The following is a 72,089-nucleotide window of genomic DNA, read 5'->3' on the forward strand; positions in this document are numbered from 1 at the left end:
AGCTACAGGCTTGCCGGGAGGTGCAGCGGTTGTCCAGCCAGGCCTTGCAGGAGGAACTCAGTGTTACACGTGCTACCTTGCAAGAGGAAGCACGTGTATCACGTGAGGTCCTGCATGCAGACCTATGTAACATCGCCACACAGAACCAGGCTCACCTGTCCGGCAGACTTGCTGCCGACGAGGGGCAAGCTGCGGCTAGGCGTGGCCAGGCTACTGTGCCACGTCCTCCTTATCAGGATGAGCCAGACTCGGACGACCATCTATCTCCCACATAGGTCGTGCTGTGCAGGCGTTGAGCCCATGGAGGTATTTTTTTTTGGCTCAGCATCATCGCATGTGGACGTTGAGCAGCACCCTGTACCTCCCCCCTCCTGGGTGCCTCCCCTCCCCCCCGGGTCGTATGTGGCCATTTTTGATTTTTCTTTTAGTTTAGTTAGTTAAGTTTCTGTTTGATAGTTAGTTTAAATAGGTAATGTAGGTTTTCCATAGTTAGTGTAATTAGTTAATAGTTGAGTTAGTTTAAAATTTGTAGTCTATTGTGCTTACATGTGACAGTGCGGTGCCTTGTGGTTTTTGAAGGCATCCACTGTCTGTTCCAGCTGGGCCCTTCATGGTTGTCTTGTGTATGTGTTTGCTGCTTGGGTTCCTTGACTCACATATGCCACTCCTGCCTCCCTTATCCATGGGCTCGCAAGGATGGTTCGGTGTAACAGAATTTTACACAAGGGCTTTGGACTGTCATATCTGTGGCATGTCTGGTGCTTTTTGACTTGTGTTGACACCCCTAGTGGGGATGATTTAGGTGTAATTGTCCACTGTTCAGCTTTTGCTAGATGGGGCGTGTCATGATTAATGTGGACATTGATTGCTATGCATTGTGCATTATGTTTCATATCTTTCCTGTACACGTGCTTGTTGCAAATCATGCTGTAGATAGTGTTCCACATTTTGGAGGTGAAAGACGGACTGATGGTGTGATTTGTGATGTGACTCTCTGACATGGTCAAGTAATGAGATGCATGATGAGACACACACAGATCACTTTGATGCATTAATCATGTGTTTCATGCACTTTCTGCAGGGGGATGAGGCACCAGAGCACCTTTGCCAGCAGACATGGCCCATTGGACAACGTAATTCCTGACCCGTTTGTTGGTGCCCACATGCACATGTATGCACATGCAGAGCCACAGTGATTGCAGACCCACATCCTAGAACTGCTGACATGTTCCAAGGAACTCCAGGCAAGGTGAGCATCACAGGGGGGCCACTAGACAGCAAAGCTTGCACCAGGCGAGTTGCACGTGCAGGCTTAGTCACAGCACTGAGGGTGAGCTTAGACAAATATTGGTGTTGAAGCACACAATGCAGCTCAGATGTGTTTGTGGACTGATGGCTGTTGATAGTAGGGTTGTCTGGGACACATGCGGGGGCAGTGGCACATACCCTGCGGTACACCAAGGTTCATTGAGGCACTTGTATCAACCATGTAGCCTTCCAAGACATGGAAAGGGGCAGCTCACAGGGACATACAGCAAGGGACATACTCGGGTGCAGTGCATGTCTATTCCACGTACTTCATGATAAATGCACTGGCAACTTTGTTTTGGTCATGGTGGTACGCAACTTGCTCTGTAGTCATGGCTTGCCATATGGGTCTGTCTGCTTACCCAGGGAACATTGCATGTTGTGTGAATTGTGACACATTGGTGTTCCATTTGCCACGCACCCACCAGCGGCTGACTTACTGCATTAACTGTGAATGACCCGTCACAGGGGTGATGTTATATATGGGTACGAAGCATGGAGCACAGATTGTCTGTTTGTAGAGTTGTATGTTGTTATGGGGCATGTTTTGTGTTGTGTTTTTGTGTAATTGGCACATACAGGTTGCTGACTGTGTCTCTCTTTGCAGCATTGCAGTGCTCCTGTAACCGGACCTGAGAGTGCGCAGGCAGGAGGCCAGCACTCAAAACCAGAGCTAAGTGTCTTGTTGTATTTTCTTACAAACTGCCCTGCATAGGCTTGCTGGGGAGTGTACTGATGCATGGATGTATGTGTGGTCCTATTTTGTATGTTTTTTACCCTAATCACCCGTGATCCTATGCAATTTCGAAACCTGTACCCTCTACCCGGTGTTCCTGCTTCCCATGCCTATCCAAGCAATGTTCCCTGACCCTCTTTCCCCACTGGGGTTGCGGATGCCTGTGTAAGCCCCGAACTTGCAGGCGCCAAAACCCTAGAGGGGGTGGTTGGGTCGTACCACTCCTGAGCCTGGACTACAGAAGGCCATGACAATGATGTCCAAGTTTGTTTGGATTGTGCATGTGTTCATGCAGGTCGTACATTTTCGTGCATTCCCTGGTTTCATGTGTCATTCCTACTCCCCTCACCTGCCACGCATTCCAGTCATCCAGTGTGTCTACACCTGTCCCGACTGCATATCCCTGAACCTCTTTCCCCACCAGGATCTCAGGGGCCTGTGTGAGTTTGACCTTGCAGGCACCCGGGACATGGTGTGGGTGGTTGTTTCATGAGACTCCAGCGCCTGTACAGGGGATCTGTGACAGTACACATCCATTCATGGTGCATCATCCTATGTCATGTACCACACATGTCTCACATCCTGTCGTGACATTGTTTTGCTGTGCTACCTTGGTTGTTGCATCATAGTGGTAGTACTTGGCCTTTGAGACGTACTGCTATGTCAAGTCATCTACTGGAGGGTGTTTGGGTTCCTTTTCATGCCTTGGATTATGTGATTTTGGAAATGAGTGTGGATTCTGAGGGTTCAGGCATCTCTTTACACACAAGGTGGGAGATGGACACGAAGGGTAAAGGTGATCCTGTGGCCAGGTGGGAATGAGGGTTGGAGGCTCCATGACCCAGGTGCAGTTGTTCAGTGGGTCATGGTCATTTGCGAGGGGGGGGGGGTTGTTGTTGATAGTTGCGTTGCCCTGCAGTGTGATGGGGACTCTGACATTGTAATGTTGTTGTCCTATGTACATGTTGTGTTCTGCTGATCAATGCCTGTTCATGTGTTGTGTTTTCCTTTCTGGTGCAAGGGGATAGTAGTGGTTTGACATGCTGGGGTGTACACATGGTGAATGTTCACATGTGATGTGTAGGGAACACTGATGGTCACTTGAGTGCACATGCATATGTGGAGTGCATGTCCTTGCAGAACCACACACTTGCACTCGGATGCACTCCATGTCCTCCCACCCTTGCATATCCACGTGTACACTGTTTGCCTTCTGGTGCCCACTGTGTCCCGCCAGCACATGTTCTGTGACCGATTATGGTTCGAGTACATGCCTAATTTGATTTTTGATGTAGTCTGTCACTTAGATGTGATGCTCAGGGTGTGCATCACACGCAATGGCTGTTCACTGTGCTGTGCGCTGAGCAGTGTGATGCAGGAGTAGGACATTGCACACATGAGCTGCAGTGTTCATTTTGCAATGCATCATGTGCATATAGCCAGGCATTCATTGTGATGTTACGTCTACGACTGTTGTAATGCATTAGGAATCGACTTATTTTTGGTGGGACATTTTGTTGGTCTGTCATTTCATCGGATTCCGGGTCAGGCATCATTGTCCGATGCCACTGTACATTTAGGACATGGAAATGTGTACCTTATCGTTACTGGGTCGGTGTATGGGTATTGCTTGCCATGTCATGTTGATGTTTGGGAGGGTTTGACTGACATGACAGTGATGGCCATGGCCTGTTTTGCAGGTGTGTGTGATGCACACCTTGCATGTCCAGGTCATCCGCTTCTCAGAGCAACTAGCTGGGGGTAGGTTTCTCTCCGCAGCAGGGCCCTCCCCCTCAAACAGACTTCCTGACTTGAACTTGAGGGGAACCATCTCCAGTTCTGGAAGCACCTCAAGACCTTCCTCTTTGCTTCTGCTTACTCTCTGCCTCTCCCTTGCAGAATTGTTCACTGGAACTGCACAGGAGCTGCAACTGGGCCACTCTCACCAACCTCGGTCCCTGGCCCAGCCACTGTCCACTTGCACTGCCACCCTGGCAACCCCTGCACTGCAGTACTGTCTCTCTATCCCTACAGCCCTCCCTTCCCAGCACTCGTCTGCACTTACCTTAGCAGTTGCCACCAGGCGACCTATGTATAATTTTTTGGCCTACTTCCCCTGTACTGGACTCCCCCCCACCCTTGCACTTTTCCCTTCCCCCTACCCCTGCACTTGCACAATCACAATGACACCTGGCCTAGTAGTACCGTTCTCTGTGTTCCCTTGTCCCCCCCCCCCTGCCTCATTGTGCCTTGTAATACTTGTGTATGGCTCATGTCATGTCACATGTCATGTGTGCATTTTGGTTGCACAGGATAGCTTGTGTTTAAGTAGCTAGGGATGCAGACGATGTGGCACTTCCATGGCAACTATCTCAGGGTGGTAGGGTTGTGACAGTTGACTGTCACTTTGTCATCATCGATTGTCACCTGGTATGTGCCAGGCCTGTGTGCACTCCGCAGGGGTGGGAGTTTAGGTGAAAAATGTGGCCACAAGCTGGGTCCGGGCTACCTCGCCACGTGCCCTGTCCCCTCCCATGGGCAGTGCCTGTGCCTGTGGTTGGGGATGTGGGGGCACCACCATGTCCACCGGGACGCCCTGCCGTGTTGCAACATTGTGCAGGACACATGCTGCCACAATGATCCTGCACACAACTGCTGGTGCATAGAGTAGTTGCCCACCAGAGCGGTCAAGGGAGCGGAAACGTGACTTGAGCACTCCGAATGTGCGCTCCACTATGCCCCTGGTTGCAATATGGGCAGCGTTGTATCTTACCTGGGGTGGTGTGGTGGGGTTCCGGATTGGCGTCATCATGTGGTTGCTCAGAGGGTAGGCACTGTCCCCTGGGGAGGTGATAATTGTTCAGATTATTAGGGTTGGTATATTTGTCTGTGTGTGACTTGCATGCATGTGCAAGGGCATTTGTACTCACCTAGGAGCCATGTGTCGCCATGCTGCCCAGCTTCCAGGGCCCGGCTCAGGGCGGACATTCTGTATATGAAACTGTCATGGGTGGAGCCAGGGTAGTTTGCATACAGAGAGGTGATGATTCCCTTTGCATCGCATACCACCTGTACATTGATGGAATGCCAGTGCTTGCGGTTTCGGTAGATGTGCTCAGTGGCCCTAGGTGGACGTAGGGCCACATGGGTGCAATCTATGGCACCGAGCACTTTGGGGAAGTGTGCCACCCTGAAAAAATCCAGGACAACGGCCTGCCTTTCTGCGGGTGTTCTGGGCATGTATATGTGCCTGCGGACTGAGGGGCGCGCTGTCATGATTGCCAGTACCTGGTGTAGGCAGCGTGACTGCGTGGCCTGTGAGACCCCCCCCACTATGGCAGTGGTCCGCTGAAACGACCCAGTGGCCAAGAAATGCAAGACATTGAGCAGCTTCTCCAAGGGGCTCAATGCTTGGGAGCAAAGGGTGGGGGATGTGAGGTCATCTTCCCACTCCCTGACCAGGTCTAGGATGATATGGGGTGGAAACCTATACCTGCCGTAGACCTGGTCGTCAGGCATCCCAAAAAGGCCTGTCCGTGGTGCAAAAATGCGTGCCCTGGCTATTCTCCTCCTCCTGCGGTGTCCCACAATCACTGCAGCAACAAATGGGGCATTCATCTCGCTGTATATACGCGTTTGTTGTTTGCGCGCACTTTTATGCTGTGCGCGGGCGCGGGACGCCTCCGTGTGGGCGGACTCGTTGGTTTCCCGTATTCGGGTGTCATCGCGTGTGATCGGAGGGGAGCGAGCGTACACGCGAGTGGCCTGGGTACGTGTGTTTCGGGGTGCGCGGGTAGTTCCACACGCTATTGGCCTGGGTACGTGTGTTTCGGGGTGCGCGGGAAGTTCCACACGCGATTGCCCTGGGTACGTGTGTTTCGGGGTGCGCGGGTAGTTCCACACGCGATTGGCCTGGGTACGTGTGTTTCGGGGTGCGCGGGTAGCTCCACACGCGATTGGCCTGGGTACGTGTGTTTCGGGGTGCGCGGGAAGTTCCACACGCGATTGCCCTGGGTACGTGTGTTTCGGGGTCCCGTGAACTTTCACACGCGATTGGTTGGGATCCACGTGTGTACTGTCATCACGTGCAATGAGGGATACTCCCTCGCACGTCACGTCACAGACGCGCTCACGCGCTGAGGGCCTTTGGTCCAATGAAAATGCGTATGCGTGCAGACGCGCTTACGCGCTAAGGGCCTTTCCTCGAATTACACGCTGACGTGCAGAATTTTCACGTGCCAAATCACTCCGTATCAAGCTGGCCACGCGTAAGCACACGGAAGACCACGCTCCTGCCCAGAAGGCCGAACTACTGCCCCCAGAGCCCCGAGCACGCTCCCACCTGCCATCTGCCATCTGCTGCTGCCTGACTGCCTGCTGCCCACGTGCCCTGCCATTTGCTGCCTGCACATCAGCCAGGGGTGCTGTTGGTGTGACCACCCCTGCTGGAACCAAAGACTCCCGACTGGGATTCCATCGCTCCACAGCCCAGCCCCAGGACCCAGTTGCCCACCCACTCCTGCCTCTGGGGTTGTCATGTCGGGGCAAACTCCATCTGTGACCACTGACAACCCCCGGCCAGAGAGGCAGAGGGGCACCAGCTTCAGTGACACCGAAGTTGGTGTCCTGGTGGAGCAAGTCCTGGGGCAGTATGATGCCCTCTTCGGAAGTTGCCGCGCCGACAAGGAAGGACGGACTCGGATCTGGACTGACATCGTGACTGCCATCAACGCGGAGGGGGTGGCAGTCCGCGACTTCCAACATGTCAAGAAGCGCTGGGAGGACTTCAGGTCCAGGACCCTGACCAAGGCCCGGCGCCTCTTGAAGGCAGCGGATGCCAAGGGGCGCCGGGGCCACTTGTCGGAAGAACAGATGAGGGTCCTGGAACACATATCCCCAGCGCTCCACGTCCAGGTCCTTGAGAGGCAGACCCGTCTGGAGTCGAGCGGTGAGTGTACATGCATCCTGATTGTGAGCAGTGCGTGTGGTGATTGTTCAGTAGTGTGCAGGTTGCACATCTGTTTGTATGGGGTCGAGTATGGGTGCGGGTGTACAGGGCCGTGGGGCTGACACATGCGAGGGCTGTAATGTGTGAGACATGGATGGTGCCTGTGTGTGTGGGCTTGCATGCCAAATGCAGTTGTGTGGGCACACAAGTTTGTATGAATGTGTATGTGAGTAGACATGTCCGTGATGTCACGCATGTATGTTGTTTTCAGCTGATTGTATCAGCGCTGTGTACATGTGCATGTGTGTGTATTTGACAAGGGTGCAACAGTGATGCAACATGGATGCATGTGACAGCGGTATGTGGAAGCCTGATGGGCAGATGTGACATGGATGCCCGTCTGAACACTGCGACACTTAGCAGAGGTGTACACATGCATGCAAGTGTGGTGGTGTGTGTACATGTGTGGTGCACTTCCTGTGTTGCATGTGATGTCTGGCTCACCTTTGGCTGCTGATGCTGTTGTATGTGTATGGATGGTGTTGGCAGTTGCAACATGGCTGTGGTATGGCTCGTGTGTGCAAGTTGTAATGACATGTGTGTTGGGGATTGTGATGACATGTCAGAGGTTTGCCAATGCCACTCATGTACAACTGTCATGTGTGTATGTGTACATTGTACAGTGCCCTGATGCCTGTGTTTTGTTTCTCCCTGTCTGCAGCGTCAACTGATGAAGAGGGCGGAGAAGGTGCTGTGGAGCACAGCGGCGGGGATCCCACCGCCAGCCGGAGACGCAAGGCCCGGCTCCCCTCCCAGGTTGTCATCTCGTCGGGGAGTGAGGAGTCCGGTGCCGCGTCCCAGGCCGCAGCTGCCGGGGGGAGGTCCAAGAGGCGGAGGTTGCAGTTGGACTCCTCGGCAGCAGAAGGGGCAGCTGGGACCCCACAGGGCCCAACGGGGGAAGATGGCACAGAGTCATCCAGGTTGGTGGGGGGTTTGGTGGAGGAGGAGGCCGTGCAAGCACCGGAGACGGGGTCTGGGGGTGGGGATCCCACTGGTGCTAGTGGTGCAGTGCAGGACCAGGGACAGGAGGCAGCACAGGCCGCCGCGGAGGTGCCTGTGTGCAATCCTGTCCCTGATCCTGTCCCTGCATCATCTTGCACCAGCAGGGATGCCCATGTCCAGACCAGTTTTCAGGCAGGGGATGAGCTGACGTCAACTGGCCTTCCTCTGCCTGCGGACGTGGCTATCCAGGCCCGGGTTGAGCCTGTCCTGGCTGGAGTGGCGTTGCGTCAACGGGCCATGCGAGGTGACCTGCAGTCTTTTCATGAAGAGACTGCAGGTCATCTCGAATGGCTCGTTGACCACGTCAGCCTGCTGGGACAGGTCACCCAGGCCGGATTCCTCCGTCTGATGGGGCTTGCCACGACCCCCTCCTCAGCTGGACCCCCTACGCGCCAGTCGTCCTCTGTGCCATCTTCCCACCCATCAGTCACCTGGGTGCCCTGTGGAGCTGCCTCTGACGGTGCGGCCAGGCTGGTGGAGGAGGCATCCCTGCCACAGTCGGGAGTCGGACGTCCAGCAGGGGTGGCCACGTCAACGACTGCACCCCAGCCGGCGGAGGATGTGCAGGCAGCAGGAGGCAGTGCAGGGGCAGAGGCACAGCAGCAGCAGCACCATGGTGGGAGCCATGAAGGCTCGGGGCCTTCGACATCGGAGGGGCAGGCATCGGCCGGAGGGCAGGAGGACCCAGGACAAAAAGTGTCTTCCGTGTGGCAGAGGTTGGGCCACGCCATAGATGCGGAGCGGCAGCGGGCGGAAGAGGCACGGCTCTCAATGGTCAGGGCGGAGAACTCCATGCAGAGGGCCCTGAGGCGGGTCGAGTGCCTCGAGGCAATCCGCAGGGCTTTGGAGGTGGACACGTCGACGGCCCTGCGGACCCTCGGGGCCATGGAGGAGGACCGCCTCCGGGACATTGAGGAGGAGTTCGATGATGCCCTGGCCCGGCACATCCAGAAGTGAGCCGTGGAACTAGCCCGCTGCCCTTGTACATAGTTATGTAGGTAGTGTTAAGTTTCATTTTTGTTTTTATTTCATTTGGACCTTTTGGACATTGGCCACATTTTTGTATATAGTTTTTTTTATTAGTTAGTGTAGTTAGTTAGGTTTCCTTTATTTTGTTGGGATGATGGACCCTGGCTTCTTGGATTGTACATAGTTGTGGACTTGTACATACTTTCTTTTTTAACATTATCCATGGATCAATGGCTTATAATTTTTTTTTCACATTGGATTTTGTTTGGTGGACTTTGACTTTGTACTACATTACTTTGGATTTCTATATTCTTTAATTGTTTTTTTATTTTGAACGGACATGCTTCTTTTCATTTTTTTCCATTCACATTTCTGTTTATTCATTTTTGTTTCTATTCATCTTTCCTTTAATACATTATTTATTTGTTGCACTTCAATGTGTGGTGTCTCATTGTTTTCATGCATTTCATGTTATGTGTTTTGAGAATCACTGACACCCATTGGGTGTATGTGAGGGACATGTGTTTGTTTTGGAACTTGCAATTGGTGTTCTGTGATGTAATTGCAGAATATGAGTGGGTGGATGCAATACTCGGGTGGGTGTTTTGCATTTGGGGGCTGACCATAGAGACCAGGGATCTGGACTGTGATGACATGTTGGGTGGGGAACATGAGTTGGACATGGGTGGGGGCCTGCTGGAGGGTGCCCCTGGATGCTGGGGGGTGAGGGTGCAGGGGGACATGTGTGGGGGCCTGGTGGAGGGTGCCCCTGCACTGCTGGGGGGTGGGGGTGGTGGGAGACATGTGTGGGGGCCTGGTGGAGGGTGCCCCTGGATGCTAGGGGGTGGGGGTGCAGGGGGACATGAGTGGTGGCCTGGTGGAGGGTGCCCCTGGATGCTGGGGGGTGGGGGTGGTGGGAGACATGAGTGGGGGCCTGGTGGAGGGTGCCCCTGGATGCTAGGGGGTGGGGGTGCAGGGGGACATGAGTGGGGGCCTGTTTGAGGCTGCCCCTGCACTGCTGGGGGGTGGGGGTGGGGGGAGACATGAGTGGGGGCCTGGTGGAGGGTGCCCCTGGATGCTAGGGGGTGGGGGTGCAGGGGGACATGAGTGGGGGCCTGGTGGAGGGTGCCCCTGGATGCTGGGGGGTGGGGGTGGTGGGAGACATGTGTGGGTGCCAGGTGGAGGGTGCCCCTGGATGCTAGGGGGTGGGGGTGCAGGGGGACATGAGTGGGGGCCTGGTGGAGGGTGCCCCTGGATGCTGGGGGGTGAGGGTGCAGGGGGACATGTGTGGGGGCCTGTTTGAGGCTGCCCCTGCACTGCTGGGGGGTGGGGGTGGTGGGAGACATGTGTGGGTGCCAGGTGGAGGGTGCCCCTGGATGCTAGGGGGTGGGGGTGCAGGGGGACATGAGTGGGGGCCTGGTGGAGGGTGCCCCTGGATGCTGGGGGTGAGGGTGCAGGGGGACATGTGTGGGGGCCTGTTTGAGGCTGCCCCTGCACTGCTGGGGGGTGGGGGTGGGGGGAGACATGAGTGGGGGCCTGGTGGAGGGTGCCCCTGGATGCTGGGGGGTGGGGGTGGTGGGAGACATGTGTGGGTGCCAGGTGGAGGGTGCCCCTGGATGCTAGGGGGTGGGGGTGCAGGGGGACATGAGTGGGGGCCTGGTGGAGGGTGCCCCTGGATGCTGGGGGGTGAGGGTGCAGGGGGACATGTGTGGGGGCCTGTTTGAGGCTGCCCCTGCACTGCTGGGGGGTGGGGGTGGGGGGAGACATGAGTGGGGGCCTGGTGGAGGGTGCCCCTGGATGCTAGGGGGTGGGGGTGCAGGGGGACATGAGTGGGGGCCTGTTTGAGGCTGCCCCTGCACTGCTGGGGGGTGGGGGTGGGGGGAGACATGAGTGGGGGCCTGGTGGAGGGTGCCCCTGGATGCTAGGGGGTGGGGGTGCAGGGGGACATGAGTGGGGGCCTGGTGGAGGGTGCCCCTGCACTGCTGGGGGGTGGGGGTGGTGGGAGACATGAGTGGGGGCCTGGTGGAGGGTGCCCCTGGATGCTAGGGGGTGGGGGTGCAGGGGGACATGAGTGGGGGCCTGTTTGAGGCTGCCCCTGCACTGCTGGGGGGTGGGGGTGGGGGGAGACATGAGTGGGGGCCTGGTGGAGGGTGCCCCTGGATGCTAGGGGGTGGGGGTGCAGGGGGACATGAGTGGGGGCCTGGTGGAGGGTGCCCCTGGATGCTGGGGGTGGTGGGAGACATGAGTGGGGGCCTGGTGGAGGGTGCCCCTGGATGCTAGGGGGTGGGGGTGCAGGGGGACATGAGTGGGGGCCTGGTGGAGGGTGCCCCTGGATGCTGGGGGGGTGGGGGTGGTGGGAGACATGAGTGGGGGCCTGGTGGAGGGTGCCCCTGCACTGCTGGGGGGTGGGGGTGGTGGGAGACATGGGTGGGGGCCTGGTGGAGGGTGCCCCTGGATGCTAGGGGGTGGGGGTGCAGGGGGACATGGGTGGGGGCCTGCTGGAGGCTGCCCCTGGTGGCTGGGGGTGCAGGGGGACATGCGTTGGTGGGCAGTAGTGCTAGTTGATATGTGGGTTGGCTGGTGGGCATGGCCATGGTGGATGGGGTGCCTGCAGGACATGTGCTGGGTAGGCCCCTGTGGTGTGAGCCAACTGCAGGGGCCGTGGAGGGTGTAGAGGGTACACCTGGGAGGACCCACACGTGCAATTCACGTGTGCTGCTCCCCGCGCACCCCCGGAATACACGTACCCCGCTCAATCGCGTGTGGAACTTCCCGCGCACCCCTGGAATCCACGTACCCGGCCAAATCGCGTGTGGAACTTCCCGCGCACCCCTGGAATCCACGTACACGGCCAAATCGCGTGTGGAACTTCCCGTGCACCCCTGGAATCCACGTACCCGGCCAAATCGCGTGTGGAACTTCCCGCGCACCCCTGGAATCCACGTGCCCGGCCAAATCGCGTGTGGAACTTCCCGCGCACCCCCGGAATACACGTACCCCGCTCTATCGCGTGTGTCACTTCCCGCGCACCCCTGAAATCCACGTACCCGGCCAAATCGCGTGTGGAACTTCCCGCGCACCCCCGAAATACACGTACCCCGCTCAATCGCGTGTGGAACTTCCCGCGCACCCCTGAAATCCACGTACCCGGCCAAATCGCGTGTGGAACTTCCCGCGCACCCCTGGAATCCACGTACCCGGCCAAATCACGTGTGGAACTTCCCGCGCACCCCCGTAATACACGTACCCCGCTAATTCGCGTGTGTCACTTCCCGCGCACCCCCGAAATACACGTATTCTGCTCAATCGCGTGTGGAACTTCCCGCGCACCCCTGGAATCCACGTACACGGCCAAATCGCGTGTGGAACTTCCCGCGCACCCCTGGAATCCACGTACCCGGCCAAATCGCGTGTGGAACTTCCCGCGCACCCCTGGAATCCACGTACCCGGCCAAATCGCGTGTGGAACTTCCCGCGCACCCTCGTAATACACGTACCCCGCTCATTCGCGTGTGTCACTTCCCGCGCACCCCCGAAATACACGTACCCCGCTCAATCGCGTGTGGAACTTCCCGCGCACCCCTGGAATCCACGTACACGGCCAAATCGCGTGTGGAACTTCCCGCGCACCCCTGGAATCCACGTACCCGGCCAAATCGCGTGTGGAACTTCCCGCGCACCCCCGTAATACACGTACCCCGCTCATTCGCGTGTGTCACTTCCCGCGCACCCCCGAAATACACGTACCCCGCTCAATCGCGTGTGGAACTTCCCGCGCACCCCTGGAATCCACGTACACGGCCAAATCGCGTGTTGAACTTCCCGCGCACCCCTGGAATCCACGTACCCGGCCAAATCGCGTGTGGAACTTCCCGCGCACCCCTGGAATCCACGTGCCCGGCCAAATCGCGTGTGGAACTTCCCGCGCACCCCCGAAATACACGTACCCCGCTCAATCGCGTGTGGAACTTCCCGCGCACCCCTGGAATCCACGTACACGGCCAAATCGCGTGTGGAACTTCCCGCGCACCCCTGGAATCCACGTACCCGGCCAAATCGCGTGTGGGACTTCCCCGCACCCCTGGAATCCATGTGCCCGGCCAAATCGCGTGTGGAACTTCCCGCGCACCCCCGAAATACACGTACCCCGCTCAATCGCGTGTGGAACTTCCCGCGCACCCCTGGAATCCACGTACACGGCCAAATCGCGTGTGGAACTTCCCGCGCACCCCTGGAATCCACGTGCCCGGCCAAATCGCGTGTGGAACTTCCCGCGCACCCCCGAAATACACGTACCCCGCTCAATCGCGTGTGTCACTTCCCGCGCACCCCTGGAATCCACGTACCCAGCCAAATCGCGTGTGGAACTTCCCGCGCACCCCCGTAATACACGTACCCCGCTCATTCGCGTGTGTCACTTCCCGCGCACCCCCGAAATACACGTACCCCGCTCAATCGCGTGTGGAACTTCCCGCGCACACCCGGAATACACGTACCCCGCTCAATCGCGTATTTTACTTCCCGCGGCGCCACTTTTTTGATGCGCTGGGACTCTACCGCCTGCCTTCGTGTGGCGGACGTGTTTCAGCTTGTGCGCGGCTTTGGCTGTGCGTGGGTTTGCCCTATTCCATTCCATGAATATGTGTGGTTTGTGTGCGTGTGGGCGTTACCTCTGCTTCCGTGCAGTGCATCCCCAGTTACGCCCTTATTTTCGCGTGTTGTTCCCCATTCCGCGCGTTACGCCCCATGTCCCGCCCACTTTCTGCTGTGTGCGCTGAGGTTGTGCGCTTTCACTGTGCGCGTCGCGCACCGTCGCGCACGCCTTTCGCGATGTTGCAGTGACTTGTGCGCCATGCACGGGTTTGGCGCACATCCCGCGGTGAACACGCGCAGGGACTTCCATGAATCGCACGCATGCGCGTGCGCCTGTTTTTTTCCGCTTGCGCCTGCTTGCGCCTGCTTGCGCCTACTTGCGCGTAGATTTTCGGCGCACGTTTGTTCCATGAATCGGCCCCTAAGTGTTCCTTGAAAACATAAATACATTCCACTCCCTCACCAGATCCCAGGATGACACCAGTTGCAATTCCCTCTGCTTTTATGAATTGAAATATGCAGCAATCTTTTCACGAAAGTGCAAAATGTTAGCACAATAAATACAAAGTCCTTTCAGCATCTATCGCTGAATTGTCCATGTGCAGACCACATACCTACAATTACCATCAAGTACCCAAACCCAACTTCTTGGTGGGTCTTGCCGAGGATGAATGTAAAATAATTGTGTTTGACCATGTAAATGTGGACCAGGGCAATGGAAGGGAGTGAGTTGCAAGCAATTAGTCAATGAGCAATGTGGACAAAGGGAAGGGGTTGTGTGCCAGGTAAAGGAAGGGAATTGAGTAAAAAAATACAAAAGCCTGTTTGCTATTTACCCTTATTTTCCTTAATGTGCCTTGAAACAGTTAATCTTGATTTGCCAACTTCATTGCCAAGCTGAAAAAGAGCATTTTACTCTTCTATTTCAAGAGACATATGTACACTTACAAATAGAACCTAATTTCCATTTGAAAAACTCTTAGCACATATCAATTATTTTTATTTTTTATTATGACTCTTGGTTTATTACAAACCTTTGTGAAAAACTAAAAAAGAAAAAAAACACATCAGCCAACACATAGGACAAACACAATTCATCAGTCACGTGCGTTATCAAATCCAATGACGACAGCTTCCCATGATTACGTCAAGAACCAACTCACCCGCCAGGGGAGGCTTGCTAGTATGCCTGCGGGCACGGCCCGTAAGGCTATGGCTCCATTTTTAGTCTCTCGGTTTTCCGGGTTGTTGCCGTCTTCCCAGTGATGGTGGAGAGCACCGTTCTTTGCGTGATACATGTTGCATTCTCCTGCATGTCAACATGCCGGAAGAAAACGCACGTCTCCCGCTCACATGGTACAGCCAAAGTGACCCATGGCGAATAAAGCCTGCCCCCAGGGAATACCCAATGCTTCTGATTGAAGTTGTGTTGGACTTCTGTGTAATTCCTTGATCTGTGTTCACGTATCTTGACCCTGTTTCTGATTCCTGGACTTGCCTTGCCGAGCGCTCTTGTATTTAGCCCCTGGCCCGATACCTTGACCCTGCTTTGCTACAGACTGCTTTCTCCTGTTACCTTGTCATTGTTTGTTGACCACTTGTTACTGAATTGTCATGTTACTACGGATTGCTTTGCCAGACGATTTGACCTACTTTTGCCTGCACGTTGCTGACCCAGCTTGTTTCACGGATTCCATAAATTCTACCTCACCGTCTGAAAAAACGCACATGTGAGACTTTCCACTGTGCCATCTACCAAAGGAACAGATGCACAAGGACTAGAAATGCTTGCTGTTTGTGCCACCTATTAGATGTCCTTGTGCCGTTGGGGCAGGTCTTTGGAACTGCATTGAATTTCGGACTGCTTTGGTTAAATGATTACCTTAGGAGTCCTTGTGTCGGCGGGATAGAACATTTTGGACCAGTACTTGGATTCTTGAATTCTGCATTCATTAACAACCAACATACTGGTAAGAACAGTATCCTTCTTATTTTGACTTCAGCCAAACCTCTTTATTGTGGTTATATCAGAGTGTATTGTTATTGATGTTTCAGGTGTTTTTTCATCTGAGAGTTTGCAGGGACATTGTATCACCTACCACTCATTCACTGTTACCGGCCTGGGTTGTTTTTCACTTGTTGATAAGGTTGGTTCATTTTTTAGTCGTGGTGTGGGAATTGCCATCCTTAACCCAGTTGTACTAATTCTCCTTTTCTTGTTTCTACAGCCGGCGTGTCCTGGGTGTGTGTCTCCTCTTCTGACTACTATATCCTTCGTCTTGTTACATTTACACAGCAAAGGGTACAATAGTAAGAAGAATTCTACAGCTACCGTTAGTGGGTTTTCTGACCGGTGCTCCCTCCACGCTGTTGGGTAGTATTGGTGGTGAGTACTGACAGATTATTATGTCTGAACACCTTATCCACTCTTATTACCTTCAAAAACATGCTTTAGATATTGTATTAGACCAAAGGTTATTGTGTAGTTTTGGCCTTTGAGGAGAGGTTCCCTACGAACTTCAGAGTCTCTTTGCAGTGAGTCTGAAACCCATTTTCTCAAGTACTTTGTTCTTAGATCTGTCAGGCCTGTACAGAACAGTGTAATGTGTCTCAGGGTTTCCTTTAACCACGGCTTCTGGCAAAAACATGAATCTGATGAGTCCGCTAGTTTGTAGATCTGCCTGATGTCGTTTGTTGGAAAGAGGTTTAGCCTAAAGCACATACATTGGTTCCTATACCAGTTGTTAGGAAATTTGATCAGATAATTTGGAAAAGAACCCCAGGACTTATTTTCGCCCCTCATTGCTGTGGCCAGGCTATAGGAATTCTTGCCATCTTCAATCTTGATCCAATCATCCTGTGAGAGCTTCCATTTCACCTAGTAACGAGATCAAGCCCTGCTTGTATCTGATAGTAGAGGTAGGAATTAAATTAGTAAGCTTGAGCATTTTCCTCCAAAGGCTTCCTTCCAATGAGGGCTAGATTTCCCAAGGGTTGTATAGAAACCCTTCTGAACCATACATTAAGGCCGGGGTGAACTTAGATTTACAGAATGTCAGAATCGGATGCATTTTAAAATTACATGAAAAGAAAAATAATGTATCATTTATAATATCATATGTATTCCTCCAGCCATGTGTCCCTTCAATCTCAAACACGTCAGTAGTATACTCCTTGGACATAACAAATTCAACAAAAATAATGTAATAGTTTAAGAATTTAATGTGAAAATCTTTGATCTCAAAAAGTACATCTGGAGAATTAAGGTTTTATGATTTTCGACTACACAACATCCGTTATACATTGACAATTATTATTAAATAGCTGGAAGATATGTTTTCATGAAAACTGTTATAGCACTTACATTTTTAATAAGAGAAAGTCAAACACTCTGTAAATGCAATGTTTAAAAAGGATAGTTGAAATTGTGCCTGGTGAGCTTCCAAGATGTCTCATGGAATTGGTTGGCGATCATCCTGCAAAACAAATGGATACATTGTTGCCAATACAAGTATGTTGTGTTATAATGTTTTTGTTGTACCTATTGAACTCTAGGTAGGCAGCAACAGTTTATAACACATACGTAGACCATTCAGAGCGTTAAATATTCTATATAATTGTTTTATATATATAGAGAGAAATCTAGAAAGAAAATGTATTGAAGAAGATTGTCTACATTGTGATATGATCCTACATGCCAGTTTAGATCAATACCTAAAATTATAAATCACAATGATCAATAAGTTTAACGTTGACCGTATACATGTTTTGTAATAGTATAAATAAGAATGACTTGAAAGGGGAGTGAGGTTTATGTTGATTCCAAAGAGTTTTCGAAATCAAATCTGTCTTTTTTTCAATGTATATATTTATAGCAGTGTTCAACAGAAAACATACCTTAGCATTCAAATTTAGACAATTTCATGATGAAATAAGTTTATATGCATTTTGAATTGGTTTCACCATTTGGATATTTGACATGTCTGTAGTGTCCTCCATGGTAATGGTCTGTAATCCCATCAGTGTGGTCGATCTAAAGACAGACATCATAATCAACACATTTACCAAAATAACCAATTTTCAGATGCTGATATTAAAGTTTTTAGAAAGGCTCACATTGCACTGAACTATTTGTGTATCCCTAAAGTATCGATAAACAAAGTAGTCTAAAGGGAAACATATAAAAAACTGCTGTACATTGTGTTGCAGTGCAAAATTGTGTAATATTGATCCAAATATTCCCAGAAACCATTCATCATGGTACCTTTTGAGACACTATTTCAACAGATTGTGTGATCATTTAGACAGCATATGTATGCACACCAATTGCGTACACATGAACATACATACATGTTTCAATGTTAACTATTTCGTAGGAACTGCTATGCGAAATAATTTGGGAAAAAGTTTGGTGCGATGATTTTTACTGTACTTTGATGGTTTGTACCTATCTTCCGAGAAGTGCATGCTGCAGACACGAAAGACATCTATGCTTTCAATCTCAGACACTGGAAATCCACAGTTCAACAACCATGTTCTTATTAACAACATATCCTTTGGGAAAACATGCATCACTACACCAGGAGTTTTGAGATTGCTGAAAGTAGGTCACCCTTAATTGATACATCAAAGCATTGTTTGATTATCTAGAAGATCTGTTAAAAAAATAATGATTATGATTAATACAGTATTACAGTGAGTAATTCAACCATCACATAGCTCTGAAAGTAAACTTTTTAAAATACTTTCAAGAATGCCCTGTCACCTGGTATAATCATCACAGCAATCAAAATAATCAAAAATCATTGATCTACCACAAGAAGAAACATATTACTGGCACATTGAACAACCTTTGAGCCACCTAAAGAAAACATGCATTTAAAACATGAATTACGAAACATTACATTTCCACATCATGCACTGTTATGTGATGTGGTATTCCACAGATGGAATAGAAATGTTGATAATGGTGAAGTATTGGAGATAATTCAAATCGAAATATGATGTACATTGAGTAAAAACAAATAGAAATGTACCCATCTGAAAACAATAACACTTGAGAAACCAATAGCTGACTAACGGTTACTTGGAAAAATAAATGAGCTGATTCAGCAACTACGGCAAACAGAGGGGTTGATGACGATATACTTTGTATATTACAGAGATGTTTTCTTGCTAACTTTCAAGGTGTTTATAAACGCATAGAAAAGTGGGTGTGTATATGCATGTTTGATGTGAGCGCATGGTCACAGGTGCGAACTACCATTGATAACGGAGGGGGATGGATGTGGATGAGGGAGCGAAATAGTCCTGGAACATAGCCAAAGAACACATATGTATGTTGATTGCAGGGATGGAGTGTTCAAAGGGGAGTCTGGAGACACAGGGTCTGGTGTGGCCATTTGGCCAATGGTCCTTATTTGAAAGAACCCTTTGAGGTGTACATGGTATTGGGAATCTTGTATGGTCCGACCCACCCGGCCTCCTTGTGAACGCATGGTCACAGGTGCAAACTGCCATTGATACTGGAGAGGGATGGATGCGGATGAGGGTATCATAATCCCCATGAAACATAGCCAAAGGACACATACATATGTTGATTGCAGGGACGGGATCTTAAAAGGGGTGTCTGGAGACATCGGGTCTGAGGTGGCCATGCAGCCAATTGTGCTCCTGCGAAATAGCCCTTTGAGGTGTACATCGTATTCAGCTCCTTGTTCGTTCCCTCCCAGCAAGCCCCCTTAGGAGTGTACGGTCAAAGGTGCGGAATGCCATTGATACCAGTGGAGGGATGGATGTGGATCAAGTGAGCGTAAAAGGCCCAGAACATAGTCAAAGGATACATACGTATGTTGATTGCAGGGGTGGGGTCTTCAGAAGGGAGTCTGCAGACACCGGATCTGGGGTGGTCATGTGACCAAAGGACCCCATGTGAAAGAACCCTTTGAGGTTTACATGAAATTCAGCACCTTGTTCCTTCCCATCCACCCAATCCCCTTGAAAGCACACGGTCACAGGTGCAAACTGCCATTGATACCGGAGGGGGGATGGGTGTGAATGAGAGGAGTATAATAGGCCCGGAACATAGCCAAAGGACACATACATATGTTTATTGCAGGGACAGGGTCTTTAAAGGAGAGTCTGGAGACACCGGGTCTGGGGTGGCCATTTGGCCAATGGTCCCCATGTGAAAGAACCCTTTAGGTGTACATGGTATTCGGCACCTTCTTTGATCCCACCCACCCATCTTCTTTGTGAGTGCGCGGTCACAGGTTCAAACTGCCATTGGGCCTGGAACCTAGTCAAGGGACAAAGACATGCGTTGATTGCAGGGATGGGGTCTTCAAAGGGGAGTCTGGAGACACTGGGTCTGGGGTGGCCATGTTACCAGCGATCCCCATCTGAAAGAACCCCTTGAGGTGTTGTTAGGGAGAATTATCAACAATGTGCTAATTTCCCTTACCTTTTGAGACCCCCAACAACTTTGCTGGATTTCTAGGATTAGATTTTTTACCTGGGAAGAGTGTGAGCCTTTTTTTCCCACTTGTCCATGTATTTTGATGTGTGTTTTACTTTTGTATTCTTTGGTTATAGAGTTTTTAACCAACTCCAGGGGCATCATCTTTTTCTGTGTGTCACACAGCACCTTCAGTGCAGTAGCACAGGGATGTCTTTCAGACTTCCCAAGGTTTAAATACCTTCTCTGGGACTGACTACTGTCTCCCAAGGCATGTCAAGTTAAATTGACTTTACTAGTCTCTTTCAATTTACAGACCCAGCACACACTATCATCCTATAGAGTGCTGGAGGGGTTTCCTAGCTTCCTCAGAGTCAAAACACTCATGTAACAGTAAAATGTTACCCTTTCCTTTAAATGGCTGGTGTCAGTGGTTTAGATCAAACTACCGTGATTTTCCCCGACCGCTAACAACGGTAGCTAAAAATCGGGTCAGCCATGTTTTTCAATATGGCGCCCAAGACCTATCTTTAAAAACAGACACTGGTCATCTTTTTTTCGCCATTTCTTTTAGGAAAGGTCCTTCTTGTGTTTGTCTCTGTGCGCCAAACCAGGTTTGGTCCCTTTATTCATTGGCCTTTGGTGGGCTTCAGTGCTGAAGCCCTCCTCTGGCGCTTGAGTGTCTGGGATGGACAGAATGAGAGGGAGGTGCCTGAATCTCCCTGTGCTTAATCTCCTAGGAGACCTGAATGCACTCTGGCATGATTGAACAGCTGGCTGTCCGGCAAGGACAGCCACCCTGCTGTGTAAGTGATAGCCTGGCTGGAATGAATGGGGGAAAACTGTTTAAAAGCAGGTCTCTGGGACTTGGAAAGCAGAGTCGACCACTGTAAACGAAAGAACGAAAGACGAGCTGACGGAAGAGGACTGCTGCAACTCCTGGACGACCGTTGAAGCCCGGCTGCAGGTCCAAGTTGCCTGAAACTCCATCAACAGAGAAGCCCTTCAAGGTGAACTTCTTCCCTTGAGTTTGGTGGGAACAACCAACTCATAAGCCGCCTGGACACGTTCCCTCCTGGTCGAATTTTCTGCAGAGTGCTGTGGAAAACCAGATAGCCAGCGGGAAGGATACCAGTTTGTGGTCTTTAAGGCACTCACACCTTAAACCGACGTTTTGCCAAGCTTGTGGCCTCATCCCAGAGCAGTGCAGGAACCTCCTGACGTCCTCCTTCTTGTCCCCATGACTGAAGCTCAGAAACAGCGAGATCTGCTCAAACTGCCAGAAACAACTGCCTCAGCTACAGCTATTCTTCACTTTAAAGGTACTGTGCAAATGCAGTCCAGAAATCTTTTCGGCCACGAGAAAGTTGGTGGAACTTTCCCGGCTTCGAAGGCTTGTCCTTCCTAAACATTGGTCAAACTTTTCGCCTAGCTAAATTCTTCTAAAATCTACGGCAAAGACGTAACCGCATACTACCAGAACTGTGCTATCCTATACAAAGGGCCTCATCATGAGTTGAGTGGTAATGCTGGCGGTATTACCACCGGCACTATTAGCCCTACTGGCAAACCCCCGGCGCTATTAGCGCCGGATCACGGGTTTGGCGGAACGGTTCGTGCCCATTCCCCATTGGGCCCCTCTGGAAATTCCTCATTCCCCATTGGGCCCAATGGGGAAAATTCACGCTATGACCCTTAAACGCAGCGGTAATAGCGCTGCATTTAAGGGTTTCCGCCAAACTCGTGATGAGGCCCAAAGATTCTGAACCATTGACTTTAGCCCAGGCCTATGAACTGAATTACTGGTTGTAGTTTACTGAAACCCTTTGCCCTGCCAACGAAAGTATTTGGGCTGTCTATTCTTATAACCTTGTCTTTTTACCCCCTTTTAAAGTATCTGAAGTGCCATTTTGCTCCCACTTCAGGGGAGCGGAACTTGTTCAGTAACTTATTGGTTGTGTATTTGTAGTGTATTAGTATATGATATTGAGCTGCTCTTGCTAGTGTAAGGTTTTCAAACTGACTGTGTAAATAAATGTATATTCTTTTACCAAGAAACATTGAGTAAAGCGTTTGTTTGAATCACTGTACTGGTTGGTCCTTTGTGTAACTTGTTCTACTGCACACTCAACTCTTGAGATAAGTCTGGCTGCTCAGCCACTGCTACTACGTAACTGTGTAGTACAGGCTTGTACCAAAGGTGAATGTGTACTGACACTTGTAGTCTTAATTGCATGTAGTGTTCCCAAAGGGTACTGCATGTGATTCTGCCTAACAGGTGTACCTGGTATTCAGCACCTTGGGAGCGCATGGTCACAGATGTGAAAAGTGCAGAAAGAATCTTGTTAAAAGACTTTGATATTTCATGAACTTCTTAGTATAGCTGCATTTATAAATATTACATGTTTGGACGTGTTGGTGACCTACAATTGATTTCAAATCACTTTTCATATTACCTCATTCTTTGTATTTAGTTTGGTATTGTTGATGGCATTGGCTAACTACAAATTGTACTACTATGTTTGAGGTACTGTCTTTATAATTCCTTGTATTGTACAGAGTCACTGGGGAATTTCTCACGAATGTTTCAAATCACGCAGGCAGGTATTACTCGTCGAACAAGGAATCCCAGTCTTCCATGAATCCACCATGTAAACGCTCAATAGGCCACAAGCCTGCACCAACTGTGTAAGAGATACAGAAATAGTTTACTTGAATGAATCCAATAATTGCACTTATTTTGTTTGCACTGTCTTCTAAAATATAAGGAATTGGTATGCTTAAAAAATTACCTTTTCGAGCAAAGCACTAACCGTACTTTTGTTTTCAAGTAGGATCGAATATGAAATGGGAAGGCCCATTCCAGCAAAAAAAGATTGGAAGATGTGGAAATATTGTTTTTAACTTTACAGTGAAAGCAATGCAATTGTTTAGTCCTCAAGTGTAATGTTGATTACAAGGACTTGAGATTAGAACGAGATGTTTTTCAAATATAAAACAAATTATTTCTATAGTGATCCATCGAAGTTATAAGGATATAGGAGAACACCAAGCAATTTTACCAGTCTCAGTTGTCAATCAAACAACGTTTAAAGAGGAAACATACTCATTACTGGGATTACGAGGGCAAACTGTTCATGCATAAGGACCATTATCATTTGCAACACTGAATCCATGCAGCTGGGTAACGCATAGTGGTCTTGTGCTTTCTTCAGCTATGCAACACAAGAAAGCAGAGCTTTCTCTGCAACAGCAGTTCTACGCCAAAGGTGGCATAACCTCACAACCATGGCAGGTATAACAGGTGGAAATGTCTTTCTGTAACTGGGATCAAGCTTCAGTGATTGATCGTCATGACTTTCACCCGATTCCCCATCATATGGACTTCTTTCTTTTTCAACCATTTCCTCTTCTGAATATTTGGGCTTGTACAGATAGGGCTGAATAATAAAACAAGTTTTTGTATGTAATTAAAAAAGGAGGTTTTACCTTAAAATGCAATGTAAAAGAAAAATAAGAGAAGAAACAGCCATAGACAAGAATAATAGACACACACTTAAAATTTTGCATTGACACGTAAAAAAGAAGTCATGTAAATACATGTAAATACAGAATTTTAATATGGTTTGGTAACGACATTTGTACAAAATATAAAAAAAGTAAATAATAAATTATGACAGAGTTAATACATTTACGGTAGTGTAAGTTCCTGGTCTCAGTACGTCGTACTTGGTAGATGGCTGAACAAAGCAAAAATAAGTCAGGGAGGCTCGGAAATGAAATAGACTGACATGAAGGAAAAATAAACTCCAATCTTGTCTGATCAGAAATAGTTTTTTAATACTAATCAAGGAAAGAGGCGTCTTGATATTTTTATGGACACACGTCAATAGATTGCGCACAGAGGACGTTGACATGAGACGTGCATTGGCATTGTGAAAAGGGACGTAACCGTCTAGTGATTTCAGCGTGACGGGGGCGGGTGATCTGAATTACTGCTGTGAGGGCACTATAACTTAGGGCAATTAATCAATGGATAAGTTTAGCACAGGATAGCGGTACCCAACCCGCCAGTTTTACATGTTTAAATCTGAGAAAAATTAAGATAAAGTGCACTGGATTTTTTTTTGCTAATCGATGTATGCTCAAAAATACATGCCCGGTCGATGAGGATAGAAATGCAAGTGGGACAGTAGCAGCTGAGACACTCATTTTCCATATAGGAAGAAAAGCATGGCAGGTTCAAGAATGACCCTGTCATACATTGTGCATACCCGTGAGCTTGTTACAAACGGGCACAGCAGAACCTGCTCGTTCTAAAGTGCCTCCAGTTTGCGAACATGGCATCCACTATAACATGTACAGAAATGCTGTTGTATATACCGAAAAGTGGAAAAATGTCATAAAACCATGAACATCATAGATGCATATGTTTCAATACAATGTGTATATTAGCACTTTTCTTTGGGTGGCTTGCAGGCATATCTCATCCCTCTCACCAACATTCAACTTCATGCTGAAGCCAATCAGTGCATCTACTGTTCAAGTTGGGCGAGGCTGTTTGTCCCCTTCTCCAGTCTACGGAGCATGGGATGCAATGAGGATATCTGGCAAGGGTTGCCAAACGTAGGTTCTTCTGTGATTGAAGGTAGGAACCATCTTTGTCAGGGCTGCCCAGTATTATGCAGCAGCACACAATAAATCAGAGCATTTGCTTATCTATTGATGTGAGACAAATTCATAATCCTACTGATTGTGGGTTCAGTTCAAGTAGGATGTTAAGCAGTGAGGACTGATAGATGCCATTATGTACTGGAGCATCTCTTTTCTAGAAGACATATGAATTATTAGACATTAGCATGCATACTTTGAAGCAAGACAACGCAGAGCAACACAGGTTTGAATCCCGCCCGAGTTTAAATACTGGTCTCTGGTATTAGGTGGGTAATAAAAGATGAATGATTTAATGAATTAATAAATTAATGCATACACACACACACTCCCGCATTCACACTTACCTGCTGTATGTGGCTGCGTCTACCCTCTCCCGGCTGCTGGGGACTGTCACCCTCGTGTGTGGCATTGGGTGGAACTTGGCCTGCTTCAGTGGTCTGCAGCCTTTGGTATGTATCCTCTTTTACCCACGATCTATAGATCACGGGTGAAAGACGGCATACCCAGGAGACTGGTACAGCAGGGGAACGTGTATGAACTATGCTTTTTGCATGAACGATTTCAAAATGAGGTGTCGGATTAGCAGCCATCTCTTTCAGAAACAGAATTCCCTGCATTCGTTTATATTAATACAAATCACAAAAGCAGGGGCTTTCACACTCTAGCTAGATGGCAATCCGTCACAGTGGGATAGTGATACTGAGGAGAGGCAGGTGTGGAACCTGAGCTGTTGATGTGTGCAGGACAGAAGTACCAGACTCCTGAGTGCTGGTATAGTCCTATGTGATTTGTTGGTGATAATTGATTATATGTTTTATTCAGAAGAGCAAGCCTGAGCATTAATACATTCCAGTACTGCTCTGAGGGTGGGCTGGCTGCTAGCTTGGTGTGTGAAAGAACTAACAGTGGGTACAGCTCCCTCAAGGTAAAGGACGTGTTGTTACACATGAACTTGCCATTTTTACGATGGTCTGAATGTAGTGTTCCATGGTCGGAAATTTAAAGGGCAGCCAGGAAGATAGGAAGAAGAGAGAAGTAACAAGCAAGGAGCCATCCACAGTGGGGATCATAACAGCAGTGGTGCAGAAGCTAGGAGCAAGATCAAAGTGAGGAGAATACGTATAGAGGGGCCTTTCCCAGAAGGAAGACTGCAGTGAGACACAGCCTAGTAGCAAAATCACTGTGTGACTGTGTGGCGAAGGCATAGAGTGTCATACAGCATTGAACTGATTTCACATTTACTAATGTGGCACCTAGAACATAACAGGGAGACCCAGGAGCAAGAGAAAGTATTGAGCAATAGCACAATGGGATCACTTGTGAGGAACCGTTGCAGTGGGGATAACTAGGAGGGACAACAGTGGGTTGAAGTACCTTACCAGGGAGGTGAACTGCATGCAGACACACACACACTGCGTGGCACATACAATATAACAAACAAGCAAATGTGAGTGATGCTATGCCTATGCCTTCCGCTGGCTGCCCAGAAAGGCTTCCATCGGGGAATTGGTGTTATGGTTGAGAGAGGATCTCAAGACTATGGCCTCTAAAGCAAGGACCATGGAATGCAGTGGAATATGGAATTTGGTTTGGATTGAGTTTGCTGCCCTAGGAAACCACAGGGGTTCCCACAAAATACACATAGTTGCATGCCGCTCCACAAATAAAAGAGCAGTGTTCATTCGCTGTCCAATCCGAGGTGCTTATGGTATACTGTCATTTCACCAAAATCCTTGAGGCAGCAGAAATGACATCAAACAACGACTGATCCAACCAATGACATTACTGGCAGTGAGATCACTTTGAACCATCTGAATGGCCTACGCAATATTGTAAGCAATCTTTTGGAAAACTACATGCAGTAGCATTTTAATAAACTGTGTTTCTAAATAGGCAAACACAACCAAAAGCTATTCTAGCATTCACAAAAGAACCAATCACACAACCTCAGCAACTCTAAATAGATGCTTTATTGTGAACCAGTCAACAGTGGCTAAAAGAATGAACATAGATGCAGCAATTGTTATTCCCTGTGACACCCAAATGAACATGATTCTCTGCGCCTGATTCACAAACATTTACACCGTGGTAATGAGCTGTCTGTGACCATCTCAGACTTAAACCGACCCCCACTCCCCTTATACCTATATCACATAGTCCAACACTGGAGTAGATCTGGGGGTCCCTGGAATACCTATGTTTTAAGAGGAGTTTAGCATTTCAGAGTCCCATTTGCTCCAGAGTCTCTCCAGCATCTCCAGGTTTGCTCCAGGGTCTCTCTAAGATGTTGCAGCATCTCCAGATTTGCTCAAGAGTCTCTCTAAAATAGTGCTGCATCTCCAGATTTGCTCCAGAGCCTCTCTAAAATGTTGCAGCTTCTCCAGATTTGCTCCAGAGTCTCTCTAAGATGTTGCAGCGTCTCCAGATTTGCTCCAGGGTCTCTCTTAAATGTTGCAGAATCTCCAGATTTGCTCAAGAGTTTCTCTAAAATAATGCTACATCTCCAGATTTGCTCCAGATTCTCTCTAAGATGTTGGAGCATCTCTAGATGTGCTCCAGAGTATCTCTAAGATGTATAGCATCTCCAGATTTTCTCCAGAGTATCTCTAAGATGTTCCAGCATCTCCAGATGTGCTCCAGAGTATCTATAAGATGTTCCAGCATCTCCCGATGTGTTTGAGGTGTAAGATTTGTGGATCCCTAAAAGGCAGCAGGTGCAAATCTGAGGTGCTTCTGGGAATCTCCTTATCTGCCTCAGTTCACATCACTGGGAAGCAACCCTTTTGTGAGAAGCATAGTTGAGAATTGCTCATAACCTTGGCTTAGTTCCTGTTTGTTTGATGTGGTCCTTCAGAAGTGGAGACCATGATCAGGTTGATCAGGACTGATGGAGAAGCCTGGCACCAGATAACCATTACAGTAGAACGACATGTGGTCCCAACCCAAATTACATTTGGCCATAGCACAGTTGTGTGATGCCACAGTTAGCTTTGGCAATACAGCAATTCAATTAAAATTGATAATCAACATTTCTCCGACACTGCACCAAAACAATAAATTATTAGGACCTTTCGGGAGATCTTTGTGCACAAAAGCAGGAAAATGTCTCTGAAAACCCGCTTGGCACCAGCACCGGTCGTAAAATAAATGCACCAGGCAGGTTATCAATTATGCGCTAAAAAAAGCCTGCAAGCATTAAAACGGGAACAACTTTGGCAACTCTGCTGAGCTTATAATTGAAATTAATTGTGCACCTTATTAGTCCAGAAAGCCATAGGCTGCATATGTAAGAAAATATATTAAGCCAATTAGCAAAGTCAAATAGGGATGTCTAAACCTAATCTTGCTTCTCTGCATATCCCATTACGTCAAGTGTGGGGAAGGCTATTATGCTTATGACAAGTAGGCCTGTTAAATGGTCAAATCAATACTGCATCTTGGCCGCAGCGGTGCAACTGCGCAAAGGCAAAGTGACGGTGGCGACTGAGCGAACCTAAGGATGCCTCCTTTTGATATGAGGAGCTGCTTGGCCAATGAAATGAGTTTTATTTATTTATTTATTTAGCGGTGCATTTACAGACCTGACACCGAAGAATATGGCATAACGAAGGAGGGCTACATCCAGATCTATGCAACGTAGAGATACATACTTCATTGTTCACAGAGAACAAGGGGTTAAAGTGAATCAAGAATTGGTGCATACATTTGATAAGGGGATATATTTGTATTTGTATTGCATTGTGACTGGTCTTATGCAGCACCCTTCTGCCAACAATGTTAGCCTCACTCTGCATGTCTCTGCAGGAAAGGTGAGTGGGGGTGTTGGTTGGACAGCAGGAAAGGCAGATGCAGAAAACCGGTAGTGTTGATGGGTGGAGGTCAGAAGTACCCATTACGTGTGTGCAGATATGAAACTCGGGCCTCATTACGAGTTTGGCAGTAGCCATGGAGCTATTAGCTCCATGGCTGCCGCCAAACCAGGCTCCTTTACCGGGTTCCCTAAATGGGAAATTACCGAGTTCACATGGCCCGGTAATTCCTCCGGGAACCCGGGCCCGGACCTTCTCCATTCCCATTGAGCCGATTACGACCGGCCCGTTGTTAGCTCCCTGGTCCCCTCGCGGGACCCGGTAGGCATCCTTATCGGGTCCCGCGAGGGGACCTCGTAATCGTGCGGAATGGTGTTAACGGGTCCGCATCCATTAGCGGAACCCGTTAACCCATTCCGCATGGCTCATAATGAGGCCCTCAGTGTTCCATGTGATGGGTTTGAGCATGCGCAGGTTAACCATTAGAGAAGACCCCCAGGTTGAGAAGCATTCTTGCAAAGAAAGGTTGTTGTTGGAAGATGGGTAAGGTAGGAGTCTGCCCATATATGCATGGGATAGTTGGAGCAGTAGTTAGGGGGATGGTGGGTGTGACCAATGGGTAGTAATGGTGAAGGAATAATGTTAGTAAGGAGGAAGTGACTATCAGGTCTGCTGTTAATACAGAGGCAACAGGCAAGCCCCTTGCATTGTCTAAGGCTTGACGTTATTTATCCAAATTTCTATATCATGTACTAAATCAATAGCACTGAACATTAAACCACAACAGAATAATCATGCTGCAACCTATGCCAGATCCTTATCATGATAAGACGTTAGACTTGCAGAGGATTCAGAAACAAGACTGGTCAGGATAGGACAGGATCCTCAATGAATATCATTCTTGCCACCAGGCTCCGCGAATGTGCGAGAACCTTTCTGTTCAAGGAGTTCCCATATCATCGAGCTTTGGAACATGTGAGGCTCTGCTCCTCGCACAGGCTCTGCTCCTCGCGCTCCATGGCCAAACTCCTAGAAACACCGGCTCACCTCTCCTGATTCCCTCATCCTTCCTACTCGTTTACATTAACCTTTTACGTGATCACTACAAGCACTCTCGGCTTCAATAGTGTCTTCCATGCGCTATGTAGAGCACTCTACCACTACTCAAAGCTAGCTTGGCTCTATGGAGCGCTGTGCTGGTATGGTGGGCACATGCGTCAATTTATATGGCTGAAGGAAGGAAACAGAATCTAACCCTACACTTATTACTGTCCCTGGAGGCAGTAGAATGGTAAAGAATCTAATATGTGTCAACATCCTGCTTGTGAAATGTGGGCGGCCATCATTACAATGCTTTTAAATAAACCAGTAGCAGATAACTAGCGCTGCTAGAAATGTCACTGGTGGTGGAGTTGCTGTCTTTCACATTCTGCTTGCTTTCTTTGGTTGCACCTGGCTCTTTGATTGTGCCCAGAAATTCCAACATTGTGTGGACATTTAGGGTGGTATTACAGACACTTTGCACTAAGCCAGGTGCAGTTAGCACTAGGACAACAACTATTATTTCAAGGCATTTATGCACCAACGCTAACGACTAGGACTTGGGCAAACTTTGCCCCCCGCAAAAAAAGCATGCAACGAATATGCATTTTGTACCTTAATGCTAATTGAACTTGCAAAGGTGCAGAGTTTTTGTAATACTGCCCTTAATCTGTATTCCCTTAAAATGTTTTCATCTGACACATCAAACATTGAGCCCCTTGTTTGGAAAAGAGAGACTGCATGCACTAACGCTAGTATAAGCACACATGCCTGCACAGGTTTCTTTGTTGAAGTAGAAGCCTTCACGGGCTGCTCATCTTCATTGCCAATTTCACACTCTTTCAATTGAAGTGCTATCTTGCAAGGAGCAGCCTGTCTACTGATCCACTGATGCCAGGACCATTGCATGGTACCTTTTGGTAAAGGAAAGTGTGAACACATCTTTTAACATTGCATTCACAAGTTGTGAAGAAGGGGCAAGTGCAGTTTCATTCGCACAGAAATCGTTGCACACAACTACATCCACAATGCGGACCAGTTCTAATGATCAACATTCCCACACTCGCACTTTAAACTCAAATCACACACACATACATCATGCCTGTAAATCCCTTTTGAAGGATACAGCTACGCATAGCAAGCACTATTGTAAATCAGCACCTCACTGTTGTGTGGTATGTAAAGCTGCACACATTTTAATCAAGGGGCATAATATCATAGTCCGTAGTAGTTGTAATTATCATTTTTATTTGTAAACCGCTTATACGCAATTGAAGTGCTTCAAAGTGCTTCAGGGCGGAAAGGGAACACGGGGATATAGTTGCCATTCTTAGGCCTTGAAGATTCCGAATGATCTAACAGCAATAACTAGCATACTAGGCCAGAGGCATTTCGACTGGTAAAAGTGCATGACAAAGAGTAGGGGGGAGAAAGTTGGGGAGGAGAAAGGAACATACAAAAACAAAAAAAAGGTTGGTCATCAATGCACCTATGCATGAGTGTTGCAGGCACATCCAAGCTAGGGGAGGAGATAGAGGAGGACAGGACTGACAAACCCACTAAGGCTAGTACATTCAAGGCCATACAAGTGTGTAGACAGAATAACAAGGGAGGGAGCGACAAGTGCACCCAATCCAGCAGAGGCCAGGGTTAAGTGCAGAGTGGTTGACACTCTCCTGGAACTTATTCAGAGTGCAGTAGTGCAAGGCAGAAGTGCGGAGGCCCGGAAGCAAGTTCAGGACTGATGGAGGGGTTAGGGGGGCTTGGACCTGTGAGGCTCTGGAGGTGCACCAAGTGACCAGTCAGTGAACTGAGCAGGTTGGGAAAAAGAACAAGGAGGCTAGCAGGAGAGAAGAGAAGGAGGTTAGCAAGGGAGAGGGAGAGAGAAAGAGGAAGAGAAGAGGAACGTCTTGAGGAATTTCCAAAATTTAAGGAGGTTGGCTCAAGGTGGGGAGAGGCAGGCAGGCTGTTCCAGAGGGAGGCACCTGCAGAGGATAAGGATTTACGCCCAAATTTCTGTTTGTAAAAATGCCTCACAAACAGAGAGTTGGGGGAGGATGAGCGGATGGCTCTAGAAGGAGAGTATTTAGGGAGAGACTGTTGTATATAGTAACGGCTCTGGCCCAGAAAGCCTTGTGGACTATGCTGACTTGATCCTGATCCTTGCAGTCACGGGGAGTCAGTGAAGGGATTTCATCACCAGAGAGATGCAGTCTCTGGGCTTCAGTCAAGTATGAGTCTTGCGGTTCTGTTCTGGATAAGTTGAAGCGGTCAGACAGTAGAAGTAGGAAGATTGAGAAAGAGACTGTTGCAGAAGTCCAGTCTGGTGAGAACCAGGGCTCTGGGGACAGTGAGCCTCTGGGGGAAGGTGAGAAAAGGTACAATACCTCTGAGGAGGTGCAGCTGGTAGTGGGACTTTTTGGACGTGTCCGAGATGTGAGAAGAGAAGGAGAGAGTAGAGTCGAATATGACCCCGAGATGTTTTGCCTCACTGGTGGGTGAGGGCGTAGGACCAAGGTTGGCTGGCCAGAGTGAAAGTAGGAAAACATAAGCAGGTGTCCTAATGAGGATGATCTCCGTCTTACTGGCATTAAGGCATAGATCATTAGCAGCACACCAGGACTGAATTGCGGACCAACAGTCCTGGATGAGTGAAGGGGAGCTGTGTGTCATCCGCATAACACTGAAAGTTAGAGGTGAATGCAGAGATTATGTGGGTCAAAGGGGCAATGTAGACATTAAAAAACCAGGGGGATATATTAGATCCCTGGGGGACACCACAAATAAAGAGCGTGATAGCGGAGAGAAAGGAACCAAGTTCTACCTGTGAAGGACGTTCGGAGAGAAAGGATTCTAGCCACTCCAAGGCCTGATCAGTGATGCCCAGGGTCTCATGGGCATGAGATCAGGATGTTGTGGTTTACCATATCAAAAGCAGAGGAGAAGTCAAGAAGAATGAGGACAGAGGGAGAGTTAGAGTCAAGGTTTGAGAGCAGATCTTCACAGGTGTTCAGAAGAGCTGTTTTGTTGCTCTTGGATGCTGTAAAATCAGACTGATGGTGATGGAGTCAAACAATAGATGTTGTGTTCAGTGTAAACTCAGAGATAGCCGAGAGTTTACCCAGAAATTGAGTGATGGAGATCGGGTGAGAGTTTGCCGGAATAGTAGGGTCGGAAGAGGGCTTTTTGAGCAGAGGGTGTACAAGAGAATGCTTGAGAGAAGTGGGGAAAACTCCAGTTGGGAAGGAGAGGTTGCAAAGGTCTTTCAAGGCTAGAGCTAGAGAGTCAATGTTGCCCTTCATGGTTCTGGAGAGACAGGGGTCCACCTGTTTGGAATAAGCTTTCATAGACCGGACTTGTCTAGAGACATCCTCAGGTGTGATAGGGGAGAGGGAGGAGATAGAAGAGGAGTGGTGGGGGCGGCCAAGGGGGTTCCAGAAGATGATGGTGCATGAGTGGGTGTAGAGGAGAGGGAAGACATGATGTCCTGTGTTTTGGTGTTGAAGTGTGCAGCCAGGCCAGGTAAACGGCCTGGGTGGGTGCAGAAGTGGAAGAGGCTGCAGTAGGATTGGCCAGTTTCTTACAGACTTTGAAATGTCTGGCAGTGTTGTTGGATGCCACATAGATGCAGGCTTTAATAGGGACTCTTTTCCTGGATGGAATGCAAGGTCTATATTGGCTTTGCAGAAAACAACAGGCCAGTTTGCCAGAGGGAGCACCTAGAGATACCCAGTTCCATTCCACTGTCCTGCACTTGCGTTTAAGTTCAACCAGGTCAGAGTCATACCGAGAGTTGCACTTTCTGGCAGGCTTCAGTCGACCCTCATAACAGAGGCAAGGATGTAGAGGGTATTGGAGATAGAAAGGTGAAAGTTAGAGGGGGTTGTATTAAGGTGGGAGTCAGCTGCAAGAGTAGGAGGAAGAGAGTAGGTGGAGGCAAAGGCAGCCACTGACACTTTTTTCATGGGTCAGATGGCCTTGAAGGTCAGAGGCAGTGCATGGTGTGCCGGTGATAAATGAGAGGAAAGCTTTAAGTGACAGGAGAGAAGAGAGTGATCAGTCCATTAGTGTGGGGTTGGGAGAGGGATAGAGAGAGGGATGTCTATGGAGATGAGAGCATTCAAGGTGTGGTCGGCAGTGTGTATCGGACCACAGGGTAGAATGGAGAGAGAAAGCGAGTTGCATAGCTTGCAGAAAACTCCTGAAGAATCAAGAGATTCAAGATGGATGTTGAGATAGCCCAGCAGGAGGAGCTGGGAGAAGGAGAATAGGCGAGAAGAAGCCAGGTCATCCCATTCTGACACTGGCCCATGGCCCACAGAAGGTGGCCAGAGTAAGAGAGGAGAAAGGAGAGAGAGAGAGAGAGCTTGCAGACCAGGCATTCAAAGGAGGAATAGGCCTGAGTGGGGATGGTGGAAAAAGGGATCCATTCAGGAAAGATTAGGGCAAATCCCCATCCTTTGGTCTGTTGGGCCTGGGTACAGAGAGCATTTTGCAGCTTTCAGGGAGAAGAGTGTCAACACTTGTGATTGAGCTGTCCTTAAACCAGATCTCAGTGAAAGCAAGAACATCAAGGTCCAGATGTTCCAGGAGGTGGCAGATGTCGGAAGAGTTCTTGACTGCAGAGCGAGTGTTCATTGTGGCAAGCACAGATTGCCATTTTTGAAAGACTTACAGGGGGGTGCATGGGACAGAAGTCCAGAGTGGTGGCAAGGGAGCCGGGGCAGTGGTAGATTGCAAGGGAGCCAATGAGGAGGAAGGTGAAAAGTTGATAAGGTGAAGGTGGAGCAGATCAAAAAGAAGGAGGTTGGGTTGAAGCCCCTGAACCAAGATGGTACCATTGCGATAGACATTTATGATGACCCTGGAGGTCGAGGAGAAGGCAAGAAGGACCTTCCAGCGGGTGGCACCATTGATGTGTGAGGAAGAGTAGGGAGAGAGCAGAGTGACCATAGGAAGAGTCCATAGAGCAGGGGAGGGAATGACAAACAGGATGTCTGTAAGAGTCTCTTTTGCGGATGCACTGACATATGTGTCAGCGATAGGAAGGCATGGGCTGGAGCAAAGAGTGCTCTTCTTAAGTTTCTTCCTGCCAGACTTAGTGAATGGTGAAGGATAGGAGATAGAGAAGCAGTTAGATTAAACAGGAGGGATAGAGAACACCATTGTGAGGGGGCTCAAAGGGTGGTGCACTTAACCAGGCTAAACAACTGGGGCAGGTGGGAGGGAGTTGACAGGAGGGTGCAAGCTCACAAAGAACACAATAGAAATGGGAAAAAGCAGTGGGAGCTAAAGGGGGGTACAAGGGAGCAAGACACAGAGACAATACAGAGAGTGAGGAAGTATGTTGGATTTTTAACTAGCAAACATATTATTGCAGGATGAAAGCACCCCTAAACTTGATATTAAAGATAAACAGTCACAGACAATGCAGATGAAAGCACTCCTAAATTTGATTTTTAAATTAACAGCCACAGACAATGTGGATGAAAGCACATCTAAATTCTATTTTTAAACTGTCACAGACAATGGAGATGCAAGCACACCTACATTTGAATTTTAAACTTACAGTCACAGACAATGCAGTATGAAAGCACACCTAAATTCAAGTATTGAGACACAGGTATTATACCAAAGCAGTACATAAGTGAGGGCAGTGTGCTGGGAGATCAGGAATGCAAAGAGTCAATCTAGAAGGTAGACCATGAAGTACACGGGGACAATGTCAACAGAGATAGGGCAATGAGAATCCCTAAAAGGTAGAGGGTGAGAGTCACGGAGAGATGAGACAGGCAAGTGAGCAACAGTCAATATTCACGTGGCGGCAGTAGGGATGCCACAGTCCAGGGGCGCTAGGATGAAGGGCCAGCATAGATCATGATTTTACCAGCATTAATGAAGAATGGGGCCACATGCCCAGCAAGGCCCAGACAGGACATTAGTGTGGTCCTTGGAAGGGGCCAAGCGTTCGCCTGCCAGCTTTGAGATTGGCTACAAGAAGAAGAGCAAGCTAATCAGAGCCAGGCGTGGAAGCACTCCGGTACTAGACAGGGGGCAGCCATCATGGAATTACGAATTAAAACAGCAACACATGACGCAGCTGCTCTGTGGTATGTGTATGTGTATGAGTCCACTTTTTTAAAAATGTTATGTATTGTGCAATAGCCAAAATAACATGACTCTTTACACATTTCATGTTAAAATCAATAAACAATTGCATAATAAGAGGGCAAGGTTCATTTTCAAAAAAAAAAATAAACATATTTCATAAAATACTAAAATCGACGCATAAGCATAATTGTTATAAACAAGGACTTTCTCATTTGTTTACTAAAAAGCCAATAATGGTCCCCCTATTTGTGATGAGTTTAAGTTCTTTCAAAACACAGGCAACCTCAAGAGTAAGAAAAACCTAATTTCCGGAAATTAATCTGTCCTAAAACATATCTGAGGTAAGCAAACGAGGATGGTGAATAAATCGTTGGAATCTCAGGTGTCCAAGAGGCCAGGTTCCTGGACATTCTATCAAAAGATGACGAATAGTTTGAGTTGCAGATACATTACATTTATCACAGATATCAGATGCGTAGGTATCACCATACCGGACATGGAGAATTTACATAGTTGGTAACAGGTTACGCCTTAGCCTGAGGAAATCCATCCGTATTTTCGGGTCTGGAAATGTCTTTAAATATAGAGGAACAAGCGATATAGGTTTGTCAATTGGCAATGGAGCTGACGAGAGTTTAGCTTGCCTCATTTTATCTATTGTCCTATCCAGTCCATGCGATGTAATGCTTCCTTTATTTCAAAGGATTTTGAGTTAGAGTGTTGATGTTACTGTCTGAAAGCGCAGGTATCTCATCACATCTGGATCTTAGTTTATTAAGGAAGCAACTGGTCGACTCATAGATACTGCAATTTCCTCGTACAAAGACGATTTTGGAGGATCTAAAATCAGTCTATGGACCCCAATATGAGCATGGAGGTAATGAAAAAAGGAAGCCGGAATGGTATTACCAGCATCGTTAACGGGTCTGGGCCTTTCCGAGCCGACAACGCGGCAATACCGGCCACCGCCCATACCGTGCCCCTTCTTACCGGCATGCGCGCATACATGCGCCCCTTTGCGGCGGAAAAACTGAGATGCCGCTAACAGGAGGACCTCATAAGTTACGTGGGCATGCACTTACAGGCATCCTGAAGGTGGTAATTAGTGCCTGCACGACGGCGGCAATACAGGCATCATGGACCACCCATAAATAACAGCCTGCAGTGTAGGCAACTACCACAGGTGCACACAATCACCACAGGTGGAGTCAATGGAGCCTGTCCCAGTACAAAAGGAGCACACCCACACACCACACCCCTTCCTACACCAAAATGATCCCACTAGCTGTTGCAAACATGGGGCTGGAGGACATGCTTGTACTGCTACAACAGCAACAACAACAACTACAACGACAATAACAGGCAGCACAGAGGAGGCACAGGAGGAGAAGGAGGGTGAGACCGGCCCAGCAAGTCACACCAGTGCAGCTAGTGGTACCACATAGGCAGCCACCAATCCCACGCATCAGACCCAGTCCATTCAATCTAACCCCTGAGCAGATCCACACCCTGTACCGGTTGGATCGGACACCATCACCAACATAGTGGATCTGATACATGACGACATCGTCAGCCTGATAGAAATCCGCGCTGCCATCCCCCCTCTACTGAAGGTAGTGTCTGTGCTCCACTTCCTGGCCACAGGCACCTACCAGCACACAGTGGGGCAGCTGCATGGCATGTCACAAGCACTCTTTTCTTGCATGCTGACCCAAGTGCTTGATGCCCTCCTGAAGCACGCAAGCATCCACATTTCCCTACCACGGTCTGGCCAGGAGCCAGCTGACACCAAAGTAGGCTTCCATGCACTGGCAGGCATGACCAATTGCTTCGGTGCCCTCGACTGCACTCATGTAGAATTGGTGGCCCCTCATGGCAATGAGGTGGTATACCGCAATCGCAAGCAATACCACTCCATCAATGTGCATATGGTATGTGACTCCAGCAAGACCATCTACACATGATGCCATGGTGCTGCGTAACTCCACGCTACTCTACATGGAGCGACATGCTGGACGACGTACCTGGCTGCTTGGTAAATTGCCTGACTGGGCCATGGCAGTGCATTGGGGTTGTGAGGTGGGGAGGTGCATACTCCACCTGGGTAGGATGGGGGGGATGCATACTCCACCTGGGTGGGATTTGGCGGTGAGTGGACAATGCACTCACAGCTAAACACTGTTGTCCTGAACATCCCAACATGAACATGACACATCAATGCCATACAAAAGACCAATGCCGCACATCAATGACAACATACCAGACGCACAAGCAGGCCACCATGGGTATGTCAAGCGATGGATCACTAAACATGATTACACCTGTGGCAATGCCACTAGTGTGAATAGGTTCAGAGTAGCATACAATGCAAATATGGGTGGCAAGACATCATTCTGCATCAACAGTACATCCGCATCAGCATGCAAGTGAACACCCTGCATCATCTGTACAACACAATCCACACCAGCAGACCACAGTGCAGTACACAATGCATCAAATGAACCTGTGTGCATACATTCAAGGACATGTGCATGTCAACACCAAATAGCTGCAGCCATGACCATTTATCCTAAAGGTCTCAGCTTAGATATTGACTCACATGTGCTTCTTTGTGCTCCAATGCAGGTGATGGTGGCTATCCCTTGAAGCCATGGCGACTTACCTCTGTAAGAAACCCGCATAACAGGCACTAAGAGCAGTACAATCAGTTTCATACCCGTACCCGTGTTGTGATCTGTCGCGCCTTGAAACACTTGTGTATAGGCACGTTATAAATGCCATATCATATCATATCATTGAGCAGACCTTTGGCCTGTTGAAGGCATGGTTCCGCTGCCTAAGCAGGTCTGGTGGAGCACTCCTTTATGGGCCTGAGAAGGTGACAAAGATCACCATGGTCTGTGTCATGCTGCACAACATGTGCATCCAGAGAAACGTACCACTGCCACCTGACATTGACATGCATGCACCGTGTGAGGATGATGAGGATGCTGATGGAGGAGAAGCAGCACCCCTGGCAGTTCGTGATGCACAAGATGGCCATGCTGTATGCCAATCACTCATTGACGATTACTTCTGAACCACAGGGACGTTGATGGTTATATGTCAGTACTACACTGAGCACTGGGACCGTGTGGACATGGACGCAGGGTGTGTGGGGAGTTGATCACTGTGCACTGTCATGAATAAAATGAACACACACGAAATGAACAATGTCCGTCATGAAAAGATTTTGAACACAGCGGGTGTATTAAGAAAAATAACAATATAGTGCTTCCTCCCTCCACCACTCACATGCCCTCCCCCTCCCCCAAAACACCCAAACACCCCATAACCACCACCAAACACCCCATACCCACCCCAAACACCCATACCCTCCCCAAACACCCCATGTCCCCAACAAACACCCCCATTATCGCCTCAACACCACCAACACCACCTCCCCCCTCACCCATTGTCATCCCACACACAATGTGGTTTGACTGGCTATTTCTGGCCTCTTTTCATGTCGGGGGCAGCATTTCTGTGTGCCTTGCACTGCGCCTCATCATCTGCGCAGGGATTGAGGGAGTAGAGCTTGCAGGTCTGGTCAATGGGGTGGAGGTGGATGGGTTTGGCACCGCTGGTGCAGGTTGAGGTTGTTGCTGCTGCATGTGTTCCAGCATCCTGCTAAGGACATGTGTCACCGCTGCTAAACTGTCACGAATGAGTATGGCACTCGAGTTGATGGCCGTAATGGTTGCAGCATTCGCCTCCCGTATTTCATGGCGTGTTTGTTCACCCTTGACCACATACTGGTGCACCAGTTCAATCATTGAGTCCTGGCGGGCCTCTACCCTCGACAGGCATGCCTCCATGTCAGTGGAGGCTGTGGAGGTGGACAGTGCTTTGCCTGGGTGGACCATTTCAGGGCTGGCCTCTGAGGTGCTGGACAGATGTAGACTCTGCAGTAGAAACGCTGGTTCCTGCATGGGGCTTGCTGGTGTGCCCTGTGTGGAGTGGTGGGGGGGTGACTGGGGGCTTGGTGCATGGGGACATTCGACATGGATGGTGCCGTCAATGTCCTTGTATTCCTCCGCGTTCACATCCACATCGCTGATGGGGGCTGTGGCTGCTGCCTCACCTACAGAACTGGTGGCAGCGGACTTCGTACCATCAGCCCCTCCCTTTGCAATTGTTGCCGACACCTCAGCTGGCCTGTCCTGTACTGGTGCCCCGGGTTTCACACTGGCCCGCGGTGCTGCCCCAGAGGTGGAAGGCCCAATGCAATCTGGTCTGGCCCTGGATGACTTGGAGTGTGCTGGACCCCTTGGGGCAGGGTCCTGCCCTTCACTTTCAGCATCAGTGCCTGTGGGGGAACAAGCGATGCAGGGCATCAGTGATGGTTTTACATGCAAGTTGCATGAGTTGGTGCTGTACAGTATTTCATTTCCCATGCATTGCATTCTTATAGGTGTGTTCTTTCAAGGGGGGGCATTCGGTACTGATGTGTACCAGGTCGCATACCATTGTATTGCGGTTTGTGTGATTTGTGACATGTAAATGATCCCTGTGTGTTGGGTGTCTGTTGGTAATGATTGGCACGCAACATGCATTTCATTGTGCCAGGGTTTGGGCCTACATCTGGACATGGATCTGTATATGTGTGTATGATTGTCCATGCATTGGCTTGGCCCACTTTCACTTCTGTTGTACTACGTCATGTTTTGGCCTACTGGGATTTGCGTGGTCACTCACCTCCATCTCCTGATGTCGTTGCACCCGTCTCCATTTCACCGAAGCCCTCAATGGACTCCATATTCATGGTGGTGCTGCAGGTCTCTTCCCATCGCATCAATTTTACAGGTGAATGGACACCCCCGCCTGTGGCCATGGCCTCCCTGCGATTTGATGCTAGGATGTTACGCACCCGGAGACGTAGGTCATCCCAACACTTCTTACAGTTTTTAACCATGCGGGTGCGGTGCCAACCGCTGTCACCTCACGTGCAACCTCCTCCCATATTTCTTTTTTTCTGAGTTGAACTTCCCTTTTGAGGTTGTTGGCGAACACCTCATCTGCATGGGCTGCAAGAGTATCAGCAAGCATGTTGAGCTCCTCGTTGGAGAAGCGCTTCTTGCACAGGCGGGGGGTGGTTTTACAGGTTGCCTTGGACATGCTGGATGGTATGGCCCTGCTCTCAACTCTGTAGCACTGCTGGATTGAGAGGATTTCAATGGATTGTGTTTTTAAAGATGGCCGCCGGCGCATTTTCCGTTAAGATGCAATGACGTTACTTTCGGGTCCGGTATTACAAGCCCGGTATTTTCATGATGTTATTACCGGTTCGTTATTAAGGGGTTGCTCCTTGGTGGAGGCGGTATTGGCGGGTCCCATGATGGCACTATCGGGGGGTTGGAGGGCCTTTAGCGGCATGGGGGTTCGCGCGTGCTCGCGCACTCATAATCAGCTGCTATTATCAGTGTCAAGGATGCATGGACGCGCTATTACCACCATGCCGGTAATGACTCTGTTTTTACCTCCATGGTCATAATGAGGCCCTACATGTTGAGACCCATTTCCACTCCATCCAACCTCTTAATGGGATTACACCCAATTCAAATCTTATACAGGAAATTGGGACACAATCGGGAAGATGGAGCGATCGTTTCCAAATTTGACTTCCAATCTTGCCCCAATCTATGTCAAAAGCCAGCAGATTACACTCCATATCAAATGTAATACCTGGAACCACCTTCCCAATATACAATTTTAATATGGGTAATAAAGAAAATGTACAATATTGAAAACACATTTTCTTCATTTGTGCTACCAAATTAACTACTTTCAAATCAATGGTTGAGAGGAGATTGGCGTTGGTTGGAAAAGCTGTTATCTTTGAGCTTAGTTAAACAATCTCTTGAGAGGTAGAACTGATAGAGTTTTCAATTGCCGTACAAATGGTTTCAGCTTCCTTAAAGGATGTTTAAAGGCAATGATTTTTGATTAATCAGGATTGATTTTTAAATAATTTTCTTTAGCAAACTCAGAGAGGGCAGTTAATAGGCATTGCAGACCTACTTGAATGTTATCAGCATACGCTAGCCAATTAACTTACATGTTTCCCAGTTTAGGTCCCACCAGACCGCTATTCCTCAACCATTGTAGGAGACCAGACCGCTATTCCTCAACCATTGTAGGAGATCAGATATATATAAGATAAAAAGAAGGGGAGTGACTAAACAGCCCTGGTGCACCCCTCTCCCTATATGTATGGATTGGGAAAGCGCCCCTGACCTAGATAGACAGACTCTTAATGAGGATCTTTCATTGAGTTTGATCAAAATGGACAGCAGGTTATCCAGGAGCCCACGTGATTTTAATTTCATGCATATTCTGCTTCTATTTATGCTATTGAAAGCCTGGGAAAGATCCACCCATGCTCCGAATAAGGGTATCCCTTCCTTTTTTAAGAGATTCTGCGCTAAACCAACTTAGGATCAAGGTGTTAAGAGAAGGAGATAGTTGTCTCCTGAACCCCGTCTGTTGCTTAGGGATAATGCCTTTATCCTCTGCCTATTTTGTTAAACCATATTAGTATAATACCACCTTGTTATGAATGTTGACCATTCGCGTTGCACGGAAAACCACGTCTGAAATGTTTCACTATTTGATCAACTTCGCCGCCATTTTAAGAATAATCCGCCATTTTGATTTCAACTCTTGTTTTGTGTTCTAAGATGATGGACTGTCTTTTCAACTTGCAGCCAAGCTGAACGACCTTTGAGTTTTTGTTAATGTTTAGGCTGACCAAGAGCAGATTGTTTGTTCTATGCAAAGAAACCTTGTGACTCGCATGAACTGCAATCCAAGTGTTGTCTGCACTCACAAGCCTCATCCTCATATAAAGAACGAGGCAATTAAGAACAAACTCAGATCATGTGCTTTTGCTGAACTACATTGTAGCGATTCTTGAAATAGGACTTAGTATGGATCAGAGAGTCAACACCATCATTGTGACTTCATGGACATGCAAACTTGTTAAATCTTTTGTACAATATTGTATTATTTGACATGTGAACTGGGCACGAACCCTAGCATGTAGCTTATTAGTCTAGAGAGGGGCTGGAGAATGATTTGAGAACTATATAAAAGAACCTGTGTTACGATGTCCAGCACTCTCACCCCTCACTGTGTTTACTGGTACACACTGCGAGGTGTTGGGAGCCAGATAGCTATCTGTTTGCTTTGTAACTGTACAGTAATAAAAGATACTTGTATCTTTTCAACCAGTGATTGGCGTATTTGATTTTCTGGTACTAAGCCTCGATATTTCTTTGGTCTTTCAGATGTCGGTAGAATAAGGACCCTCAAGATTGATGTCTCCTCGCTGAAAAGAAGACGTGGCTTTCGGACCAGGATCGGAGAGTGAGAAAAAAAGGGGGCCCCTTTGTATAAGTCGCGGCACCTCAACAGTACTGCACAATCCGATCCCTGAACGGTGAGCATGCGGTTCGAGAGTGCATCTTGACGACGGTCCCCATATCGAGGTGGGCTCTTTGCCGAATTCGCCAACCACGATGATCCTTTGTAATCTGATCGGACCTCCTTTGTCCTTTGTAATCAGGTGAGTTGTGCCCTGATTCCTAAGTATCCTGATATTTGGTTGTAGATTTGGACTTGCAAGTACAAACGACACCAGATAACACCAGTGATCTGATATGCCTGGGAAATAGTCTGCCTGTTTCATGGGTTTATTCTGCAGAGACAGACAATCTTTGGAATATGGCGGACCAGCGCCACTGGAGGGGTCACCGGCGTATACTATGTACTGTAAGTACAGCCTTGGTTGTATAGTATTCAACGATATTTGGCACAGACAAACTAGACATGCTTCCGAATGTCAGTGGCCAGTTCATGGTAGTTTTCAGATTATCTGTATAGAGTATTCAGAGTCCATATTGCTAAAGAAAAAGGCTAGGTCTGCAGCATTTGATGTAATTAGGAATTGGAGAAAGGAAGCTATGCAGCAACTTAAGAGTAAAGAGAAACATGCACGTCGACATATGTCTAACTCAGAAAAGGCATTATTGTATGATCAACAGAAAGAGTCAGAATCTATTAGAAGTATGGCTAGGGCTTTTCACCTTGGAGTACAGAAAATATATCTGTCTCAGGACTTTCATGCCTCAGATGAGCTAATCGATAAACCTTTAAATGAGCGTAGGATTGTTGCTACTGCACCAACTCCTTATTTGACTCCCCCTGCTGTTTTACCTTTTCCCACTGTTGCACCTCCTCACATTGTTCCTCCTGTTCCTCCCGTTGTTCCTCCTCCTCCAGTGGTTGCTCTTCTTCCTGTTGTTGTTCCCCACTCTGCATCTCTGTCCTTACCGACAGTTGCTGTTCACTTAAATCCTTCTTTACCGCTAGCGGTAGTGCCTCCACTACCTGTTGTACAAGATTTGTCTGAACTTTTTTTTCCAAGTGGTTCTGACCCACTTTTGGCAATTGAAGGGGCGAGTACTGATTCAAAAGTAGTGACTCGTAGTACAGTATCAATGGCTAGAAAAAGAGAATTGTGTGCAAGGGCTAAGAAATGTATAGAACAAGGTGAAAAATCAGCTGCCTTAACTGCAATTTCTGACCAAGAAAGTATTCCCGAACAGAATATTTTGATAGAGGGGATGGGAATGCATTTGGCTGAAATGTGGAGTGATTTGACAGACATGAATGTCCCACAAGGTTTGAGGGATTTGAATGTCTTAGCTTACTCAAGGGACACTGCGGAGAAAGTACATGAGCATGTTGAGACGGTTTTTGAGTTTAGGAGGGAGTTAGATTGGTTACAGAATGATGGTATGGAAGGTGATAGATTGGGCGCTTCATATGTGCAGACACAATGTCTTCCTTCGTGTAAACCAATGAGTGAAGAAACGCATATTTACATAAGGGATGAGCTTAGATGGATTTCGGATGTTTCGATATCTCCCATGGAAATATATAACACGTTTAGTCAGTATGTTCCGGCAATGCAAAGGAAAGTGTTACAGGTAATGGTAGAGTACCTACAGGATGAGTGTATGAAGAAGAAGAAGGTTTGTTGTGACTTGATGGTCATTTATAGGAGAGCATTTTTTGCCCGATACTGCTTTGGCTACTTTGTCACTTGATTTAGCTATGTTGCTTAACGAACGTACGCAATTACCTACTTTTCAATTACCAATGAGGGAGGTTCCTCTGGAATTTGTTCCCAAAGTAGAGATTCCAGCTGATGCTGCAACAGGCACAGCAACCGCTACTATTGAAGCTCATTATGTCTCACAGTTTGTTCATGTCCTATTTTCTAGACAGGAAGTGAATACCATTAAACAGTTGATTCCAGATATTATGAAAAATCCAACAGGATTTTATAAAGAAAATGAATATGCCTTGCGTTCGTCAGATTTCATGCTGGGTGATATAGGCTTGTTGTTCCCTGTTATCCTACCTGCTGATTTATGGAAACAGATTAGAACTGTATATGATTTGGCAGGACTGGGCGACACATGGGTTAACTTGGTACGGATACATGGAGAAAGGAAGGCTGGTGAGAAACCACCACAGGACACTGTCAGACAGACTAGTAACTAAATTGAAGACTTTAGTTCCAGAAAGAAGAATAGTTTGGGACAGGCTTACAGCTTGCATCCAGGGGAAACTGTGAGTTCTACCAAATTTTTTAATCGGTTTGAACAATTGTTTTCGAATTTTAGCGGTCAGGACTTAAGTACTGAGTCTGGAAAAAGGCTGTTTGTGGACAAATTTGTGTGTGGATTGTTACCTGATATCCAATCACAAATTATGACTTCTGAAAGTGCCTGGCAAAAAAAAATTGCAGTCTGAAGTATTGCACATGGCTCAGTATTATGAAAATAGGGTCAATAATGAAAAAGAGAGAATAGAAAAGAAGAAGTGAGACTTGAAGACAAAAGTATTGTTGCAGAAGATAGTAAGAGGGACTAGAGGCGGAAATTGCAGACAAGAAGTTTATTGGCGAGCACAATGCACAATCCTTCACCAGAGATCGAAAAACACATATGGTACCATGGGTAGACAATCCAGAGGTTGCCGTAGAATAGGGGGTCCTGGCAGAAGTCAGTTAGCTCAGAACCAACAGTCATTTTCACAAGATAGTCAGCAACATAGTGTTGATAATAGGAACATTTTTGATAATCCTTTGGCTGTCTATCTTTCTGAGGATCTTGCATTTGAGGATTTACTGTTCCGTTAGGACAGCCCCAAGCAGAGTCTGGAACCAGTAGCTATTCCTGTTGATCAGAAAGGGCCCTATGTAAAAATAAAGGTGGGGAATAGGAAGCATCTATTTTTGATAGATACAGGAGCACAGAAGTGTTCCGTTGATCATTTGCGGGTTCCAGATATTACACTGTCAGGGCAGAACCACGTTTCTGTAGGGTTCTCTGGTACGCCAGTGGTTAGTCCGCTCTCTCAGCCAGTACCGATTTCACTGGGGCCATTCACCGATTCATGTCCATTTCTTTTGCCGAGGAATTGTGGTGAAAATTTGTTGGGGTTGAAACTGTTGAAAGAAATAAATGCGGTAATTCATTGTTCTCTGGATAGAGTGCATTTGACGATTTCACCTCAGCGAACTTCTGTTTCACAGTTCTTGACTAGGCCTTTACCGATTGAATTGGATAAAGTTCTGGCATGTTTATGGGTGGTTGATGATAATGATGTTGGTATTTTGCAAATTGAACCTGTTAAAATTGTGTTGAAACCAGGTGTTATATTACCACGTATTCCATAGTATAAGATTTCAATTGACGGTGATCAAGCTTTAAAGAGTATAGTTTCTGATTTTGTACATCGAGGCGTGATTGAGGAAATTGCAGGAAGTTTGTGTAATAGTCAGATTCTATCGGTGTACAAGAAAGGGGATAATGCAATTCCTTTCCGTTTTATTATTGATTTATGGGCTATCAATAAGATTGTTGCTCCACAATTTCCAATTCTATAGACTGGAACCCATATTGGGAACTGAAGTTTTATCAGTTGAAACAAATGTATGAAAAAAGGTATGTTTGATGGATTGGAATACAAATTATAAACATGTATCAAGCTTACAATCATATTAAGAGGTTACCATGGTAACGCATCATTTTATGAAAATGCAGAGATACCTGGTGATAAGCCTCTCCCCTCCTGTGAGATGATTCACATTACGTATTTGGATAAATCAACAACCTGATTTAATGATTCGTGGGGCCTAAATTAGGAATTCCGAGAGAGAATACACCCTCCAGGTTTTGTAAATTGGTAAATATTTTCGAAAAACAAAAGCATGTTTTGATAGAGTGTAAGACCTTGGACACTTTATACATGTGCAATATAGAGAAATGTGTACATGGCTATGATACAATCAAAAGTTGTGATTTCTTGCAAAATTGTTTGAATTCAGATAATACTGCATTGCACATAGCACTTTACATAATCTTGCAGCAGTAGCAACCCTCTTAAATGTGGATGCTAAACAAATTAATATACGCATTGAGTGTTATCTGTATCCGTCCTCCAAATTTGAATTGTAAACATAGTATTGGTAGGTACGTTGATCAAATAAGGGTTTTAGAGTGTATGTTTTATAAATTCAATTATTTTGTGTCTATATTACACAGCCTGCGGTAGCGGCCGTGCAGTTATGGTTAAGTTGCTCAACTCTTAGTAAGAGCACTTATTGGGCGGCTTATAACTTCGATGCCCATGAACGAATCCTTACCAAACTTTGCAAAAAAAAGTATATGGGCTTCTCTGAATCTTTCTGGCAAGTTTTGTGAGGTTTCGTCAAGGGGGGGGGAGTTATAGGGAAGGTCTCCACAATTGTTTTAGAAAATATTTTGCTCAAGCCTACAGCCTAAACCGCTGGATGGATTTTATCCATATGAGCACCAGGAACAACAGCTTGGTCCAGAAAGTGTGCTTTTGTAAATTTGGTGTAAATCCGTCCAGTAATCTTTTTTTAAAACAACCAAAAAGTAGGTCCAAAATAATTAGTGATATCTGGCTCCACTTCGTGGACCCATTTGCCTGTTTGGTCAGCAGACAGGCACCCGATTGCAGACATCGAATGCGCCCACTGATTGGATGGTGAAAAACATGAAGTGTGTCAGATTTCTGGAAACCCACGCCATGTTGGATTTGCGGACATCGGCTGGTGTCCGAGGACACCCCAATAGAAATATATTCAAAAAACACAACATTGCACTTGTCAAACTTATCAAACAATCTCTGGGGAGCTGAGGGGTGATGAGGATGGGATGGGATATGGCCGTAAGATGACAAAAAACTGCTGTTTTTCGATGCTGAAGTCCACAAATAGTCCAGATGTTCAGATACAGACCAGTGATGTTCGCGAACACTTCAGAAGTTCGGGGAGATCTGTGCCTATTTCTACATTACAGGTTTGGTGAAAAGCAGTTCTTGGATGGCTTATAGCTTTGGTGCCACTCAAGGAAACTGCATGAAATTATGGAATTGTATTCTAGACTTGATTCTGAATTGTTTTGGAGCTGTTTTTTTTAAGAGGGAACTAATTTGGAGCCGGGGTCCCAAAATATTGTAAAGGCTTATAGTGCCATTTGACGAATCTGAACAAAAGTTTGCAAACCAATTTTAAATCTAGATAAACATGTTTTTTTTAAAGTTTGGTGGGATTTTCTGAAGAGGGGGCTAAATTACACAGGGGTCTCAACATTGTAGATGGCTAATAACTTTGTTGCCTTTTGACAAATGTGGACAAATGTTTTAAGAAATATTATAGACCCAATGTTCAATGTTTGTGTAAAGACTGAATGGATTTTGTCTAGTGGGGGCTAAATTATATGACTATTGTATGTACATACATTTCTGAAAAAAATAAAACATTGGCAGATTTCAAGCAAACTTGTGTGAGGAGCATTGGCATCGCCTTAAAGCATGGTTTTGCAAATGTGCCTGTGTTGTGTTTTTTGACAAGTGTCATAATGTGGGGACAAAAAATAGTGATTTACTTTTGGTGACTGAGGTATAGCCTGTGGCCATGGACACTGGCCAGATTGTCTGATTCATGGTATAAGGTCATGACCCGGACAATATGGCTACTGGCCATGACCGCGAGGGACAAACACCTGGGACCGTCTATGTGGTAAAATTATTCGAAAGTAGAATAGGTTTGAAAGGGAAAAAAATTTGTATTTGTATTTGTATTGTATTTGTTTATTTGTAACGCGCACCATCAGGCCCAAGGGAATCTGGGCGCAACTTAGGTTAATATACATACAGGTAGTCAACATACATGGTTATATACAAAATATACATACAAGATTGTTATATACAAGTGAATGTGCAAACATGATTATATACATCTAACAGTAGGAGTTAGCAGATAGGCCTAGAGGCAGAGGAGCCTAGTTCTGATCAAAAAGCCAAAGTTTGGTTTTTAGCTTGAAAGTGTTCAGGGTGTTTTCAGATCTGATGGTGACAGGGAGGGTATTCCACAGCTTGGAGGCAAGGGCAGGGAAGCTCGTACCCCCCGCTTTTTGCAGGGGGGGGGTAGCGAGGCTATGGAGCTGAGCAGTTCTTTGCGGTCGGGTGGAGGAGTGGAAGGAGAGCCTGTTGCAAAGGTAGGGGGGGGCTTGTTGGCTAGGCATTTGTGCGTGAGGGCAAGTGTTTTCAGTGCTATTCTTTGTTTGACAGGAAGCCAGTGTAGGTTGGATCTAGATTCGGAGATGTGGTGGTTTCTGGGAATGTTTAAGGCTGCCCTAATGGCATTGTTCTGGGTGACTTGGAGTTTATTTAGATTCCCTTTGCTGGTCCCTAGATATAGAGCGCTACAATAGTCAATCTTGGACATAATGAGCGTTCTAGCTAAGGTGACACTGTTCGGGGTGGTCAGGAATGGTCTGCAAGCTGCGATGAGTTTGTACGTGTATGCCGACGCTGATCTAACAGCATTAGTTTGTCGCGTCAAGGAGAGGGTGGCGTCCAGGTAAAAACCTAATGTTTTAGTGTCTTTGGAGACTTTGATAGTATTACCATCTATGATGAATGCCTGGTAGGACGGATCTAGCTTACCAAGACGTTGCGGTGAACCCAGGATGACAAGCTCTGTCTTGTCGTCATTGAGACATAATTCATGTTGGGCCATCCAGGCCTGGATGACCAAATAAACGTTATTCAGGGCCTTAGTGTCAACTAGGTAGTCGCCTGTGATGGGAATGAGTATCTGAGTGTCGTCAGCATAGTTAGTATATGAGACACCCAGATAATCAAGCACATCAAAGAGTGGCTTAGTGAAAACATTATAAAGTGTCGGTGACACACAAGATCCTTGTGGAACGCCACAGTGAATAGGAGCAGGGTCAGCGGCTGCAGATGGTGAGGAGACCCTCATGGATCTGTTGCTCAGGAAGGATTTGATCCACGCTGAGGCGGAGTCTGAGAAATGGGCAGCAGTGTGAAGTTGCCGGCATAGGATTTGGTGATTGACCAAATCAAAGGCTGCAGAGAGGTCTAGGAGAAGAAGCATAGCTAGTTTTCCATTATCTTTCAAGATCTCAATTTGGGTTTTTAAATCTATCAAGGCCGTTTCTGTCCCATGTCTAGGGCGGAATCCAGATTGCCGTGAGCCAAGGAGATTATTAGATTCCAAGTGGTCTTGGATCTGCAGGTATGCTGCGCGATCCAGAATCTTAAGCAGGAATGGGACTGTCGTTATGGGTCTAAAATTAGTGGGTATGCTAGGTTCTAGAGTTGGTTTTTTGAGCAGTGGGATCACCCAAGCGTCTTTGAGGTTGTCAGGACTGTCCCAGTTTTAAAGGAGGAGTTGATGAAGGCCGTGATGAATGGGGCCAGGTCATGGGCCGAGTCCTTGACGATAGCAGCAGGGCACGGGTCACCTTGGCAGTTTGAGGCTTTGATTCTCGTGATGATTTCTTCTACCTCAGCGATGGTGAGAGGGGAGAAGGCAAACGGTTTGATATTAGGGGAATCAAGGGGGGGGCACTTGCGTAGGTGGGTGGATGGTTGTCCATCTTCAAACTGTCTTGTTTGTCTTTGATTTTAGATTGCAGAGTGGAGATTTTGTTCAGAAGGGCAGACTGAATATTGGCACACCATTTGCTGTCTTTAACGCATGTGTCAGGGGGGGTGGCTGGGGATTCGAGTTCTTTTAAAATTTTAAAGAGTTCTTTGGTGTTTGAGTCGGCTTGGAGGATACGGTTGTTAACGGAATCCTTTTTGGCTGTTTTAATGGCATCTTTGTAGATGATGGAGGCGAGGATGAAGCTGTCTTTATGTGCGTCAGAAGGGTGACTTTTCCAGCGATTTTCAGCACAGCGTTTAGCTTTACGGAGCACTCTTAACTGTGATGTAAACCAGGAGTTGAGATGTGCACGTGGTTTGGATTTTCTAAGTTTAATAGGGGCGATGGAATTGATGGCAGAGAGCATAGTGTGATTATAGGTGTCTGCCAGGGACGTGGGGTCAGTGCAAGAGTAAGTGGCGGCATTGAGCGAAGGGAGTAACAGTGGGAGTAGTTTCTCCTTCGTTATGTCTCTTTTATTTCTGGTGGGGAGGGCCGGAGCAAATAAGGTTGGGACGCGCGGGGCTGCTTCAATGTTGAAGGTAATGATGTGGTGGTCAGACCATAGACAGGGGGTGTTGGAGAGGACATTAATGTTACAATTGGAACTGGCTAACCAGTCAAGAGTTCTCCCTTTGGAGTGGGTAGGTTCTTGGATGTGCAGGGAGAAGCATAGGTCAGTCAGTGCGTTCTCAAGGTCGGATGCAGAAGAGTCTTTGGGGTCCCCAAGTCCCAGATTGAGGTCCCCTAGGATTATAATTTGCGATTTAGTTTTGGTTTTGTCAAGGAGTAGGGTGGACATATGACCCACAAAGGAGGGAGCCGGGCCAGGGGGTCTGTAGATAAGGTGAAGGGTGGTGGTTTGGTTGGGCATGAGTGGAAGTTTGACTGAAAGTAGTTCGGCTGATTCTAGCTTAGAATTAGTTGACACTCTTAGCCCAAGAGAGTTTTTGTGAATGAAGGCCACACCACCACCTCTGGTGTGGGTCGTGGTACGATCGCATCTCGTGATGACGTAGTCTGGCGGTAAGGCCAGGGCTAAGGCAGGACCAGAGGAGGCATGTAGCCAGGTTTCCGATATGGCAATAAAGTTAGGTTCGTGGGTTGTGATGAGGTCAGCGATGTCTAGGGTGTGAGCAGGAAGGGATCTGGCATTAATGAGGGTGCCCTTGATTTGTGGTGGTTTGGCAGCTGTTGTGTTAGGTTTCGCCGTGCTGGGATGTGAAGGAGAGAGGGGTGGTGTGTGAATAGATTGCTTAGAGATGTACCTATGGGTGGGAGCTAGGCGGAATCTAGAACTAAGTCTCTTATTTCTAATCAGGAGGGAGCAAGGTAGGTTCGGAGTTGGTTTCTTTGCGAAGTGTTCTAGCCAGAGGGCAGGGTTGTTAAGATATTGATTGGTTCCGTTGCTACTGTAGCACTGTGCAAGGGGGTTATCCTTAGGGTAAGCCATGTTAGGGTCAGGACTAGGGGGCAGCTGGTAGTAGGGGCAGGGATATGTACCGGATGTGTCAGGTAAGGAGAGGAAGGATGGCGAGGGGGCATGTAGTAGGTGTGAGAGTGATATCCCAAGAAGTGGCAGAACAATAAAGGCAGCAGGTACAATCATGCAAAAATAAAGGATAAGGAAAGTCCTGTGAAGCATGGTGGTGAGGTTAGACATCAAGGACTGAGCAGTGTGTGCTGACCAAGGCAGATGCGCCAGTGCCTGTGACACAGTATCCAGATTGGTGGAGGTAATGTGCTGGGATGCAGAGTTGGTAAGGCAAGCACTGAATTAATATAGGTCAGTTAATGGGTTATTGCCATGGAATGGTGTTGAGCTAAGCAAACAGATTCATGAATACATCATTAAAGAAGGCAAGCAACAGAGTCTATACCAGTAAAAAAAATATACATTTGAAGCAACACCTTGGCTGAGGAGCAAGGCTAAAATGCGACGGGTTAAATCCTAATGCAAGAGCCGGGATAGCCTGATCATGAAGGGCTTGTTCACTGTTCTATAATACGTTAAAGGTGCACAATACAGTATTAAAGCAAGGCCACAGACATTCTCAAAGGTACCTAATGTAGAGTATTTGCAATTAGGTAGTGGATACAAGTACAGGTGCACAACGGCACTTTCGAAGTAAGCCTGAGTTATACAGTAAAGACGCAGTTTGATGCAGTTGTAAGGCATTCAATTGCTGAACCTAGTAGTATTATAGGCATGCACACAGAGAGCATCCTAGACCGATAGACGTGCTAAGATGCAGAGTTTAGAGCGAGAGCACGATGTAGAGGTGAATACAAATGGGCATGCATAGTGGGCAGACATTGGGGAGAGACAGCCAAAGTACAAGTTTCAATACCATAACGAGTGGAGTCTATTGGATTGTAGCTGCTGGGAGGGGGAATGGTGAAGCTACATATACATTTTAGTAGCAGGCAGTTAACAAAGAGACTAGGACGTGGATCGTGCGGTAGGCTAAAATGCAGGACATTTGTGTATGCGTTAGTCTTTAGGGTCGAGGTCACGTGATGGCATAGCGGCGAGGCAGGCAGGACTCGAGGCGGCAGTTGTCCAGCAGAATAACACTAGCAGTAGTGCTAAGTACAGTACCTTGTAGGAGTCTTTATGGGAACCACGGACCAGGGTTTTAGGCAGAAGGCAGAGAGCAGGCAGTGACAGGCTGGGACAGGAAGAGTTGCCTTTGTGCCGGCCTTCGTGCTGGAGGTCGGCTGCGCCTGCCAGCTGCTGATTGGCCCTCTTCAGGGACCAGGAGGCCAATGGCGAGGCAGCTTCAACCTGGGTGGGTCCAGGCAGAGGGAACAGTGGCTAGGAAAGCCGTGCGGCCATCTTGAAATGGCGGAGACGAAATTCGCTGTGTTGAATCAGGGCAAATAAAGGCAAAAAACACGCTTAGGAGCGAATTCAATTCTAGGCGGGATACTTCTAGGCAAGCTTAAAAGAAGCGCATAGGTCTGCGCTATTTAGGCATCAAGTGAGGATTTTAGGATGAGCGGTGGATAGAGCCAAAAAGGCCTACCTTGCTGCGGGAGAAGCTCCAGCTTCACTCCCAAACGAGGCACTGCTCCTGCAGTGGAGGGGGGGCTCCTCTTCCTCCTATGCCGTGTGTGAATGCCTACCACAGGCTGGGACAGGAAGAGTTGCCTTTGTGCCGGCCTTCGTGCTGGAGGCCGGCTGCGCCTGCCGGCTGCTGATTGGCCCTCTTCAGGGACCAGGAGGCCAATGGCGAGGCAGCTGCAACCTGGGTGGTTCCAGGCAGAGGGAACAGTGGCTAGGAAAGCCGAGCGGCCATCTTGAAATGGCAGAGACGAAATTCGCTGTGTTGAATCAGGGCAAATAAAGGCAAAAAACACGCTTAGGAGCGAATTCAATTCTAGGCGGGATACTTCTAGGCAAGCTTAACAGAAGCGCATAGGTCTGCGCTATTTAGGCATCAAGTGAGGATTTCAGGATGAGTGGTGGATAGAGCCAAAAAGGCCTACCTTGCTGCGGGGAGAAGCTCCAGCTTCACTCCCAAACGAGGCACTGTTCCTGCAGTGGAGGGGGGGCTCCTCTTCCTCCGATGCCGTGTGTGAATATGCTTGTGGTAATATGTTCATAGGGTTCTAACTTCGCCTTCTGCTGGTTGCCGGGGAAAGGGAAAGGGAAGAGGGTATCTGTACGGAACCCCGCCTTCTCTTTCCATGGTGGCCACCTTGGAAAAGGATTTTCCTTCCTACAGCGGGACGCCGCAGCTATCCCGCTGTAGGAAGAAGCATCTATTTTGTAGCACCCCGGGTTCCCCCTTTGGGAACCAGGTTTGCTAATGGCCTTTATCCCCCATTGCAGGGGCTGCAATGGAGGCTAATGGTCCAGAGAACTTGTTATTTATGTATTTATAACGTGCCGAAGCACGCAGGCATCAGGGCACACACAGACACACTTCGCTTGGGCCGATAACTAGTGCTGCTGGCCTCGTTACGGTCCCTGGAATGGGGGATGAACGTCCCATTATTACCATTAGCATAGAACAAAATGCTAATGGAAATGTTGGAAAAACGTATTGAGTCCATGTACTTTACTGAGAAATGTAAAGTAGATGGAGTCTATTAGATTTCTTTTTTGTTCTATTTTTAAACTGTGAAAGGTGGTTCCTAAAGGAACCTTTCTTTTGTTGTTTTTAAAAATAAAACATTTGCAGGAGAGATTAGAATGTAAGGTGAGGTGGGAAAAGAGGGAAGAGGCACCAGGCACTAATATGGAGGGGCAGGTGGACAGGGGAAGCTGTTGCACGTGTGTTAATTCTAAGGTAGTGGGCAGTGTTTATCATGCTCCTTTATTACAGCTTCAAACACACGTCAAAATGGCTTCCCCCTGCAGAGTGGTGTGTCGCAGTATATACAGAGGACTGTTGAATGCTAAAGATATGGATCAACAGCCTCTTTTTTTGCTTACAAGGTAGCTGGTGGGATTTTGTGTCCCAGAGATGTAGGCTGTGTGGTTATGGTATTGTTTGAGGAAGATGATGTAAATGAAGACAGCCTACTACTTGCTAAGAAAGGAACAATCTTTCTGAGTGCATTGCAGTAGTTGGATTTGGTGTGGTGGCGCATGAAGTTGGTCCCGTAGGAGTAATATCCAGGTAGTCCGTGACTGAGTATAAAGTTGCACTCAGTGCATTTCACTTTTGTAGCTTTAGCCTTTGGTACATTCCCAACAGTGGTAAAGAATTGCCACATCCATGTCCTTCAGCTGGTGGTGATGGTGGCTCTTGGGGAGGAAGGATGGCAGTAGCTGGTGCCATTTTTAAGATAAATAGCAGTTTTGCTACTATTCTTCCAAGTATGTCCTTTGTACTAGATTGATAATGGATAATGAGTAAGAATAGGTGTAGCAGCTGTGCAAGGGTACATTTTTAGCCTGAAAGTTCCTAGATCAGTAGAAAATGCAGTTCCGAACTGTCCTCGAAGCAAGGACCGAATGCATAGTGCAATAAGCGTTCATGGACACGTCATCATGCCGCACACAAGCGCATGGTCATGTGGCACTGTCCGGAAGTGCACAATGACGTCAGGCGTTCGCGGACATCGACGGAAGCAAAAACAGTTGGAAAAGTGTAGAAGTGTTAAAAATGATGCTAGAAGGTGGAAAATGGCAGTGTTTTAAGGTGAAGCATTGTAAATTGGACAAAAACGTTGCTATATTGGGGTAAGTATGATATTGGTAAATCGTAGGAAAATAGCATGCACTGGTAAAAACTCATGAAATTCTCTGAAAAAACTTTGTTAAAGAGATGTTATGGTTAGTTGCACCAATAAAAACCTATACAATTGACTGAAAGACTTTGTTAAAGGGACTTTATGGTTAAGTTTGACTAATAACAACCTATGAAATTCAGTGAAAAAACTTTGTTAAAGGGATGTTATGGTTAAATTACACTGATAAAAACCTATAAAATTCACTGAAAATCTTTGTTAAAGGGATGCTATGGTTAAATTACACTAATAAAAACCTATGAAATTCAATGAACAATCTTTGTTTATGGGACGTTATGGTTAAGTTGCACTAATAATCACCTATGAAATTCAATGAAAAATCTTTGTTAATGGGACATTATGCTTAAGTTGCACCAATAAAAATCTATACAATTCACTGAAAGACTTTGTTAAAGGGACTTTATGGTTAAGTTTAACTAATAAAAACCTATGAAATTCAGTGAAAAAACTTTGTTAAAGGGATGTTATGGTTAAATTACACTGATAAAAACCTATAAAATTCACTGAAAATCTTTGTTAAAGGGATGCTATGGTTAAATTACACTAATAAAAACCTATGAAATTCAATGAACAATCTTTGTTTATGGGACGTTATGGTTAAGTTGCACTAATAATCACCTATGAAATTCAATGAAAAATCTTTGTTAATGGGACATTATGCTTAAGTTGCACCAATAAAAATCTATACAATTCACGGAAAGACTTTGTTAAAGGGACTTTATGGTTAAGTTTGACTAATAAAAACCTATGAAACTCAGTGAAAACACTTTGTTAAAGGGATGTTATGGTTAAATTACACTGATAAAAACCTATAAAATTCACTGAAAATCTTTGTTAAAGGGATGCTATGGTTAAATTACACTAATAAAAACCTATGAAATTCAATGAACAATCTTTGTTTATGGGACGTTATGGTTAAGTTGCACTAATAATAACCTATGAAATTCAGTGAAAAAACTTTGTTAATGGGACACTATGCTTAAGTTTCACCAATAAAAACCTATGATATTAAATGAGAAAAACTGTGTTAAAGGGACATTATGGTTAAGTTTCACTAACCAAATCCTATGAAATGCAATGAAAAAAATGTTGTTAAAGGGACATTAGGGTTGCAAGTAAAACTGTAAAACTGAAAAACCGCAGAAATTCGCCAGTTATTGTAAACTAAGCAACCATAACTCGCACCACCACCGTGCACTACTAAGACTAATACCCAGGACATCAAAGATGGCATCACAAATGTCATTGATGACATCACTGATGACATCACATATCTGGCCCACTTGTTTTTGTTCACTGAAATATCTAGGCCAGGTGGTTTTGTTCACTGACAAGTCAGAATATTACATTCAAAAGGTGCTGTATATCTAGACGTTAACCATTTCATATGTTCTTAGAGTACTTTCCTTAGGGTTTGGTCGCAGCTCATGGGGCAATAAGCAAGCCTCAAACACACAATTCATGTGTATGCATGAAGATACACTTTAATGCTATTAACATTTTCTGATCATTCTGTTTCTTTCTTCCTTACTTTAGTTTCCCTGTATGTGCCTCTGATTTGTATGCATTGTGGGTCTTCATATGTATTGTTTATACTAGCACAAATGTAGTAAGTCTTGAATTTTACACTACACAACCACCCCTGACATCATATAACCAACATTATAAAGACAACCCCTTGTAGGGACTTTTCATCAAAATGAATATCACTCTGATGTCATCAGTCATGTCATCACTGGCATTTGTGATGTCATCTTTGATGTCCTGGGTGTTAGTATTAGCAGTGCATGGTGGTGGTGTGAGTTATGGTTGCTTAGATTACCATAACTGGCATATATATGAATATGTGTCACATGTTTGTACAAACTAGAACACTTGATGAATACATACATAAGAGATAGGAACAAAGCAGAGATACAGGGCAGCAGGGAGGGGAACGTTGGACAATTTGGCAGCATGGGATCTAGGCAAGAGTGGGGAACAGATCACCACGTCTCAGGTAGGGTGGGGAGTAGAGGATGTTGATCTATGTGCCTTTGAAGAGTTTACCATGAGGCACCATATTGTCATCCAGTGGGGATGATGGATAGTCGGTTTATTTTGCATACAGGGGTTGAAAGGGTGAACAAGGAGAAGGGGAAAATATCTGCATATGGTAAATGACACAATAATAATTAAATCCAAAGAAGGCAATTTTGTTGAGGAAGCAGGCACATCGGGTGAAAAAGGGGTGGGCCTAGGACTGTTACTCGATGAGTTCCCACAGGAAGGTGTTGGGAAGGAGGTGCAGACGTCTCTCATAATTGAGAACGAGATGACACAAGCTCGGAGGACATCAAGTTGTTTATGATGTCATTAAAGCCAGAAGGGGGATTTTGAAGGAGGGAGGAATGATCCACTGTGTCAAAGGCAGCTCAAAGATTTGGAGGAAAAGAATGGGGAAGGTGTCAGAGTGGGACAGAAGTATGAGATTGTTGACATAGATGACCAAGTCTAGGTGCAGTGTTTGGAACAAGATCGTGATGGGAGGGGATAAAAGTGTGCATCGTGAGATAGTTTACTATGCAAATGAAGATAACCCTCATGAGGATTTCTGGAGCGAGAGAGGACTGTAAAATGAGGGGTTGTTGGTGTCAGAAGTTTTTTTCTTTAGGAGAAGTATTACTATGGCTCTTTTGTAACAAACTAGGAAGATACAAGTTGACACTGATAGGTTGAATAAGGAAGAGCGATGAGAGGAGGTGACAGGCGCAAATTATTTAAAGGTTTATTGTGCAAAGTGTGCAATGGGAGCACAGGATGGGTTGTCAGTGTGAAAGATGAGTAGACGTTCAGGGAGTGTGGTGTGCGAGAAGTGAGATTGGGAGTACAGTGTAATGTAGATGGGAGAATAAGAGAAAGGGGTGGGGTTGGAGAGCTAAAAGAGTGGACAAGGTGTCTGATATGTTTGTGTTGTTTTCTAGGAAGTAGGAGGCAAAGTATTTGGCAGAGAGAAAGGAGGGCATAGAAATGTTCTTTGCTGGTAGAGCATGGCGTGATGGGTCCTGGATAGTTTGCAAGGGTGTGGGCAGATAGAGGAAGCACGACTAATGTAATAGGAGGAGTCCAGAGCTACAGTCAGTTTCATTAGAGTCATTGTAGGCAGTGAGAACATTGGGGTTTGGTCCTTGTCTGAACAGCACTGCACATTGTTGTCCTCAGCAGCAAGATGACTGAAATGCTCCATGATTGAGGAATGTGGGTAGGCGAAGATGCAGGTACAGTATTGATTACTGAATGAAAGGCAGTGCATTTGGTGAAAATTAGGTCAAATGACTGAGTAATCGGAGGAGTGAGAGCTTGAAGTGAGATGTTGACCTGGATGTTGTGGGGGACCATGAAGCCAGGATTGCATTTTTAGTGGGTGACGGATGAGAGAAGGAGTGGGAGGAATAGAGGCTGTGAGGTGAATGAGAGATGGTAAGAGAGAAAGGGGGAATTGCGGGAGCAGAGGAGACCATGGCAGATTTAAGACCATGAGAGCACCGAGTTGCCTTTGGTGTGGGTTGGAAGATTATGCTGACAAGTGAGTTGTCAGGGTGAGTGGAACAGATTTTGAGGAGTTGGTTCTTACCCATATTGGCCACCTACTATGAGCGCAGTCACATCAGCTAGCAGAGGACCAAATAAGAGGTGAAGATCACAAATGAAAAGTCTGTGGGTGCCCAGGTCTATGAAGAGATAGTTAGACGAGTGGGAGTGAGGAGTTGGACCAAAATGTGCTCAAAAGTGTGAAGGGAATTTAAACAATTTTGTAAGAAAAGAGGATTCTTTAGCAACCAAAAATCACAATGTTCAAGACGATCAAGAAATGCAATTTGCAGTGTGCAGTTTGTACATGCATTGATGGAAGTCCATAACAATAACTGCACATATTTAGGAAGTTGGACTTGATGGCATTTGGGATGGAAGGGCCTATCTCCCATCAGGGAGACATGCCAGACAAAACAGTGGCCCAAATGTATTGAATCTCCTTCAGCCAAGTCCCACCTCCAACATTGAGTTAGAAGGTGTGTTTGATGCCAACTGTGGTTTCTCACGTCTGGGATACACTTTGGACTTCATTGAATCACATTAAATGAATGTTCCTCTTAAGATATCTCTGCGCTGCAGATGTCCTCATATATACAGACATCCTGAGACCCTCCTCTTCTAAAATTATGTGAGCTCTGGAAAACGCTAAGAAGTCTTTCATACTACCATTTTTTTATTTTGTAGTTTTGAAATGCACCAAATTGCACGCAACCTCTTTGAAGCACTGGGGCCACAGTACAAAGTAGGAATGGGGGTAAATCACAAAGCTAACCTCAATCAGAAGTGCATATTTCTAGGAAGTTGCAAAAAAGGGAGGATTTGCACAAGCAGACAGGGATGACTAAAGTCCACTAATAACCAGGTTCATTATTTAAACAATGACACAATATAGAATCACTATGCATCCTCCGATTTCCACTGTGGGTTACTGTTCAAAAACTGTAAATATCAAAGGAGAGAGCAGAGCAAGAGCATCTACATTGCAATGTGTCTGGTTCTGTGGTCGAAGTGGGCGGGAGCGGTTGGTGGCGGTGCTCCCCTGCTTTTTATTAATTACGTTTTACCGTGCCTATACTTTTATTTTAAAAAGAAACCGTTACGTAAAAGTTTCAGTTTAAAATCAAATTAATTTGTAGGCAGCAGCTCAAACGTGTTCTTCAGTGCATTGCACTGAATTTTCCCTTAAACAGGCGCATTTGTTTGGGGGTTGTATTGTGCGTCAGAGTCAGAGGGGACATTGTGATGGGGTTTGTGGAGAGCAGGTCAGGCCAGCAGGGAACATAGTTCCACTGCTTCTTTACATACACTTCGAGTCCCTGTACGTAGATGTGTCCTCTGCTATTCGGACAGCCTTGCATGACAGCTTCCTGTATCCTGCAGTGGAATTTCAACGCACCTCTGGCTACACTTTCAAATTAATAATGACCTTCTCTTATTCCAGCCTGGTCATCCCACTTGCGCCTTAGCTCCCAGGACATCTCTTGCCTAGACATCTAATGTGGAGTGCAGATAAAGATGAGAGCCTCTGTAAGAGGCAAGGGCTGGTATTCTCTCCTTGCTTCACCCTATGTAAGCCATACAACCTAGGTGCAACTGATGCCCAATAATGCCCACCCAGCAGTCCTTCCTACTGCAGGCATTGCTGATCTCATTATCACACACAGCATCAATGCCTTCTTCATCACAGGCACTTAATAAATAATAACAATAATAATAATAATAATAATAATAATAATAATAATAATAATAATAATAATAATAATAATAATAATAATAACAATAATAATAATAATAATAATAGTAATCTCAATAAGTAATAGTAATCCCAAATAATAATTTAGTAATCCCAATCCACTATTGACATCCTCGAAACTGTCATTCTTCCAGGATACAGCATAACACACACCAATTGTTCAGAGGAGTCCAGAAGAGGCCCCGCAAACCAACACAAGACTTATGGACATGGGCCCTCCAGGGATGCTCGTTATTGGACTCATCTGAGGTAGCCATCTTCCATCAGATCTACAGGCCACCGTAAACAAAGAGCTGGAGGCCAATTGGCAAACACTGTAGGTCTTCTCATTCTAGGACTCTGATCATGCTAATATTTCACAGAATGCTTGCATGACCTGGAACAATGACTTTGCTATATAGTAAACCCCTGCAGAAACCACAGGGACATCTACTATCAGAAAACAACCTCCTTTGTTACCTCCTAGTTCCAGGTGTGGGACTTGTAGATACAAGCCCTTTGCAGCCTAAGAGGTCGCCAAACTGTATTTCTTAGTGAAACCCCTAAAACCCATTTGCTAAGTAGCGTTAACCGCCTGATCAATTTCTGAGTTGCATGCTCGATTATGCCTAGAATCAGTTGAGCATGATGTCTCTGCATTGCAAGCTACACATTCAAATAAATACAGCATTTTACTATTGCCATATAACAATTCCTGCCCCTTGATGGCATTTCTACATCCTACTTGCACCGAGCCGTGTTCGCGAATCTCAGACTTGGACATAGTCCAGTGTTTAATGGTGCAAGATATTTGATGAAAAGTACAGGTGTTTTTCAGAGGAGTTCAAATCATGGACAATCGTTTCATGATTGAAAGGTTTCCAGGAGAGGAACAGAAAAGAAGAGGATCCGGGGAAGGCATTCACTTGAACTCCTTGGCAGACTTTCCAGCGTGCTCAGATCCAACAGATGCAACGATTAACAGAGCGGCCAACAGGTTATCGGAGCAAGCATAAAGGAGTCGAACATGAACAGAATCTATGCTGCCACATTATCTAACAAAATTAAATAGAGTTTTGGAATTTAACTATCCAATCTGGAACTGTTTCCACCAGTCTCATATCATAGAGTGGAATGCAATTTTGGACTAACTGGGGAACCACAGTTGAATAAGGATGCAGGGGTCACAATTTACATAGTTCCAAATTATATATTCACAATATTCACAGTTTGAACACGTCCTTGTTTATTCCTAGCGCTTCTATGACATTTCATGACATTTCATCGGCACCAGTTTTTATGAAAAAAATTAGCTTATTTTGGGTGGTTTCCCGCCAATTCCCCCTTTCTCTACCTATTTATTATTTTCGACCCCCCGGCTTGTATATGCCCTTTCCCACCCCTCAAAACATATTGTTAAAAAACCTGTTGAAAAAACAGGTGCCGATGAAAGGACGTCGTACCCTTACAGGAAAGCTAGGATTCCAAAGGACCACACAGGTGGTGACAGTGCGTGGTATAAGAACTTTTAACATAACATAACGTCTCTAGATGGGCTATAAACGTCTATGCTAGGATCCCTATATGAGGCAGGTATAACATTCTTGTAAAAGGTCTGAAAGGAAACCCTGCATGTTTTCCCCTAGTGGGTCATGTAAGATTCTTGAAGGTTTCCTAGTACCTTTCCAATGTGCTGCATGATGTTCAGTAAAAAAAAAAAAACGCTCCTAGAATCCCCAGTGGGTTCAAGGATCCCATGTGCCTTCTGTTAGCTGCTGGGACACCATGCCTTTGAATACAGGGAAGGTATTTACCTTTGACACCTCTGAGACACAAATTACATAATTGTGGCCCTATCAGTCTGGTGGCATGGAGTTTGTGGTATCATGGCTAGCTGAATGTATCTAATTCAGCAAATGATACTAAAAGCAGGCATGCTACCTCTGTTGATCCTCTTGGAGGATGGATAACACCTCCAATCAAGCACATGATTTCAGCAGGATCTCGTGGAAACCCTAATTCAAAGAGGCGCACCCATAGCAGTGACCAGCCTCACACCAGGCTGTTGTATATCAAACAGGATTTTGAAGCAGCTGGCTTGGCATGAGGTTGGAGTTAGAAAAGCCAAGAAGGACAGTGGGAAACAGAAGAGGATTTGCCATTTTGTTTTTCTGTGGAACTCTCTTCCCTTCCCTTCCGCTTCCAACAAAATTAAATCACTCTTGGTATGATGCAAGAAGTGAAAGGTCAGTGGGCATAGTGACCATGATTGGACCCTTTCACCAGGCTTGCTATTGTCCAATCCCTTGTTCTATTTTACCTTAAACAGAAAGGTGACTCCCACTCCTTCCTTGACATTTTACAAAACAAGATATATCCATTGGGCCCTGTTGGGTGTGCAGTCCATTCTAAAGTCCTATGCCAGGGGTGAAGACTTATATTTTCAAGGCAGATGACATATATGTCCCCTAACCATTCCCAGGAAACAGTGTTGGTGGCAGCTGTTTTTTAACAAGGTATGTCACTCTGCCAGCTGCACTGGCTTCAGGTTCCTCACTGAAGGTAAAGGACTCCTGCAGGTGCACAAAGCTCCCTGGAATGGAATCGAGGGGAGCCAAGGAATCACCTTGTTCTTCAGCACATTGTCCCCTGCACCTGATAAGCCCAAAGCAGCTGGACTTCACACCATCCTCAAACCAATTTGACATTGTTTAGAAACCACAATCCACATATGAACCACGGTGCTGCCTTTGGCACTCTCATCAAACTTTGAACTTCTACTAACATCCATTTAACTTGTTCACTGTTGCATCGCACAAGCAGGCTCTCGCTGCCTTATCCCAAACAACAGCTCACTGTTGTGGAACTCCTTGAACTGCTGCGTCTTCAAACAAAGCCTAGGTCCACCAAGATCTTTTTATCAACCAAACAGGGCCGAACCAGCTGGAAGCATTGTGTCACTCTCCGTCTCCACTCAGCATTACTAATTACTAATTCTTTCAAACCAGCTCGACCACAGAAACGGCCCAGGTGGACTCTTTGAACTGCACCTTAAAGACACTGCATTGAGATGCACCGTTTTGCTTTGGACCCAATCTGATGCTGACTCGGCCCCAGTATAATTGCAAGTCCCTGCAGTCAATCCAAGTTTGATTGCAAGAACAGCAACGTGGAGTCCACTTCACTGCTGTCAATCTGTTTAAGGTTCTTTTAAGAGACCCAGATGTCATGGTCCACTTTTGGGGCTATAGGAATTAATAAGCCACCCTTTTGCACCATTTCCTAAATAAATGTACATGTTCCCATGATTCCATACGTGGAGTGCTATCACATGTATGTCCTGCATTTTCTCTGTTCTCTCAACAGCATAATAGTTTGATTTTTCATGAATATGTATATATATGTTATTTTCATAGATCCTTGATTAAACATTCTTTTCTTTAGAAGATGTTGTACTGTTTTGGTTGCTACTATCATGACACTCACACCCTCTTAAGAGTATACCGTGCCATCAGCCCATGTTACCACAAAAGGCAAAGGAGTTCTATCTCCTGACTGAGACTGCTTCTTCTTTATGATTAGAATCACTGTTGGTGTGTAGTAGTTTTAGGACTGAGTAGGCAATTTAGCTACTACTTATCCCTACACTCCTGGAGAACAGTAGTCCTGTTGCACATATACAAAGACTGCAGTGCAGCTAAAGACCATGACCCTCTCACCCCTCCGGCATCCACTTGCCTGCCACTGTTTGGAGTGGTGATATTTTGGATATCAACATCTTCCAGAAGCACTTCCCATTGACAAGGTCCCACCAATGGCATGGCGGAACTCAGCAAACTAGTCTGTCACCACCATTATACAACATTTCAGAAAGTCCTCATCCTCAAGATCAATAAATACAATAATAATAATAATAATAATAATAATAATAATAATAATAATAATAAAATGTATAATATTATTATCTGATTTGTTTTATCTGTTATGCTTTGGAGTTGAATGGATTAATCTGAATAAACACATTGATTGAATGATTGAATATTATTATTATTATTTTTTTATTACTTGTATTTAATCTAACAGAAAAAAAGATTTTTACAAGAGTGAATTTCAATCTGTTCAATTTCATATTCACATTGCGTCTTAAGGTTGGTGCGATCCTTGCATTTCGATTATTTGTTGGGTCGTTGTAAGTCCGACCTCCACTGTCGCTTTTGTTCTTTCCATTGCCAGGTTCAAAAGTTTTGCAGCAGTCGTATGCCATCAAGTCTTTTCTCCTGTGATAAGGCGATTCAAACAGATATGTTCGTTCCCCACAAAGGAGGTGGCCGTCAGAGGGGTGAAGTAGGCAATTCTGGCTTGATGGAGGGCAGGGCAGCGTATCAGGAGATGTTTTATCGATTTAATTTCTTCGGGGTGTGCACAGAGTCTACAGGTTTTTCCCTCTCAACCTGTTCTGATCGCTAGAATTTCTTGAGTTGGTAAGACATTTAAGCGAGCTTTTAAGAGTGTTCTCATCAATGATTTGTCGGGGTATTTTTTACAATACTCCATGGGTTCTTTTAGTTTGTTAGTGTTCATGGGAAGATCTGCTAGATGTTTGTTTGCTGAGGCTTTTTCGATTGTATTAACCCAGTCACAGAATTCCCGCTTTGTTTTTATCCTAGTTGGATTCTCCTTCAGGTCCTCTTCGTGCACACTATTGCCTGTAGCTTTTGCTTTTGATCCATAGCCCACAGATTCATAGTATGGTTGGAGCCTTTTTCAATTTCTTCTGCCATCATTTGATAGATTTCGAGACTCTCCGGGTGGATGATTTTCCTATACAGCTGAAGAGAGCTGTGGTCTACCACAGCTTTCAGAGACAGAAGGCCAAGTTCTCGCCTTATAGGAGCCATTGAAGTAGAGTTTGGTAGACCCAGGACTGCTTTCCATGTGTGGCCTCAAGTTTTTGCCAGTGAAGAGGAGGAATTGAAGGTAAGGCATCCATGCCATAAGTCAACGACGGAACAATTTTTGCCTTGTAGTAGTTTATTGCCGGTTGAAGTGAGAACTTGCCGTATTTTTGGTCTACTAGTCTCAGTTGCGCTGTCAAATTTTTAGTTTTCAACCATAAAATGGTTGCATGCTGCCAGATTTCTTCGAGCTGTCCAGTTGTACTCCCAGATATTTAAAAGAGTCAACCACTTCAATTTGTGTCTTATTGAGATGCCAGTGAAACCGCTCCTTCTTTTTGCTGGTCGGTTTTTTGCAGAATAATTATTTTTGTTTTGGATTTGTTAATCTCCAAGTTATTGTCTTGTATATAGGTTGACAGATTGTCCAGTTGACGTTGGAGACCAACCTGGGTAAGATCAAGTAAAATTAGGTCATCCGCGTACAACAATCTTGGAATTCTTGCCAAGCCTATTTTAGGTGGAAATGATCTGATCTTACTTTGGCTTTCTTTGAAATCTCCCATGAAAGATATGAACAGCGCCGGAGCCAGGGGGCAGCTTTGCTTTACTCCGCGACACGTCGGGATGGTATTTGATGTTAAGCCTTGATTGTTTAGGCAAACTTTTATGCTGGTGTCGCTATGGAGACTGATTATGGGCTCCAAGATCGATTCCGGACAGTCCCATGTCCTCAGTTTCGTCCACAGTTTCTGCATGTCCACTCTGTCGAAGGCTTGAGATAAGTCGACAAATGCAAGAAAGATTCAAGGGCCTCCTGTCAGAACTCTTTCTTTAAGTATGGTCAGACACATTGTGCTTGCGCTGGTACTTGCATTTTTCTGAAAGCCTGTTTGCAGAGGATCAAAACATTTGGAGATGAGAGCCCATTTCCGAAAATGTGACAAGAGAATGGAGGCGAAAATCTTTCCAATAACATCAAGAAGGTCTATTGGCCGATAATTCAGAGGATCTTCTCTAGAACCTTTTTTGAAAATTGGAACGATCAGAGATTTTGACCATGATTCCGGGACTGTTCTTTTATCTCTGCACATTTTGAAGATTGCACTGATAAGATTAGACCACTCATCCGGATGTCATTTTAAATCGCGGTTCGCCAAGCCATCGGGTCCAGCTGCTCTTGATGAGTTTAGTTTCATTATTGTGAATTTGATGTGGCTTTCATCCGCCAAATCCACCCATGGTGAATCCGTAGCTCGTATAAACTCCTCCTTGCAACCTTCTGGTGGTTGAAACAAATTTTAAAAGTGCGTACTCCAATCTTCTTCTGGAACAGGGTTGATCATGTGCGAACTTGCGAGTGCCTTCCACATCTGTTCGGCGTCCGCTTGATATAGGAGGCTTCTTGAATATTTCAGCCATTGCTTGTAATGTCTAGTTTCCACTTTGACAGTTTCCCAATATGATGGCAGGTTCCAACTTACTGCTTCTCTTCTCAGTTTTCTTATAGCTCTGCGTTTAGCGACCAAAGTTGCATTGTATTCGTGAGTGTGCTGGATCGACTGCGTACTAAGACTGTTTCTAGGCTTTTTGAAGGCCAGAAGAAGTGGAATGTAGCTCGATCTAACCACAGCATCTTGCAATGCAGAATCAGAAATTAGGGATGTAAACTGGTCTGTGAGTTTGCAGACATCTGAAGCGATCATGCATAAGCGAGTTTGTTGTGCATTAGTCTCGATTTTCGGATCGTAGAACTGCAACCTGGTCCCCGTATTTCTGCAAGTGAGATTCAGTAAGTTGTGGTCACTGTGGCTTGTTTTGATGACACTAAAGGAAGCTATGTTGAGATATAAAGATTTGGAGGCAAAGACATAGTCAAGAGTGGCCGATGATGTATCACGTTCCCAAGTTGGAATCAGGGCATCTGGATCAGTCACCATGGCCGAGTTAAGAAGATTACGAGATTTCATAATTGCGTTTCATGCCAAACCCCTATTTAAAGCAGTTGAATTTATTGATTGTTTTCTTTGAGTTGAGCTGCTTGTTGCGCAATTGGCGTTGAGGTTACCGCAAATCAGAATATTAGAAGATTTATAGTTGATTGCAATTTCATCGATTGTGTTGGTCACTTATTCACACATGTTCGCAATTGAAATCTTTTGGGGATTCCAGTATACATTTATTATTGCTACAACATCTTGTGTTCCCGATTAAGTCAAAAGGGTTCCCGGATTTCATGTGGTTAGAACTGCCAGGATTTCATAGGTCCGCTTTATAACCTTTATGATGGATACCCCGGAACCAGTCTGGATCGCTGTGAGTAAACGAGGGGCGGCCTAGTGGTCCCTTATGGGCCGGAGATATTTCAATGTTTCTTGCAGACATATGATGTCGTAGCGGCTGAGGTCGTGGCTCTCAGGTTCTGTAAAATGGACATGTCCCCTAGTGTTCCATGATGCTATACTTAAGATTTCGTTCACAGGTGTAGTCGAAGAAGGATAGGATGTGAGTAACATTGACTTAGCATCCCCAGGTGATTGCTATCTTTGCTAGCTTCTTTCTATGATATGGCTCAATCAGGACAAAATCTTCTGATTTTAGGTTTTGTAGGGTTTTTACCTTCTTAAGTGTCTTAAGAACCGTATTACGGTTTAAGAACATATACTGGTCTATTGAGGTTTTTTGTTCAATTTTGAAAAGACGTGTCTCCGTTAGGGACGGACCTCTTTGTCTGGCATAATCATCCCTTGAGCGTCTCGGTGGACTATATTTATGGTTTGTATGAGGCACTGGCCCTATAAGTTGATTTTGATGCTTCTGAGCCATCGAGTCTGGTGCTGAAATAAGATCTTTTGATTCTGGTTTGTTCCTTTGCGCCGAGAGGGTAGTTACCTCGATAGGATCAGTAGTTTGGGCACAGTTGCCTTTTGTAGCCATTGGAATCGTTATTCCACCTTCTGCTCCCTCCAGATGTTGAGTTAGGTCCATCATTGAACTCTGGACTATAAATTCTTCGATCGACCTGGGAGAGGTGGACATGCAGATGACTGAGTTGTTGGCGCTTTCAGTTGACTGAGGTGAATTCGAGGTTTCTTTTGATGGTTCCTTTTGTTTATTTCTCATTTTCATCATGGAATCCAAAGCCGACACTGTTTGCTCTCCGTTTCCTCTCGATTCGTTATTCATTGCAATTTTCAGCAATGGTTTACTTTTAGTCGTCAATGTTGACGTTTGATATACTTCCGTAGTCTTCTGATGTTTAGCCACTATTGGGTTACCTGTGATTCTTTTTCCACAGTAGCCGGAAAAGCTGGTTTAAGACGGGACAGAAAGTCTTCTAACCGTCTCAGTTTTGCTTCCCCTACATCAGTCTAACCGGTATTTTTTTGGTGCAGTGCTGTAATGAAACCTTCAACAAATATTAATTTGCAATGCATCATTGCGGTTAGGACTGAACTGTCTTTCAATGAATCGTTGATTGCGTCATACAGCTTTCCGAAGGGTGCTAGGGCTATTGTAATTGCTGACATAATTGGGAGATCTGTTTTTTTTTAAGGCAAGTCTTTGTTGCCTGAGGCTGTGATTTCGCTGAATCTTTGGTTTTTTGGGGATGATCTGAGATGTGGTGTTTGTTGTGATGCTAGGTTTGAAGCTTGCAAGACATCGCCAGTTTGAGGAGACCTCACATCTTGGACCCGATGGTCAGGAAGAGGCAGTTTTTCTGGTGGCGTCGCAAATGGGCCAGCTTTTTGCTGCAGGCCATTTTTAGGTGTGGACGAGATTTGTTTGCCCCGTGCAGGGTCTTTAGGGCTAGACTGCTTAGATGACTCATGTTGCTTGGACCCTAACACACGAGAGTTGTCAGTGTCAGATCGGTTTGCCCCGACTGTGTTGGGGGTCGTTTCCTGTGGTTCTGGATCTTTGTTACTTTCTGTGGCCGATGGAACCTTGTTGTTGAGGTTTGGTACACCCCTTTCAGGTGAATCTTCATTTCTCGGTGCTCCAAAGCTTCTTTCGATCACATTAATTGGTTTTTGATAGCCGTTTGGATCTGGGCCTGATTGGGCAACCCAGAGATTAGTTTCCTTGATTTGCTCACCGGTAGTAGGTCTTGAATGGCCTCCAAGCATCTGACAGTTCTTTGGTTTGGTCCAATTTTCTTTTGTATTGTTTATTTATAAAGTATTTCAGAGCGCTAGAGAGGGGCTCCGGTAGGGTTGCCTTTCCTGTTTTCTCTCCTCTATTTAATTATATTTTTGCATTTGTTGTAGTCTTTTTTTTTCTTTTTTGACTTTGTTTAGTGGCATCTTGAGAGTCTTTGACTTCAAATTCCGACACAGTAGCCACTTCCCGATGGGAACAGGGCAGATCTAAATGCATGCCCATATGGAGAAGAGCGTTTGAATTATTTGGATGGACAGGCAAACCCTTTGGGCTCGCACATGGCACTTCCAGTGCTGTTACAGCAGTTCTCTGTGTAGAAAGTTCAGCCCAATCTGTTAATGGGGGGGACCAAGGGGCCGGATGACAGTCTGTGTTGCTTGGCACTTCTTGCGAGGCGTGGTATTGGGCTTCCACCGTGATTGTCATTGCGTTGATGATGGAGCTTTTGTCCGTCGTGAGGACCTTTATGGGGCCCTCTGATTCAGACAGCCGAGCAGCGCCGTTCTGGGCGGACTTTGTGCTAAAGTCTTGCGCCCTTCTGGAACTCGTCGGGCTCGTCGGGCTCAGCTTTCCCGCAGTATCCGCGGGCGGTGTCGTAGAGGAATCCGGTTCTTTGGATGCATCCGCCTTTGCCTTCGCCTCGGACGCCCCACTTCCCACGGCCACACGCCCATCGCCCACGACCGGATGCACAGAGGCCCGGGCCAACCGTCCTTCGACGGTTGAACCCCAAGCACCCCTCGTCTCGTTTCCAAGACGGGAAGGCAGAGCCTGTTGGGCAGGGGAGCGGTTGCCAAAGGGAAAGGAGCGAACCGGCTGTATCACAGCGTGGCGAGAGGTGTCGGAGGACACCAAGTCCTGGATCCGAGCCACCGGAGAAACAGGTATGGCAGGTAGTGTGTGCTTGTTTGGTTCGGCACTTTTAATGGGTGTCATTGGTTTTGCCGTTTCCGAATCCGAAATGTCCGACACATTAAGGGTTGTGTTTGCCGATAAACTTGCTGAGTCAGACAGAGTTGGCGAGGCACTGATGGGTTCTGCCTCGGGTTCTGCCTCGGTCCTATGGACAATTTCCAGGCTATGACCCTTGCTGCCTGTGGAAGCCGTTGTTTGGGTCGGAAAAAGGATAATGTTCACCATGTTTGTGGTACTCGTGCAAGTCGCTGATACTGCTGTCGTTGCCTTCGGTGGTAATCTTTGTTCTTTTGGCTTTTTAAAGTTCATCGTTGATTTAAATTTGGTTTTCTTGTTTTCCGCCAATTTAGGGAGCTCCGTAGTGTTCGGAGAGAAGCCTCCGAGGAGGATAAATCCATTGTAACAGTGTGTACGGGCTGTTGAGGCTGAGTGTCGGGTATGCCAGTCCGCTTCAAGGGGTCCATCTTCTGCATCGTCTGCAGCAGACTGCAGACGACTGCTCACCCTCTGCTCACACTCCGCTCACCGCTCCGCGGTGAATGACTGGGTTTAAAGCACTTCTCACAAAGGACAGTGTAGAGAGACTAGCGTGACAACTGCTCACTCTCTGCTCACGCTTTCCTTTTCTCTCTCTCGCTCTCTCTCCCTCTCTCCCTCCCTCTCTCGCTCCCTCTCTCTCCATCTCTCTCCCTCTCCTCTCTCTCTCGCTCTTTCTCTCTCTCCCCTTCTATCTC

This window comes from Ambystoma mexicanum, chromosome 2p, assembly GCF_040938575.1.
Source record: "Ambystoma mexicanum isolate Mex_15411 chromosome 2p, UKY_AmexF1_1, whole genome shotgun sequence".
Taxonomy (NCBI): Eukaryota; Metazoa; Chordata; class Amphibia; order Caudata; family Ambystomatidae; genus Ambystoma; species Ambystoma mexicanum.